Raw genomic sequence first — 71542 nt, 5'->3', positions numbered from 1 at the left:
TTTATACTTTTGATAGTTTAATAGATAAATATATACTATTAATAATCGAGTGGCCAAATTTTAACTATTGAAAAAGTTTAGTTGCCACTCGGATAATTTACTCATAAATGGCTGCCTTTATGCACTCTACAAAAGATTACTAAAGGAAAAACATGTTAACCAGAAATTTTTATTCTTACATATATAGTGTCATATTTTGGCAACTACAGAATAGGGAAGATGCACTTTTCATTCCTTGTTTTTTTGGGGACGAATCACTCTAGTCTGCCATATTTTGGCAAAAAGACATCTAGTCTCTTAAGTTTTCAATTTCATCCAATTAGATTCAATCAACGACTATTCTCTCAATTTGAACGAAAAGGGCACCCCATAGGGAGCAAGCTAGGGAATTCATCAAAATCAATCGAATTTTCACTTTTCCCTTCCCCTTTTTCCTATAAAACCCTACATTTTACATCAAAACTTCTCAAATTAAAATATATGAACAATTCTCTACAAGTGTGGAGTATGAGCAAAATTAACAACATGTTGACAATACTAGAAGAAGTTTCCTCAGACATCCTCTATAACTGGTAAGATTTTGGTATTTGTTCGTTATTTTGTTTAGCTTTTTCCATTTAAAATTTTTTGTACGTTTTAGAGAAAAAAAATTGCGTAAAATTTGGTGTTGATTTAGAGGGATCGCAGATGCAAATTTTTGGCTTGGCATGATGAACCAATTTGTTAAAGATCAGTAGGCCTGGTCTATTGAGTAGAATGAACCAACTAAAAGAAATGACTGAAAAAATGAGCAAGAGGGAGGAGTTGCTAATTGGCATAAATGTGATTATTCAGCAAAATAATTAATCCAAAGTTGTAAATTGGATCGGTTCCATACGAATTAATATAGACAAGAAATACTTCTATTTGGCGTGCTCGAGGCATCCATTAATTTTGCAATTTTCAATTTTTATCACTTTATTCATTTTGGTGAACTTCTGTCCAAATTAAAGAATAATAGTTGGTTGTACCTTGTTTTCATTCGGTTTAGATTTTGCAAAATCTAATTATAGACAGTAAGTATAAAAAATAACTAGAATCAGCAAAAACTACTCTTTGAATGATTATAGATTTTAATTTTCTTGACTATTAAAAAAATCGATAATCAGAATACAAAAGCAATCGAAAAACATCACAAACACTGATTATTCAAAATCAGATTCTATAATCAGCTAAAATAATTAACTGAGAACAAACCCTCTGGATGTGTTTCTGCTTAAATATTGGATTTGGGACCAAATCAATTCACATCTTAAATACTAGGGATGAAAATCACATTTTTCCTTAAGATATAAGCATGATGGTCATAGTGGTAAATCTCATTTTCTTTTCTTCAATACATCACCCACCTTGATCTAACTCTGAAAGCAATAATATGCGAATCGTTCTAGCAAACATCAATAGCAATCTCAAGAATGAAAAGCAGCAATTTTTGTCCTCAAAATCCAATAGTATTTCTATATCTTTCCCAGTAATCATCCTTTGTGAGAATTTCAAGTTTGAATGTAAAATAGTTCCAAAAAATCAGAAAGAATTTTTTTTAAAAAAAAAAAAAAAAAAAAAAACTTGTGCGTGCTAGATTCCCAGACTGATTCTTCAGAAAGGATTATGTCCAGTAGGCTATCAAGACTCAAAAAATTAAATTCCAAAAGAGGTCCAGTTCTGTAGTTTAAAAAAAGCCCACCTTTGTAGCCCAAACAGTCTAGTGTCGGGGAAACAGCTGTCCGAACTCGAATCCCGCCTCCTCGTCGTCGTCGTCGTCGTCCGCCTGTGATGGTATCGAACAGTAACTAGGCAATAGAATTGCTAATAATGAAATGGATTATCTATTTGCACAAACTTATGCTTATCAGCAGAAAACAATCAGGAATAGATCAGCAATCAATCGAAGTAGTATTAATATTGATTGAATTGAGATGATACAGAATTGGCGGTAAAAGGAAAGAAAAATGACAAGAATGAAGGAAGAACAAGAAGAAGAATGCTTAAGGGAACAATTCCCAAAATTGAGCTAACAAATTTCTATCCTTCTCCTCTCTGTTCCTGGCCATTTTATAGCCAACTACTAACTAATTCTTCAGCCACTTGGTCCAGCTTGTCCTCGTGATCCTGCTAACAGAATTGGTTGCAGAACCATTGCAGATCCACTTGCCCACTTGAGCTCACGTTTCTTGAGCATTCTCCCAGAGAAGGCGTGATTATGAACTCACGCCTTCTTTTTGCTTCCTTTGCTAATTCCATGTTTTCAGCTTAATTCTTCTGTTTCATGACAATTGTTTCCCCTTCAAACAATCTTGTCCTCAAGATTGGAAGTCAGGGAATTCATTCTCAATTTTTTCTGAATCTTCCCATGTAGCCTCAGCTGGTGTGGTTCCCCACCAGTGGATGAGCCACTGTACAGCTGCTGCATTTCCTTTCTTGGTGATTCTGCGATCCAGTATAGCTGTTGGTTGTACCCTCAGATGTCCTTTACCATCCATGTTAGGCAGTTGAAGCACAGGAGTTGCTTTCTCTCCTAGTTTCCTTTTTAGCAAAGATACATGAAACACAGGGTGCACCTTGGTTCCCTCTGGCAATTGCAGCTTATAAGCAACTTTTCCTACCTTCTGAGTAACCTGGTATGGGCCAAAGTACCTGGCAGACAGCTTGGTGTTGCTTCGCAGCTCCACTGACATCTGCCTATATGGTTGTAGCCTCAAGTAGACCCAATCTCCTACCTCAAAAGTCCTCTCACTCCTGTTCTGATCAGCATAAAACTTCATCCTATTCTGAGCTTCCTGTAGGTTCTTTTTGAGTACTCCATCCATTATCTGTCTGTCCTTTAGATGTTCCTCTACTGTGGCTACTCTGGATTGGTTGTATGATCCCAGAGCTAGCTGTGGGGGGGCCAATCCATACAGGGCCTCGAATGGGCTCATTTTAATGGCTGTGTGATAGGTGGTGTTGTACCACCATTCAGCAAGGGAGAGCCAAGCATTCCACCTCTTTGGTTCCAAGTGTGCCATACATCTAAGATACATTTCCAACACTTGGTTTACCCTCTCAGATTGGCCATCTGTTTGAGGATGATAAGCAGTACTCAACTGTAACTCAGTCCCCAACATGGTAAAAAGTTCTGTCCAGAAATGGCTAGTAAATACCTTATCCCTGTCGGAGAGCATGCTCAGAGGTACACCATGGATCTTGCAGATGTGGTCCATGAAGAGTCTAGCCACTGTGGGAGCGTCAAAAGGGTGGGAGAGACTGATGAAATGTGCTGTCTTAGTGAATCTGTCCACCACCACCATAATTGTGTCCTTCTTTTCAGATACTGGCAGTCCTTCAATGAAGTCCATAGTTACATGACTCCATGAGTACTGAGGTATAGGAAGAGGTTGTAATAGTCCTGGATAGGCGTTGTGTTCATCCTTGCACTTTCTGCACACATCACACTGTAGTACAGCATCCTTGATAGCCTTGTGCATCCCTTTCCAATGGAACAATTGTTTGGCCCTTTGGTAGCTTGCCTGTATTCCAGAGTGTCCTCCCAGCTGTGAGTCATGTATGGCAGAAATGATCTTCTTCCTGACTTCTCCTTCTGAACCTACCACTATCTTCCCTTTGTTCCTGAGTATACCATCTTGGTAGGTGAAGTCTGATTGGCTATCAGGAGTCAGCAGCAGCTGTCTGATGATGTCCTGTGTTTCTCCATCTCCTTCATAGCTTCCAATTACCTCCTTAATCCATTCTGGGATGACACAAACCAGAGCATTGCAATCCCCTGCCTCAGAGTTGGCTCTCCTGGACAGTGCATCAGCCACCACATTTTCTCTTCCCTTTTTGTAATGAATCTCATAACTCAGTCCCAGAAGCTTGGTCAGCCATTTTTGTTGGAGTGTTGTAGTTATCCTTTGCTCCAGCAGGTACTTGAGGCTCTGATGATCAGTTTTTATTATGAAATGATGTCCCTCCAAATAATGCCTCCATTTAGTCACTGCCATTACCAAGGCTAGTAATTCTTTTTCATAGATGGAGAGTCCTAAGTTTCTTGGACCCAAGCTCTGGCTTAGGTATGCCAAAGGTCTCCTGTCCTGCATCAGCACAGCTCCCACACCTCCATAGCATGCATCAGTTTCAATTATGAATGGTTTGGTGAAGTCAGGCAATGCCAGCACAGGGGTGTTGCTCATTGCCAACTTCAGCCTTTGGAAAGCCTCCTCTGCTTCTTCATTCCACCGAAATCCATCTTTTTGTAGCAGCATAGTGAGTGGCTTAGCTATGGAGCCATAGCCCATCACAAATTTTCTATAATAACCTGTCAACCCCAGAAATCCTTTTAGTTGCTTAACTGTAGTTGGCCTTGGCCACCCCAGCATCCCTTCTACCTTCTTGGGGTCAGCCATTACCCCTTGGTCAGAGATAATGTGGCCCAAATATTCCACTTCTGTCTGAGCAAAGGAACATTTGCTCCTTTTAGCATAAAGCTGATGCTCTTTCAGGATGTTCAATGCTGTGGCAACATGCTTCATGTGACTATTCCAACTTGGGCTGTAGATTAGGATGTCATCGAAGAATACCAGGACATACTTCCTGAGCTGATCCCTGAAGATGTGATTCATGAGGCTCTGGAAGGTGGCTGGGGCATTGGTCAGCCCAAAGGGCATGACCTTGAACTCATACAGCCCCTGGTGAGTTCTGAATGCAGTTTTGTGTCGATCCTCCACCTTCACCCTGATCTGATGGTATCCAGATCTCAAGTCTACTTTGGTGAAAAATTTAGAGCCCTGCAATTCATCAAGCAGTTCATCTATCAATGGCATAGGAAATTTATCTTTAATTGTCAGCTCATTGAGCTGCCTGTAATCAACACAAAATCTCCAGCTACCATCCTTCTTTTTCACCAATAGGACTGGGGATGCAAAAGAGCTGTTGCTAGTTTGAATAATTCCCATCTGTAACATTTCTTTGACCAGCTTCTCTATCTCAGCCTTCTGCACATAAGGACATCTGTATGGCCTGTTCTTGAAAGGTGCTGCTCCTTCCTTTAGTGGAATGGCATGATCATGGCTTCTGACTGGTGGCATGCCCTGTGGCTCATCAAAAATGGACTCAAACTGCACCAGTAGCTCTCTCATTTCTGTTGGAATCTGTCCCTGGTCTCCTCCTCCTTCTTCTACCAGGTAGATTTGAGCAGTGATTCCATAGTTCTATTTCCTTTTCCATTTGGCAAGCCTGCTTCCCTTAATGGCTTTCAACTTCAGCTTCTCTGCCTCCCCTTTTAGTATTACTGGTTTTTTTTCTTTCAAAAACTTCATAGTTAGCTGCTGGAAGTCAAATTCGATGGGGCTGTGCTTGGCCAACCAGTCCACTCCAAGAATCAAGTCACAACTGCCTAGTTTGAGTGTGTTGAATTTGTGATGGAAGTTGTGTCCCTGCATCTCCCAACCTACCTCCTGTAGGAGTTGCCTGGATTCCAGCCTCTCTCCATTAGCCACTTTAACAGTCAAGGTTGTACCTGCAGTCTGCATCTTCAGATCCTGTGCCAAACTTTCATCCATGAAGCAGTGGGTACTGCCACTGTCAATAAGTATCAGTAGCTCCCTTCCTGCAAGTTTTCCCCTCATTTTGATGGTTTTGTGTTCATTCCCCCCTGCTAAAGCATGAATGGAGACCTCAATGTTTTCTTTGAGGTTACCACCTTCTGGACAGTCAGCACACTCCTCAGCACCCTCCCCTTGCCCCTCTATTGGGCTGACAGGTTCAGTAGACTCATCCACCATTATGTAGTGAATATGAGCCTGTTTGCAGGTGTGTCCTAAGGTATAAGGTTCAGCACACTTGAAACACAACCCTTTCTCCCTTCTATAGCTAAACTCAGAGGGGGTAATTCCCTTGTAGTAATTGGTTGATGGTCCTCCTGGTTTGGTACTTTTGTTGGTATAGGGGTCTGGTCTCTGGTTGTTAGGCCATTTCATTTTGTTGGAGAAATTAGTGGTGTGTGACAATGGTGGCAAGGGAGTTTTCTGTATGCCCCTACTCTGTGCTTTCCTGATGGCTTCAAGGTTCTTTTCCTGTAGCTTAGCAGTCTCAATGGCATCCGCCAATGTTAGTGGTTTGGTCATTCTGACCATGTTGACAACTTCCTCCTTAAGGCCACTAAGGAAACAGGATTTATAATAAGCATCAGGTTGTCCAGGGAGTGAGATCATTACCAGTGATTTCAGCATCTCAAATTTTTCCAGGTAGTCTGCTATGCTGCCTGTTTGTACCAATTTGTTGAACTCCTCGATGGCCTCCTGTGGATCTCCCTCTCCAAATCTCTCACAGATTGCTAAGGACAGCTCTCTCCATGGGACTGCTCCTCTTTCAGAGTACATCCCATGGAACCAGATGTCTGCTCTATCCTTGAGGTAGAGTTGAGCTATATCAGTTTTCATTTCTTCCTCTACTTCATATATCTGGAAATATTTATTAGCTCTCCTCACCCATTCCCTAGGATTGGTCCCATCAAACACAGGGAATTCCATCCTAGGCAGTCTGGATCCTCCCTTCCCTGCACATTTCTCCTTAACTCCTTCTATGATCTGACCATTTCCTGAGTGGCTGTCCCCTACCTCCTTCCCCTTATCATTCAATTTGGACATAATTTGGGCCATCATGTTCATCATACCTTCATATTTTTGGTCTAAGTTTTTGATGGCTCTTTCTGTGCTCTCCTGCCTGTGCTCTATTGCCCTCACAGTCTGTTCTACCCCATCATGCTTATTAGCAAATGTTCTTACCACACTCCCCAACTCAGTGAGCTCTCTCCTTAGCGCTTCCTCCTGAGTTTTTGACATCCCGTTGGCTCGTAGCTCTGCTCTGATACCACTGTGATGGTATCGAACAGTAACTAGGCAATAGAATTGCTAATAATGAAATGGATTATCTATTTGCACAAACTTATGCTTATCAGCAGAAAACAATCAGGAATAGATCAGCAATCAATCGAAGTAGTATTAATATTGATTGAATTGAGATGATACAGAATTGGCGGTAAAAGGAAAGAAAAATGACAAGAATAAAGGAAGAACAAGAAGAAGAATGCTTAAGGGAACAATTCCCAAAATTGAGCTAACAAATTTCTATCCTTCTCCTCTCTGTTCCTGGCCATTTTATAGCCAACTACTAACTAATTCTTCAGCCACTTGGTCCAGCTTGTCCTCGTGATCCTGCTAACAGAATTGGTTGCAGAACCATTGCAGATCCACTTGCCCACTTGAGCTCACGTTTCTTGAGCATTCTCCCAGAGAAGGCGTGATTATGAACTCACGCCTTCTTTTTGCTTCCTTTGCTAATTCCATGTTTTCAGCTTAATTCTTCTGTTTCATGACACCGCCGCAACTTTCAAATTTCAGTGATGTCTACTGCAAGGGTGTTTAGGGGCACTAGGGTTTTACTCGAGGCAGCCAAGGCTGCCACCAAACACTCGTCGTCGTCCTCGACCTCCTCCTCCGCCGCAACTGCTGCAGCGACTGCTAAGAAGAAGCCACCAACTGGCGCAACCACCAAAGCTGCTGCTTCTCGCTCCAAGTCAACCACTGCAGCGGCTAAACCGAAGCCGAATGCGAAGCCGAAGACGAAGCCGGTGAAGCAACCCCGGGCTCCTCCGAGTCCCAACTCTGGGGTTTTTAAATTGACTCCTGTCTCTCCTGCTCTCAATGACTTCCTCGGCGTCTCCGAATCCTCCCGCTCCGATGCAGTCAAGAAAGTCTGGGAGCACATCAAACTTAACAATCTCCAGGTTCTTTTCCTTTTTCCTCTCTGTCTTTTCCAGCTTTAATTTTGGAGAATTTAAATTTTAACTCACTTTTGTAGTTGACAGTGGCGGAAATTATGACTGTTCATTGATTAGGGTTATGGTGAAAATGAAGTAGTATTGATTTTTTTCCCCTGATTGACTTATTTTATGATTGTTTTGTTACTTTTAAGTTGCTAGTTTGTTGGTTTTATTGCAATACTGTGGTTTTTGCTTCTCTCTTAGGTGGTCCTAATTTTTGCAGATTGAGGGTATATTTCTGATATGCTGCGTTGTTTTGTTAGCTTGAGATTATGTAAGAGCCAGTTCTACATCTTGTGGTGCAATGGGAGTAATCTGTACTCGTGTTTATTTGGAGCTATGCTGATTAGAAGAAGAACATGGAGTTGTTATTTGTGAGGTGCATTGTCTGATTAATCTGTGCTGGATTACTTATGCAATTTTAGGAAGAGTTGAAGAAACATTAGACAGGGGGATGAAAAATTGGAAATAGATTTAGGGAAGAAACTGAGAGAGGAAATTTCTACTTGTGGATACCGGAAGTAAACTTCTTTATGAAAGATTCTTCCATGTTTCGATAAAGTGTAGGGGCTTTTGAAAATTAGACTCAGCCAAGTGAGTAGACTCATATAGCTAAAGAATAGTTATGAGATATGGACATGATCGGACAAATACTCCGTACTGAAATTCTAATGTGTGTAATTTTGAATGTCTTTGACTAAAATCTAATGTTATAAATATTTTTTTCCTTTTGGTGGGGTAAGATTTTTAGAAAATCACATACATTGTTTTACAAAGTTCTTCCATTTTTTAAGAATCTTAAAGTACTCTCACGTGGAATGTGAGATTTTTTGTTGTTCTATGCATGAAAACCAAAGGTCTTTGACACGAGGGAGTGTGGTAATCTTCAGCTACTGTTGCTGGCCTAAAGAATGAAATGAACAAGAAGAATAGAGATGTTTGGCTTTTTGGATATTCCCTTTTTCTTGGTCAGGTTATCTATTTACATATGAAAGTTTATAAGTAGAATGCTATCTATTGGAGATGAAGGAAGTAGAAGTGAAATGCAAGCTTACCTTTTGACTGCTGTTTTCCCCAAATTGTGGGCCTTTGTTACCTTGTCCTCTTTGTGAAATGTTACTCAATTTCCTTTTCTTTCCTCGTATAGTTTTGATACTGGTTGCTTTTATGATGCTTTAATAGTGTTTCTCCTTATAACCTTTACAAACATATAGTTGGACATGGATGTAGGCCACCAAATTTATGCCGGTAGTTGATACATTGGACTGTAAATAATTGTTCATGACACTGATGCATTCAAATTAGATACTTTCAAATGGACACTGATTATTGAATGGTAACATCAATGTGATTGTCTACAGAACCCTGCAAATAAGAGAGAGATTTACTGTGATGACAAGCTCAAGACACTGTTTGAAGGAAGAGAGAAAGTTGGGATGCTGGAGATTGCAAGGATACTCTCTGGACATTTTGTGAAGACTGGCTAACTGCAAATGGATTTACTAAACCATTGGGATGACAGTGCAGTTTTTACTTTTTAGTTATTAACTTGTGGCTTGTGGATCTGCCCCCTTTAGGATAGCACGATATGTGTTGTTTGAAATTTCGGATGAAACTTGTGACTTGAATCTTTATGCTACTCATCCTGTGTATTCTATCCCGGAACAACTCGGTGCTTCACTGTCTTCTTAATATTGTTCTCCATGTTTACAAATTTGTTTTCTTGACAATGATGCGATTGCTGTTCATGGATATCAGTGGCTGTAGAATTCAATAGACAAAAAATAGCTGATTTTAAACCTATTTGCATTGCAGGACATCGCTATTGTAGCACTACCACCCATTAGGTTGTTCAAGGCCCTGTAATCTGTTTCTGTGTTAATCCCTTGGATGAGAATGGCTGGAGCTGGTGGTGAGATGAGATTGCCTGTCTATCCTCTTGGAACAATTCAAATGTGGACGTTTAAGCGTGATGTAATATTAGATCTAGAGCTGCTGATTGGGGTTATTTGGGCATCTGATGCGGGCACAGAGTGAAGGTTTCGTAAGGTCCCTTGTAGTGTTAGATAACAGTTTTGCCTTGAGACAGGTCCCTTGGTCATATGGTTCGAGTTGTTCTTCATTACTTTATGGGAGGAACTTGTTATAGCCAAAAATGAAAATGACATAAGAAAGGCATTGTCCCTTTTTTTTTTTTAGGGTAAAATTAAAGGCATTACCATGTTGTATGGTATGTATTGAGCCTAAACCCATTCTCTAAGACTACTTAAGATTAAAGCTGCTCGTTATGGTGCCTGTTAGGCTGTTACCTCATGATTACCATCCTATATCATGGCCATTTTATTAAAGAGATTAGAGCAACAATTCTGATCATTCAATCTGCATCAATGTTTTCAGTAACGTGAAATTAAGCATTACAGATTGGTTAATTCTATTGTATGCCCTTATGGAACATACTAAGTACACAAAATAATTTGTGTTTCTTGGTTAGTAAATAGGAGGCTTTCGTTTAGAATACCTTTGATGCTTTAATCCATCTATACTTTAGGTGCAGTTTCCGACAAAAATTCTTGGTTGTAATTATATATATTAAAAAAGATAATGTATTACAAATTTCTCATCTAAATTTAGAGTATTTTGTGGCAAACTATTATTTTTATAAAATATAATATTTCGTTCCATTACCTTTTTTTTTTTGAGTAAATAGGATTCCAATTTATTAGTATTCCCATCAAGTATAGTGGCTACAATAGTTGAAATGATAGAAGAATTCTTTTTTGTTCATCTGAAGTTTATCAATTTATTATCTTCTCAAGTAATTCTAAGCCGGAATTGCAGTTTTATATTTTAATATGTCTTATTCTTTACATGAATCATATGAACAAAATCTTAACTTTTTAGTCATGAAACATTTGATTTATTTCATAGGATATGGTTCAATATTTACTTAAAGACTATTTGTAACAATGCATCTCACTCTTAATAACCCCAAAAAAGAATAGAAAGATGATAAGACAATGGATCAAGCGAATTAAAAAAGAAATGAAATTGCTGACAAAGATAACTATTGCTTTTCGACATTTTAAGTATGAAATATTTACATTTATTATTTATTTAGGGAATAAGAAATCCAGAAAGGTAAATATATTTAGAAATTTAGATCAGCCCCACAACAAAAAAAAAAAAAAACCTTCATGCACTACAAAGATAAGCACTTCGACATTTTAAGCATGATATATTTCTAGTTATTACTTATATTGGAAATATAGAAATCCAAGAAAGGAAAATTATCTTAAAAATAAGCCTTGTTTGGATTGCCGGTTTTCGTCGAAAAATTACGTCGTTTTCCGTGATCACATTTCCCTATTACCTTTTTCCCTCACATACATCAAATCGCTACAATAATTTTTTCATGAAAAATTACGAAAAATGCAATCCAAACACGATTCACTTCACAACATATGTATCTAGAACCGATGTTTTGAAAGGCGTATTTGATGCAAATCCTGGGGCGAGCCCTGAGACGAGGCGTTCCTGACCGCCCTGGGCGGTCAAATGGGGCGTTAGTGTCATGGGGCGTTCGCACTGACTCTTGGGGTGAACGCCTGGGCGTGTGGGGGAGGTTTTTCTTTGAGGCGTAAAAAAACAAATACTTTCAAAATTTCAGAACTTTTTTAAGCTCCAAAAGAACATCTAAACTAGATTTTCTCTTCACTTGTTTAAGGAAGTTGAGACCCTCAAGGTGAACTTGCAATTTCTGAAAAACTTTTCTTATGTTAGCCTACAAATTTAAGTTGGTGAACATGGATATTAGTTTGGAATATAATGATACAAAGGAGGTGAAATTTCAAAATTTTGTACATCACACTGAGGATACTCTAAATAAATAGGGGAAAGACTCTCACTTTGATAGTCAAAACTCACAAATATCATTTGCTAGTGCCCCGGAAAAGAGTTTTCGCAACCATGATCATTAGTTTGCGGGATGACGTCAAGTCTTTTATGAAAATAATTATCAAAATTTACTGTGATTTGTTGGATTTTCGCTCATGACATAACATTAGTCACACAAGCAGGTTTTACTTTTAGTTATACAAACAAGTTTTACTTTTCTTATGCAGACATAAAGTTATATATATTTTTTATTTTATCTAATCCTTTCTTTGGTATTTTTAATTTTATACATATATATATATATATACATACACACATGTATATATATATATGTTGTCTTTTATATTTTTAAAATATTTAAAAATAAAATTTTGTGAGGCGTTTTGTCCCGACTGTGTGGACACAAAACGTCTTGTCCAATGCTTTCGCCTTTTAAAACATTGTTTAGAACTATTAATAGCGATATGTTTGTCTGTGGTATCTCCATTTTAAGGAGCAATTCTTATAATTATAGCAAAAAGATAAATGCATAGATTTACTATGTCTATGCATTAGTTACTTTTTCCAAAATTGTGTTGGTAATATCTCGTAAAAGGGATATGATTTAACAAAATTTTCACCTTCCATCATCTGGTAAGTATTTTATGATAAAAGTCTCACCTACCAACTTACCATTCTTCAAGATTTCTAACCAAAAAAAAAAAAAAAATTTGATGACAGCCCTTCACATCACCAGCTGTATGGAGTCTAATGTTATAGATGCGTTGGCCATAATGATAGAGAGCAACTATATGGAGTCTAATGTTCATCATGGTGAAGAAGAGGAGGCTGAAGACGATGATCATGATAAATCCATGATTGGATTCATCTACATCGATTTAGTAATGGTCTACCAGAATAGTAAGTATGGCAATTTCAAGACTACTACTATTTGTCAGCATCTTCAACTTCTATGTTTCTGTTTGAGACTTTTGAGCTATATGGCTAGTAAAGAACTGCTCTTGACAGTAACATAATCCATCCCTTAAAATTTCAATGACTAATTTGGTGGGGTGGGGTGGGGTGGGGTGGGGTGGGGTTGCATTGGCTCATCTTGGAGCATGATAGATGTTAGTCAGCACGTAGATCAAGTTGATATATGCATCAGTTAGCTACTTTGGACTAGAATCACTTTGTGAACAAGATTATAAAGCATGCACCAGTGACTTTTCTGCAGTCTATCCTAAAACATCAACGACTCCAGATGGCCATGCATGTTGCATATACTGAGCCAGCTGGCTTTATGCTTTCAATTTCCAAAAGGCTTTTTGAGAATTTTAAGTAATTCTAGCTTCATCCGTTCAGTTCCTTCACTGTTCTTGTATGTTTTGAACTCCCTCACAGGCCAAGACATTGTTTTCTGGGGAAAGCCAAGACAGGAGTGATGAGATTCTCTTTGGAATCCCTTGCTGCAAACCTCAGATTCGCCAACAATTGTTCTTGGCAGAAGACTTTGGAGCAGGTGTTCGCCTCAGCCTTGCATCCGGAAAATCCATAGAGAGCAACCGAATCCGGAAATTAAGCAAAACATGCACTAGTGTTGTTGATTATGCATATGATCAAGAACTGTATAATTTGCCACACTTTGGATTGTGGCATCTACACTTTTGATGTACAGTTATTGACTTCAAAAGAAAAGAAAAATGTGCAACTGACGGTTAAATTATTGTAATATGACTTGTATCAATTGTGTTGTTTCTTGCTTCATCAGATTGTTGACTTGTAAAATTTTATTACTCTCTTAATCCCAGAATTTAAAACATTGAAACTCGGTCCAACATAGTAATCCAGAAAGATGATGGTTAACCTGAAGACAAGATTTGACATGGCCAACATTAAAAAAAGAAAATGCTGCTAAATAGATAAGAATGGGATAAAAGTATCCTAGCAATAAGAGGGGAAAAGTGAAAAAAGAACATAAAGAGAAAACATTAAGATAGCAAGCAAAATTTCAACTGCAAGATATTACAAAATTGAAAAATTAGATATTCATGCTTGCCAAGACAAAGAAACTGTGGATTTGTTGCTTCACCATGGAAGTAGATATTTACCATTTGACAATCAACCCCTCTTGGATAATGGGGGATCAAAGAAATGATTGCTTATCCAATTTACATCTCGTGAATCAATGTACCAACATCATTGATACAAGTTTAGTCAATCTAGCCAGTATGTAGCGAGTGATTTACCATCCCAATCCAGCAAAGCACCTAAAAATAGCTAAGAATTAGAGTGCTAGGAAACAATGATGTTTTCCTTCTCCGTCCAGTATTGTTTGTGTCGAATCTGATTAGTGAAGGAGATAATGTATCCATCGTTTAACAACACCAGGAGAGCCATACCATGGTCTGCTTTCATCATCAGAACCAACAGGTGAGTGGTACACACCTTCAAGGCTGATATTCAGTGCTCCTTCCAGATGTGCTGAGAGTTCTGGCACAACTCCATCACCCCATGTATCTGCCTGGCCACAAACCTGAAACATACTCACTGTTAATCACCAACTTCAACCAAGGGATGATGCTACTCCAATAAGTTCACACACAAATGCAAACACACCGTAGAGAGAGAGAGAGAGAGACATGACGCTCTTCTAAGTTCAGAATTCATCAAAAAGGTTAAGGAAATTGAGGTAGGGGAAAAAAGGAATGAAAGAAAAAGTACCCCTCCAAGATTCATTTTATTGTTTTACTATGCTTCATACCAAATATTACCTGCTTGTAGCCTTGACCAACAAAGCGAGCACGCCATGTGGCAGCTGGTGGTTTAGATGTGTTTACAACAGCAATCTCAGAATTTGTGTGGTCAATGCTTACAGCCATTCCAGAACTATCATCATTTGAGCCAAAGAAGCGAGCTCCTTCAATGTACCTGTCAATTGAACAGCCCCATTCGGCATCCAGATTTAGGAGGATTCATATAAGGTTTGATTAGACAAAAGCTTTTTATATAGAATAAAAAGGTTTACATCCTGTCAATGTTTGGGCTTCTTAATTTGCATAATATACATGACGACATTTCACTAACACAATCTTCACCGATCCACAAACTGTTTGGCTACTCTGTTTCATCTTGCAAATATTGCTCTCGATGAATCTTTGAGCAGCTTGACAAAAGTCATTACTTTGGCTGTTTTCATTATGAGCATTACTTTTACAGATGTCCGAATAGCAAAATCCAAGAATTTAATTTCGTACAATTATGTCAAGCTCAGAGAGAGAGAGAGAGAGAGAGAGTCCACAAACAGCAAGACACAGAAATCTTTCTAGTAGTTAGGAGATGAAATAAATCACTGCATTGACATGGTGCAATCTCCACCACAGACAAAGGAGGCTACAGCATGCAGATAGTCCATAAGAAAAAGCACCTAAACATGCATCTTTTCTTTAATTGGAGGCTTGCTACTCAAAATCCAGGAGCTCATATCCTTTATTACATGCTACATGCAAGAAGTAATCATATCAGTCAGGGAGACTTGATCTACCAAAAGACAGATACTGAATGTTTTTAATTTGGCAACAGCATAGGGATCCTTGGAATAATGTCTTGAGGCAGGGGAAGTGTCTGTTTCTGAAAAAATGTGTTATTTAAACAATTGTCCTGCCAGCTAAAAGGTCTCATTTTTGGAATTAATCCATCATTATGATTTTGTTTTCTTTCTCCAAGCATAATAAATAATTTGCAGGTGGCCAAAATATCAAAATAGAGTATCATACAGAAAAACACTTCAGAAACTGAAGAGCTTCCCTGTAAAAGATGCTAAATAACAATTTTGTTTGGACCCTTAGTGCCAACTGCATAAGGTTGGCCATTCGGTCCCTGAACGGGGATGTGTGGGATGTGTATGTAGTACCATCATTAAAGACAGAAATCAACGTGCCTGGCTTGCTAATGTGCATTATGAGATTGAAACCTATCCTCTACCCACTTCATTGCAAGTTCGACAGCTCTTCCTGTGTGATAGCAGGATGCATGTTAGCCAGTTCTAGCAAACAATGTCATATGCATTGGCTGGATCTGTTTTTTTGTAAAAAAAAAGTGTTATGTTTCAGTTCATGGCTCATTATTGAAAATAGTGGCTGTTCCTAGCATTTGATAGCTTTTCAGGGTACAAGATATTCAGTTAAAGACAAATGACATGCACTTTGTGGATTTGGATTGATGTAGACACAACCAATACCATACGAGGCAAAACTTTCATTCTTGAAAAACTGTCACCCCATTTATAGCAAGGACTATCTGTCCAAAACAATAGGCCACACATTTTCATAGTGTAATGTACAAAGACCATTCTCTTCAGATGACATTATACTGGACCGAATCTAATTTCAGCAAGGATCCAAACCAATACCATTTGAAAACTATATATGAGACCCCTGGAATGAAAAATTAAGTGTGTTAAATTAGAGATGGATCTGCCAAAAGGTGCAAGAATGAACATATGCACAGGATTTGGAAGAAGCATAAGCATAATGACTAAAGCTAAGCTGATTACCTGCCTGCAATACATACATATTTCAGTTCTGGAGTATAAACAGCTTTTGGACAGTTCTTTTCAACATAATACAAAAGGCCCCTTGTTTGATCGATAACTCCAGGCACTCCCTTTGGCGGTGGGCTAGAAGAAAAGAACAGTTGGTTATGCTTTATCAATCTTGTCACACATCCAATTTCATTAATCATATATCTGCTAACTAACTAAAATACAGTGACCAAAGTATACATACAGGTGTGGTGTTCCTAGAGTCAATAACAGTGAAATATTTGAGAACCCAATCTCTTGCATGTAAACTCGTGCTAGCCATCCTCCAGCTGAATGTCCAATAAAAGACAAAGCCCCACCTACAACAAAATTTGCCTGATTATGGGATGGTAACATGTCCTGTTAAATAGAAGAATATGTTCGTTAATCATTGCAAAACACAATCCTTAAAGGAAGAAAGTAATAGAAGGGGAAATTATGAAGTAAGAGGAAGTTCAGCACAAAATCTTGTAAAGTCTAGATTATTTTTGTTAAAAACACAGCAAAGTATTGCGCATGGGATTTTCAGGCTTGATAGGCTTAACCATCCAGATGATAAAAGATCTGTTCATGTGTTAACTAGTGGTCATTAAATTACAGCACTGCACATATACAGCAGTGCATATAATTTAGTGGAGGAATTTATAAAGAATTTCATGGAGAAGAGTGTAAAAATTATATTAACCCACAATACCAAGATTTGAATGAAATACCAAAATAAGGTTTTCTTTCAGATATCAAAATTGTCTTCTATCGGTCCATGTGCAGGGAATACTCTCCCAAAGAGGCTATTGCACTTTTCTTCAATAAGCATTCAACTAAAAGCTTCTGAATAATTCTTAAGAGGCATCTACAAAACATATCTACAAGTAATAGACAGCATATATGTACAACACAGTGCCATTCATGAAGGACAACAACCTTTGGAAGCTCATTGAAAGATGACTCTAGAAAAGTGAGAATTAGTCGAAATAAGATAAAAGCTCAAAAATAAGATAATAAACCTTGAGCCAATTCATTTGCTTCACTGACAGCCTCATCCAGCTTCTTAAAATACCTGCTCCGAAAGCTAATTATATTAACCAAATAAGGAAAAAACTTCGTACAAACGGTAAAGATGCAAAAAATAAGGGACCAGAGAGGGGGAATCAATAATTGCTACCAATCAAGAACTGGCCGAGGACGGAGGGTGCCACGCCAATAGTTTGGATCAAGCAAACCAGCAGCATTCCTCAGCCAGTCGATTCTTGAAACCTTCACAACCACGGTTGGCACTCCATAACCATTCAGTATCAGAGCCAATTTCTCGTAGTCATTTGTATTGTTTCCTAAGCCCTGCAACCAATATGCATTTTGTCAAAAACCAAGTAGCGTACAACCGCTCAAATGCCGGTTTCTTTCGGGTCTTGTTACTTAAATTCTTCCAATGCTTATTAAAGCAGACAAAAGAAGCAACGAGAAAGAAAATATCAGTAAGAGAATCACATGTCAAAGAAAGTGAATTAACATCACCATTTAGGTTCAGTACACCAAAAAGATAGATGAATGATACAGTATTGACTACCTGTTTGAAGCAATTAGGCATGTGGGCCATTTTCTGTAAGTTGTAAGTTGCAGAATATAACAGGATATAACAAATTTTGTAGCATATATGAGTGTGAAGAGGAACGGAAATTAAGTATACTCACTGGAAGAATGACAGCAGGGCGGTAGGTGGAGGAATTGGAAGAAAATTGGATTGCAGAAGATGGTTGTGAGCCAGCTTCAGAAACAGCAGCAGAGCAGAAGCAGCTGAAGGAATGCCTTGATTTTGTATCAAGTTTTGTTGGTCTTGTCTGTAGAGTAAGTGATGGTGGTGGCATTTGCAGCCATGGCAAAGCCAAACTCATCTTGAATTGAACTGTCCTGGCTTCTTCACAGGCTCAACCATGGGACAAAAACCTGGGAATCAGGAAAGCGTGGCCAGTTTTGTGGTGATTTTGGTGGCCACGGTTGTTTGAGGCTGGGGAATCCCACGTCCCAAGTTCCAATCCCAGCAAACACTACAGGTATGATAACGCAAGTCAGTTAGTTTAACTGCTCTTTTTTTTTTTTTTTTTTTCTCGAAAAAGAGTTTAACTGCTTTTAGGGGAACAACAGTGGAAGATTAATTTTAGGGAAAATTGCACATGCTCTGGTATATAAAATTATACCTTTTTCGTTTTTTAATCCCTCGGATTTGAAAGGATGAATTTTGGCCCCTAAAAAATTTTAAAATATGACAACCTAGATTAATACAAGTTTGTGCACGTACGTGAAAAGTTTACATACTTATACCCCAATAGCATAAGTGGATTTTCTGTAACTAATGTGCTTTTTTGCTAAAAGTATGTTATTTTTTCTCCAACCAGCTTCCAATATATATATATATATATATATATATATATATATATATATATATATATATATATATATATATATATATATATATATATATATATATATATAATGCTTTAAGATTCTACTTAAGTTTAGTGATGGATGAATACTAATCAATGGCAGCCCTATGTCACATTGAGGATGGACAATTACTCCCCTCAGCTTTTAGTTTAATGAATTATGAATGCAACTAGTAAAATTTCTTAGTTTTATTAACGAGTAAATCTTACGTATACTGATTGTGTATACATTATTACGGTTGGATGCACGGTACATGAGTAAAATTTGGATTTTAAATTTAAATTCAGATGAGTTATCATGCATCGAATGGTGACGGTGTATAAAATATTAATCCTTAATTAATTGGTCTCATATTTGCAGTTGCACCCCCTCAAATTGCTGAAACTGCTTTTTCCTTTTACATTGTTGGCCTCCATAATTTTATTTCAAACGCTTTCGTTCTTTACATTTATTTCAATTTCTTCAACTAAACAACACGTTATTAGGCGTTCATTTGCGAAAAAATATAATTAAACTTGAATAAGGTTTGAGTCCTTGTTTAACTTTTTCCGGTGCAAATTAGCTTTTTGTAAGCTGAAAGCTTAAAATTTACATAGACAAACAATTCAGTTGCTAAAGCTCAGCTTAGTAGAAACTTGTTTAAAACTTGATGAAAAAAAAAAATCAAATCCTAATCTTCTATTCTACTTTATTCAACTCGGTTGGACTTTGTCATCAACCATACATGCTAAGAGTGGAGGCTCGGGTGCCACGTCGGGATGTCGTCCGCTCATGTGGCGAGAGGGGATTGGCTTCCCGGTGATGTGGCAAGAGGTGATTGGTGGAAATTTTGGTTTCCATGCACGTGATTTTTTTTTTTTGGCCTTTTCTTCCATTTGGTACTACTGCATTGGTCGAGGTTTTCACTGGAAGTCAGCCTTCAATTCTTCTCTTCGTTTCTTGCTTCCTCCTTCCATTTTGCTGTTTGCTGCTTCAGTTGCTGTTCATTTCTTTTCTTGATTGGTCTCTGAAAGTCTGCATACGGTCCTCCTGTGTGTTTGGATCATGGGTATTGGCTCCATCTTTAACATCATATTTTTTGGGCAATCTCTCGCTCTGTTTTATGTAAAAGCTTTGTGGGTCCAGAAAATTGTTCAAGCTACTATTTTTTGTGATTCATTGGTTGGGTGAATTCTTATTTTGTGATGGAAAAAAAAAAGATTTCTACAACGAGGGCGGTTTTTGGAGTTGTTTCTACAAATGGGGGTCTTCGCATTCTCAGAATGCGAGCTCACTGAGCTCGCATTTTGCGAATGCGAGCTCAATGCAGAATGCGAGCTCAATGCGAGCTCGCATTTTCAGAATGCGAGCTCATCGAGCTCCCTCTATCAACCGCCAAGACCCCATTTCGAAAAAAAAAAGACAAAACAAAGAATAGCTGGTTGAATAGCTGTCGAACAGCAAAACAAAGAATTCGGAATTGTTGAATAACAAAACAAAGAAAACAGACCTGGTTTCTGCACATCGAAGCATCCAAAGACCGGAGCAGACCTGAGTATCGAAAGACTGGTTTCGCGTTTGCCGCTTCCCAAAATTTGCCAGCATTGCCGTCCCATTGCTACTGTCAAACAGCATAAAGGTTAGGCTTTTGCACTTGCAATGCCTCACGTATAGCATTTTAAGTTTAATGAATAGTTGAATACTTTCATCCAAGGGCAGGTTCAGATTTGTTGTAAAATTTGGGTGTAAATGTGATGTGGGTTGTGCTTATTTTTGCAATTTTTGTGGTGGATTTGAGGAAATACGTTATCTTTTCCGAATTCGGGCAATTTTTCCGTTTCCAATATGTTGCAGTTTATTTGCAGTTTTCTGCAATTAGTGCAGAAAAAGCAAGATCCGAGCTCGGATACGCCTAAAGGCAGAAGGATCCGACCTCGGATCCTTATGATACGAGGTCGGATCCATAGTTGTTTATTCAGATCCGAGGTCTCGTCTGATCATCCGTTGAGAAGGATCCGAACCCTGTTGGATCCAAGGGCTGCTATAAATAATCCGAGCTCGGATCCTCGCATTTCATAATAATAAATGCGAGGTGTGGTTTTATTTTTTGTTAAAATTTTTTGTGGATTTCGTCGTGCGAAAATTCGAGCTCCATGAGTTCGCATTTGCTGAAGGCGAAGACCCTTTGGATGTAATCCCATACTTAAAATGCCCCATTTGTAGAATTCTTTTAAAATTCATCAGATTTTTTTTTTAAAATCTATTTATCGACCCTATTACTTTTGGTCGAAACACTATGTACATTGGATATTGTATGTTTTGCAATTGGAGCTTTGAGACTTTATTGACATTATGTAGTTTATAGATTGGAGCTTTTGAATTTCATGGATATTTGGATTGTTTGACAGGGAGTTTGAGGCCATTTATAGGGGAGACTATGTCGAAATTTTTGTAGATCTTTCTTTGTGAGGGTAACTCACTATTAGGTTATTTATTTTATATTACAACAACCGTTTCTTATGCATAAGGCTTAATTCGGATTTGATACAAGCCATTAGCTAATTTATGTTATATTACAACTATTGGATGTTTGCCGACAAGTTGAAATAGTATAGTTTGTTAAATTTTGTTTTTGTAGAAAAGGGCGTTAGAATATGAAATACGGATTTATTTTAAGGCTAATTGATGGATTGAAAGTCAATGGCCAACCTTGAAAGTCGATTGACGGATTTATTTTTCTTTGTTGGCAAAATCTATAATGCTACAAAAGTGGCAAAATCTTCTACAGGGAAAAATAACATTAATTTTGTAAGATTCATAGCTAGAATATCACATCATTGTGAATGTGGATCTTGTTATGCGGTGTGAATGTGGAGCCCAAATATATATAACTTCTAAATACATTTCTTACGTTTGTACTTTGAAAATTATAGGGTCTCTTGACAATATGCAGTGTGGCAAATGTGATTACTACTTCATCGGGTTCCCTTTTCGGATTGGTTGGCAGGGAGTTTTAGTCTAATTTTAGGGGAGACTCTGTTCAAATTTTCTAAAAATTGCGTTCGGAGTTTTAGGCTATTGCTATCGTTATTTATAGCATATTTCATACCTGTTTTCAATTTTTTCATAAACATCTGGATCGAAATTAGTCTATATAATAGTTCCAATTTCGACCTACAGTCCATCCTCTTTCATTTGTTTGGACCCTTGGACTACTAATTCTAATATATTGTCCCCAAAATAGGGATTCATTTTACAAACATGTCTGTAGAAAGGTCTCTGCGGGTAAACCTATACTGGGGAGGACAAATACATTACGAGGGTGACTTTGTTTGTTATTTGCCTCGTACTTCCAACCGGACATTCACTTTGAGGCATAGAATTGGATACGGGGAGTTGGTTGACAGGATTTACCACTATATTGGGGTCGATAAAGGGATATTCAAGCTGAAATTGTTTCTTCGTCAACCGTTGGAGAGTTCCAAATATACTGTTTCCGCAGTGGTGGATGATGAAACTCTTGATGTAATGTACGATCTTTGGATCGAAAGAGTTTCATACATGGCGGAGATTTATATCGAGAAGGAAGAAATCGTCCAAATTCCTGCAGTTAATAGCGTATTCACTGGACCAATAGGTAATGTTGGTCCAATGATGTCGCTTGTACATGCATTCATGGATCTAACAAAGTTTAACTTCGGTTCTAGTTCAGTCGTTCCAGAGACTTCATCAGCATGTCACTATATGCATGATGATCGATCTATGGATTCATTAGAACCAAGGCTCACATCAGGGTCCATGGGTGCCCAGGAATATTTTCATGGCCTGGATTCGATTCCAAGTTTTGGAGATCCAGGTCCATCATGCCATAATTTTCCAATTGGGATCGAGTCTAACCCTAGGCAAGGTTGTCGCAGTTCAGCTGAAGATGATGTATATGCTAGTATACATGATAGGCTCCTTGGCTCTCTTGAAGATGATCTGGAAGAAGATGACCCGGAAGTTGATGCGAAAGAGGTTGAAGAGTCGGAGTCGCAAGATGTGTCTGGTAGTGATTCGGATGATGAGCATGAAGGTGGGGGTTTAAGAGTAAACCACGATACGTTCCACTTGGACAGACGCAATAGCACAGCTGGCAGCTCTGCATATGTGCCAAGAGGAATGGCATTTTTCTCCGATCTTGGGAACATAGATGATGATGATATGGAAGAGGAGGATGGAGTGGAGCGTATTGTAACATTCAGTGAGGAGAATAATAATATACGTCTTCATATGAGATTTGTGAGTAAGCAGCAGCTCAGCCGAGCAGTTAGGATGTGGTCCATCAATCACAATAGGGAGTTCAGAGTTATTGAGAGTAAGAGTAACACGTGGTTTGCTAAATGCAAGTCATCAATTGAAAGAACTCCTTCCACTTCAACCGCGCCATCGTATCCACCATGCGACTGGTGTGTTAGAGCCGTAAAGAAAAAGACTCATGGAATGTGGTAAATTACAAAGTGGGTCAATGACCATAACTGCTTGGGCGACATGATTAGAAATAACAATACAAGCCTGACGGCTTCCGTTATTTCAAGGCACATCCTCCGTAGCATTGAAGATGACCCTGGATTAAAGGTCAAGAACATACTAAGTTCCGTTAAAGAAAACTTGAAGGTTGATGTGTCTTACAAAAAAGCCTGGTATGCCAGACATAAAGCAATTGAGCTTGTGTTTGGATCTTGAGAAGCGAATTTTGCCGAACTACCACAGTATCTCGATGCCCTGGTGCAATCTAATCCAGGCACCGTGGTGGAGTGGTCGCATCATTCGGATAGTTCGGATCGAGTTAAGACCTTTAAGTATGTATTCTGGGCATTTGGACCGGCTATTGAAGCATTCCACATGTGCAGGCCGGTTATATGCGTTGATGGCACTCATTTGCGTGGCGAATACAAGGGCAAACTCCTTGTTGCAGTCACGCAAGATGCGAACAACCAGATTCTGCCAATTGCTTATGCCATAGTTGATGAGGAGACGATTTCCAATTGATCGTGGTTTATGGAACAATTAAGATATAATGTGGCACTTGATCGACATCCTATCTGTGTCATTTCCGATCGCCACAATGGTATCATCTATACCATGACACACTTTGACTATTGGGCGGAACCTTTAGCCTACCATAGATTTTGCCTGCGACATGTTAGGAGCAATTTGATGACACACTTCAAAGGTTTACACCTTCGCAAGTTGTGTTGGGCAATGGGAAGGGCAAGACAATTACGCAAGTGGCGGATGTTCAGAAGAGAACTACGGAGCATGTTCCCAGATGCTTGGAATTATCTGTCAGCCATTAGTCCAGAAAAGTGGTGCCTAACACACGACGATGGCCGTCGTTGGGGTATTCTAACTACCAACATATCCGAAAGCTATAATAATGTCTTGCGCGGGGCACGGCATTTGCCAATTCGTGCATGCATTGACATGACATTTCATCGGACAGTTGCGTTATTTAAGACGAGAAGGGAAGATGCTTCACATTGTCGCAATCCTTTTCTCCCAAGGATATGGCGGCGTTTTAAAAATGCTGAGCGGAAGGCAGGCGCCCACAAAGTCATTGAGTTCGATGGCCCATCGGGCGTATATAAGGTTATCACAGGGCGGCGTGTCGATGGTAAAGGAGGCAATACGCAAACCATCAGGTTTTTTGATAAGACATGCTCTTGTGGAAAGTGGCAGATATACAGACTTCCTTGTTCACACGCTTTGGCGGTGTGCAGGAATAGAGGTGACAATCCGGGATTGCTTGTGGACCAGCAGTTTACCAAAACAAGGTGGGCGGTCCAGTATTCAGGCATGTTTAACCCATTGCCGCATCAAGATACTTGGCTCCATCCTGGGTGGGAGCTGCAGGCAGACAAGAGCAAATTTATTACACGTCGGGCAGGGCGGGTTCGAGCTAGCAGAATTCGGAATGAGATGGATGAAAGGGATCCAGACGAACCAAGAAGATGTCGAAATTGTCATCAGACGGGTCACAATAGGAGAAATTGTCCGAATTATAGGCCTTGATTTGATCGACTCCCTAGAAATTTGAATTTCATGTCAGTTCAATTTTTTTGAACGTGTGGTTCGAGCTAGTTCATTTGTGTTCGATTCTGGATTTATTTTAAATAACTATATTAGCGACTTTGATTGATCATTTGTCAAATGCATCCCTCGTTGTGTACTTTGATAAGTATTGAATTTCCAGTTTACACCTGCAGCCCCAAAGTATTTTTGAATCTGTATTGGCAGGGAGTTATGGCTGCTTTATAGGGGAGACTCTGCCAAATTTTTTGTCAAACCAAGTTTTAAAATATGACTACAAATACATTGCTGCAGTACATGAATACATAGAGGGATAACAAATGTTTCTAAAAAAAAATAACTGATAGAAATGAAGTTCTCACTCGATGTATCTTAGTTCTATGGTCAAAATTTGCTAAAAAAAAAGTCGTGCCCGCAATTGCCGGTCAAAATTGGATACTGCCCACTTTTACGGTTTTACTTATGCATAACTCATGGTCTTTAATTGATGTAGATATTTGCTTCGGATTATGTTCGACACTCCTATCCCTGCAGGCCTACATCCAGGACCATACGTGCACGACATTATATCGGGGGAAACTGCACACCGGGCGCATTCAATTTTTCACGGACATATTGAGGGCAATCAGTTAGATGTCAGACGGTGTGACAGAGGATTTTGGGAGCATACGCCTATTCCTGATCGGGTTTTTCGTTATATTGTCTTGGCTGGATTTGAGGGGGTGCTTGAGAGTGGATATCAGATGGTTGATCATTCTATGATCACAAGTTTAGTCGAGAGATGGCGGCCCGAGACGCATACATTCCATTTACCGGTTGGAGAGGCTACCGTGACATTACAGGATGTAGAGGTGTTGTGGGGGTTGCACATCGATGGTCCACCGATTATAGGGGTAGACACATACCGCAGCATTCAGGAGTGGGGAGCCATTTGTGAGGAGCTCCTTGGATTTTCTCCTGCAGTTGGATACTTTGATGGACAGAGGCTAAAGTTGGGATGTTTAGCCAGAGTCTTGGATACAGAGTTGTCACCCGATGCTTCAGATGCGGAATGTAGGCAGCGTGCGCGCATCTACCTCTTACTGATATTAGGTGGACATTTATTGTCCGATAAGTCCGGCAACAAACTCCCTTTGTTGTATCTTCCATTACTGCGGGACTTGGAAACTGTTGGGCAATATAGTTGGGTAGTGCGTGTTTGGCGACTCTCTATCGGTCACTTTGTGATGCCACGCATCCTGCCAAATCGGCTATTGATGGTCCATTAGTTTTGCTACAGGTACATTGCACTTAATAGGGACATTTATCTTCGATTTTTTTCATTTTGCAATTTTAACATTGATTCTAATTTTCTAACAGCTCTGGATTTGGGAACATATACCAACCATGCGTCCGGACCGAATCGCGCCGTTGGAGCATTACCCTGGTCCATATGGAGCTAGGTGCGTCGTTTCGCCCTTATTTCGGGTGTTTCCGTGACATTTGATATCGAACCAAGATATAATTTGTTCTAAACAGGTTCCTACTTTTTATATTTTTAGGTGGAATAATGATTTGGACGTACACAGAGTTGTTAGGCATGTTGTGCCCGCATTCCGAGATCAGTTGACAGGCCTGCGGGTTGAAGAGGTATTGACTAGCATATGATGTGCATGTATTGACTAGTTTCGATCCGAGCTCGGATCGGTTCCCTTTGTTAGAATTGAACATTCGGAAGTTATATTATTTCTTAATACAAAAAATGAAACAATTTTCATGTTATATTTTTTTCAGTTCATATGGCAGCCATATTCGGAGGACGTTCTCGCTTATCTTCCTGCGTATTGTACTGCAGGTCAGGACATTTGGAGGTCCGTAACGTATCTTATTTGCTGGGATGTAGTTGAGCCGCACCTCCCTCATCGGGTTATGCGGCAGTTTGGGTTTCATCAGTCCCTGCCTGATATGAGGTTGACGGATAATCAGGCAGCTCTACACATATTACTCAAGTCCATACAGTAGTGTCAAACCAACCACGTCGAAACCAAAGAATACCCAAACCAACAACATGTGGTACTCATGGGAAACTTGGGCAGCATTGATTGCACGCTACTCGTATTGTTATTGTATAACTAACCTAAATTATGGATTACATACTTTTGTTTGTGACATTTTGTATATATTCTAAAATTTCAGCAATATGAGTGGAACAACGCGATCGCGCGTATCTTAGTTCGCACTTTATATGAGTACTCTTTTAAACACTACAAAAAAAACGTAGGTTATATGAGTATTCTTATGCATTATACAGCTCTACACCTCTATTTTATACACGGTAAATTAGTTACATGTCAGAACTTCCATCTTGAAGGTGCAATTGAAGAACACGTGGTTTAAGGGAGTTTTTCTTACCAAATTGTGTTTTAAGTGCTTAAAATTCCCATGCATATACATGCATTGTGCATTTCAAGTGAGTGTTGGTGATATCATGGTTATAAAAGCTCAAGTTTAGTCATTTGATATGTATTTAAGGCCAAAAAATGCCATTTTAGTGTAAAAGTGCAAAAATGACCAAAGAACCTCACCCCTCGATTTCTAATGTAAATGTGTTTGTTGTGTTTTGAGAGGTTGGATATAGTGTTTATGGTATATTACATGTGCGTACGAGGTTAGAATTGATAAAATGTTTGTCCAATGTGTGAATTGGAATTGGCCGAAAAAGGGGAAAAAAGTTTGAAAAATTGCAGTTTCTGCAATTATTGCAGAGAAACACGGATTCGAGCTCGGATCCTAGGAACCCCAGAAAGATCCGACCGCGGATCTATAGATCCGAGCCCGGATCCATTTCAAACCAGATACATCCAAGGCCTCGCCTGTGTTTCTGTTGAGACTGATCCGAGGCCTGTCGGATCCGAGGCCTTCATGAACCGATCCGTGCTCGAATCGGTTCGCGGATATAGCAGAAACGAGGCTTCGTTTCTGCACTTTTCAAAGTTTTTCTTCCCTCTTCTCACCGAAACCCCACTCCTTTCTTCCAATCTTCCATTTTAACCATCAAATCTCCAATCTTCCTTCATAAAAACCTCCCCAAACCTTTTCTGATCAGTAACCCCAATCTATTTTACCAAGAAACAACATCAAACAAGGGTTTTGATCTGCAAAACCTCAATTCGGGCCGCACCTGATTTCCTCAACTTGGGGGGTATTTTGGCGTGTTTCTGTGTAAACTTTTACATCTTTTTCATCCTGCATTATCAATCTACACATTTGAGGTAACAATTTACGAATTTCTTTGACATTTTAAAATTTCTTATTCGGGTTTTTTATAGTTTTTGGGAATATTATGATAAATGCATATTTGTTGGGATTTCTTGATATAATTGTGCCACATTGTGCTTAAAGAGATTGTTACAGCTATTTTCATGCTTATTTTTTGAGAGAACTGTGGACTTGGTGATATTTTTAAGATTTTTTCTCAATTTTTGGCCTTGAGCATTTTAGTGATTTAGACTTGTGAATGTTCGTTTTCATTGAACGAATGATTTTGTTCTTTGGAGTATTAGTTATTGTTGTACCAAGTGAAAATAATATGCCAACTAGATCACATTCCATTGGATAAAAGAGCGTGTTTATAATTTAGTTAAGTACGTTCAAACCTTTTGGCAAACTTACGCCTCATTTGTATGCACTTTATTAAGAATGCTATAGTCAATTGTTGTGTGATTCTTGGTTAAAATTATGATTATATTGGCATATACATTGTTGAAATGATGGTTAAGGTTCAAATGATTCATTTCTTTGAGGACGATTTTACTTGAAAATATGCAATTGAGCTTGAAATGCGTAAAATAGGATCTTTGGGCGTGTTTTTGTGGTACATGTTGGCAGGTTTATACGCCCTTTTATAAGGGGAAACTCTGCCGAAATTTTCTTAAATTCTTATTTAACATGTGTGAGCAAGTTTATACGTTTTGTAATGAACGTTCATCTTGTTTTGGTATAGGTATTATGGCTCGCACAAGGAGGGCTCGCATTCGTACTCCTACTCCTTCCTCAAGTGAGGAACACACGCCCTCTTTGCATGAGGAGTCACCTTAGGAAGAATCTTCCTCACCTGAGCCGCCACCGCGTTCTCGCCGGAAGACCGCATCTACTAGCCGTGACGAGCCACCGCCAGACTACGATACCACACGATTCACATCGCTTGAAAACCAAGAGTGGTATGAAGCCGGACTGGACAAGGAGATCATCATTGAGAAACACTTGGCACCGGAGGTGGACGCGCACTATCACATTTCTACAGCATTCAAGAGACTTGGATGGGAGAACATCCTTCAGTTGCCCAAGCACTACTACCCCAACCTGGTCCGGGAGTTCTATGCTAATGTAGAAAACAAGCAGAGCCACAGTGGCAACCTCATTGTCTCATGGGTTAGAGGCACGAGAGTGGCTCTCAATCGAGATGCACTGAGACGCTTCGTCCAACTCAAAGACGAAGGCGACGACGTCAAATTGACCAAGGAGTTCAAAGCTAGAGATCCTTGGGAAGTGGGAGAGGCTGTGGGACGTCTAAAGGGGCAGTACCGTGAGCGAGGAAGTTCGAAAAAACTCACGGTATATGCCGACTCCTTCCATCATCGGTTCCACCTGATCTTCTATCTTTTTGCCTTTAATGTGGTGCCGAAAAAGAGTGGCAAACGGGAGATCCGAAATAGCGATCTCTATTTTCTGGATAAGATGACACATGGAGTGGGTAGGCAGTTGACCGGAATTCCTCTACCCAGCATTATCATCAGTTATATGCGGACCACAGCTCGCATGAGGGCCGGCGACACTTGTTTCGGATTTCCTCGACTGCTATCACTTGTTTTTGAGAAGCTCAAGGTTCCTCTTGGAACCGAGAGAGCGGTGGTAACTAGGTCGGCCGAGGAGGTGAATGCTACGATACTCAAATCCTTGGATATTTCTACGAATTTTGGAGCTGCTTTGGTCCGGGACACAGGAGAAGTATCGACTTCCACTCAGCCTCCGCCTCATACTGAACCACAAGCGGAAACTCAAGGGACGGAGGCACAACAGACTCTTCCTCCTCCGATTCTGCGACCACCTCCTCAACCGCGCTCCAAGTGGCAAGAGCTCCTAAATGCCATTTGTTGTATGGAGACGCGAATTGTCGAGCGCATTGACCAAACGGAGTGGATGATGACCGAGCGACTCGACCGACATGATCGCCGTCTTCGTGCGATTGAGGATCATTTCCATATCCGCCGGTCCCCTACCCCTACTCCTACACCTCATCAGGAGGAGGGTCATATTGGTACCTCACAGGGTCCTCATGGAGCCGAGGAGGCAGTAGACCCTCGTTCCCAGCAGCCATGATGCTCTTTAGCGGATTGGATCTTTTATTTCTTTATTTTTCTTTTCTTTTGTTAAGACAAACTTTGTAGATTTTATTTTTCTTTTAGTTGAATCATCTTGTGCTACCTATGGTGTTTGGTACCCTTGTTGTCTCATTTTGGACAGAAATTGGATGATTGTGATGATTAAGGGCTTCAAATTGCATCACCACCTATTTGAGTGGCTCTCATTGTATTTTTAAATGCATAATTTTAGTTGTCTATGGCTTGAAAATGTTGGTTTTATATTTGGAAATATTGTCATAATTTTCTTGAATTTGAGGTTGTTGACAGGGAGTTTTGTCCATTTTTTAGGGGAAAATCTGTCAAAAATTGTATAAAATATTGTCAAAACTTTCAAGTTAATGGCCAAAATGTTCAATTTTGCCCATTTTTTTGAATTGCTTAAATGAGTGGATAAATGCATTATTTTTGTGAGATTGTGAGGAACATTCCATATGAAGTTCATGCACGAGCTGAAATCAATGTCAAGATAGTCCAGAGGATAAAGTGCACAAGAAATTAGGAGCAAAAATGAAGGAAAAACAAAAGAAGCGAAAACAGCGGAAATTTAATGGAACCGATCCGAGCCCGGATCCGTCAGAGCTAGGACAGATCCGATCCCTCGTCTGTACTTCTGTAGGAGTGTATTCGAGGACAGAAGATCCGACCTCGGATCCATCAAGGGAAGTCCTCGGATCCTAATGATCCGAGCTCGGATTTATATTCAACCTTCCGATCCGAGGCTCGGATCTGTCTCTCTCTACAGCAAGTATATGTTTTAGGGTTTACAAGGATTTGGTTTCTAAGATTTACGATTTAGTGTTTTACGGCTTTAGCACTTAGGGTTTTAGGGTTTTTGCTGCAGTATAACTTTGTCTTCATTATCGCTTTATATTTTTAATCAAAATAGTAATCCAGCCCAAATAATTGTAAGTTAGGTAAAACACGCAAGATTTAATCGCTAGATCTTTGCTTTAATTTTTTCCTTTTCCTTTTCAACTACCAAACAAATAACATGCACTTCATAAAAATAACTTATATAATTTTTTTAAAATAACATTGCGTTATGAAATTTCTAAAATTACAGTTGAAATTGTAACATATATTAATGACTATTAACTATTATATTCTTATAACTAATATTCATCGGTGTCAACAAATAAATACGATTCATTAATCACAAAGGAAAATTAGAATTTGATCAAAAAAATTAATTTGATACAAAAGGAAAAACACTTAATATTTTATTCACAACAAATAGTCAACACCTTACATGTTAACAATTTCATTCTATTTTTACATTGATCTATAAAATAGAAAGAACATTGATCTATGAAATAGAAAGAACTACGTATGTGTACTTTTTTCACCATTTAAATGTATTATAATAAAATAACGTATTTTCAACCGTACAATTACCAATTTTTTTTATTATAAAAGAATTATGCATGTATAGTAAATTATATTAAAAAGATTATTGTTAATCTGATTTTGTTTTAGCACATATTTGATGACTTTAGCCACGTGCAAGTTTTAAAATAAAAAAAACATTATTCCTCTGCTAATTACAGATTTTTAAACAAAATTTCTCTAACCTTTCTCCGAAAAATAAGATTTTAGTAGAGATTTTAAAATAAGATTTTACTACCGACACCATTTTAGTAAAGGCAAATTCTACAAAACAAACAATATTTACATTTACTTTTATTTTTTTTATGGAGCTCGTAAATATCATTTTAAATATTTTTCCTAACATTTTTGAATTTAATTTTCTGAAAGTCATACTTATAAATGCGAAATCTAACAAAAAAGTTACATACAATTTTTGGAGGTCACATTTAACAAATGCGAGCTATTTGCAAAATTTTAAATATTTGCAACATTTTTAAAAAAAACATTTACGAGCTTTCTGGAAATAATTCCCTAGCTCTCAAAAAATAATAAAAAAAAGAAAAAAAAATAAAGAGGAGCTCGCATTCCGCGAATGCGAGCTCTTCTCTAACCTCGCATTCGTGAAATGCGAGCTCGCTGAGCTCGCATTTCACGAATGCGAGGACCCCTGGACGGAATGGTATGACAAAATCACCCCTTTTGTAGAATTTTTTTTAAATTCATCACAAACTTAGAAATTTCTCTTCATTGGTTGCCTTTGTTCAACCATTTCTCTTATGTAGTACTGTTCTTTTTCTTCTTGCTGATGCAAGACAATGTACACCTTGGCAGATAGAAGGGCAATGTAAATTCGGCTAAAGTAAATTGCGTTTTAAATTAAAAAGTGAGTAATAACTAGAGCAAGAATGCCATCACGATTTATATGGGTTAGTTACCACTGCAAACTCTCTTCATGATGTCTCGGTTTTCTTTCTGCAGGTGCTTTCATTTGTTTAAAATGGCATCCGACCTTAACTTTGAACTGTCAAAGAAAACTCACATCTTTCACCTTAAGGTGTGGGTTTTAATAGCCATCTTTGTGGGCTTGTTCCTTGTGTTTATTGTTTTGGTTCTGCCATTTTGTCTATCACGTAAAAGATCAAAAAGGGGTAGTGCTACTCTTCAAATTAGCCAAATTCCCAAGGTGTCAAAGGAAATTAAAGAGATCAAGGTTGACCAATATTCTGCCAAAAATTATGCTGCTCCTGATATTGATTTCCTTACCCTTCAGGACAAGTTTAGTGATAAAGATTCAGACAAGCTTCTTAGCAGTGAAAAGGCCGTGAGTGCTGATAATAGCAGTCAATATGATTCCTTTACTAATTTGGAGAAAGAAGGTGTCGCATGTGAGTCAGGGGAAAAGGGAGGTGCTGGAGCAATATATAATTCACATCCAGTGGCTGTTTCTTCCCTTTTATCAGGTCTTCCTGAGTTTGCTCACCTTGGTTGGGGTCATTGGTTTACGCTTAGGGACCTTGAAGTTGCAACCAACAGATTTTCCAAGGAAAATGTTATTGGTGAGGGTGGATATGGAGTTGTTTATCGTGGCCGACTGATAAATGGCTTTCTTGTTGCTGTTAAAAAAATCCTCAACAATATGTAAGTTCTCGGATGGGTTTATATAAGGTCCTTCAAGTATTCTACAGAACCTGATAAATAATTGACAACGAGCCTTTTCTCTTGTTTCTAAATGTCCAGAGGGCAAGCAAAGAAGGAATTCAGGGTTGAAGTTGAGGCTATTGGTCATGTCCACCAAAAAAATTTAGTTCGACTTCTGGGTTACTGTATTGAAGGAACTCACAGGTACATTACTGCTTAAACCTGTCTCATCATATTTTCATTTGTTCATTAGATTTAAATGAGATGCAGATTAGCATTTTGTTTGAACCCTTAAAATTTACCGATCAGGCAGTTAAACCTCAAAGGTTTTTTTGTTTAGCAAACTAACTTTACCTTACCTCTGTTGGACTTCCCTATAAAATTCAGGTTGTTGATAGATGAATATGTAAACAATGGAAATCTAGAACAATGGCTTCGTGGAGCCCTGAGCCATCATGGTTATCTTACTTGGGAGGCTAGTATGAAAGTTTTAGCAGGCACTGTAAAAGCGTAAGTCCATCTATATAAACTTCTTCTTGTCTTTGAAGTTATTGTTAGGTTCCATTTTAAGTTCAAACGAGATATGCTTCTTGCACTCTTGCATATTTGCACGAGGCAATTGAGCCCAAAATGGTGCATCGAGATATAAAGTCAAGCAATATACTCATTGATGATGACTTCAATGCTAAACTATCTAATTTTGGTCTGGCTAAGTTGCTCGGTTCTGGAAAAAGTCACATTACAACCAAAGTCATGGGTACCTTTGGATGGGTATTTATATCAGGTATCCGATCTCAATTGAACGAAGTCTCCTTTTCCTTACTGCTTTCTGTTTACAAGCTCTCTAATTAACCCAAACTCGGCTCTTCTTTTTCTGACATTCTCTGTTTCCCCCCTTTTTTAACCCATATAGATATGTAGCACCTGAATATGCAAATAGTGGCCTCCTAAACGTGAAGTGTGATGTTTATAGCTTTGGGGTTGTGCTTTTGGAAGCCATTACCGGAAGAGATCCTGTGGATTATGGTCGCCTTTTGCACCTGAGGTATCATAGATAGCAATGTTGGAACATATATACACATGTTTGTCTATAAATATCAAAAGTTTTGGCTGAAGAAGTGGCATGCTTTTACTAAGGAGTAAACTGGATTGTTTAAAATTAAAACTGTTTTGATTCAGATAAAAATTGTCATGAATCATATGAAACTCTAATTCGCAATCTTGAGCCACAATCAATCACAATCTGTACTTTATCTACTTTCCCTTCCTCTCTTTTCCAATGTTTTCTTGAACCTACAGTATCCAAGTTTGATATAGAAGTTTGGAAATACACATCATGATGATTGGTTCTGAGTATAGAAGATTTTCTCAGCATTATGAAAAAGATTCGTATCTTTACTATCTTGATTTCCAGTCATTTGCTGTTTGAAATTGACCAACTCCGAGGACATTATTCTTTCTATTCATGGTTCAAGCTACTCTAGGCTTGATTTTTTAGGAAGGACTATCCTTCTTGGAAGCTCTACCATGCTTGTATCCATAACTTTCTTGACATGTATTGTGGGTTCAACTAGAGTGAATCTTGCATTTCTATTAGTTACACCTATGATTTTTGTTCTTTTTTTTTTTTTTTTTTCGTTTCATGTGAACTTAGTTGACTGGCTCAAGGTGATGGTCGGGAGCAGATGCTTTGAGGAAGTTGTTGACCTCACAATTGAGACCAAGCCACCTACAACAGCCCTCAAACGAGCTCTTTTGGCCGCTTTAATATGTGTTGATCCTGATGCTGAAAAGATACCCATTATGAGTCAAGTTGCTCGCATTCTTGAATCAGAAGAGTATCCAGTATCACGAAAGGGGTCTGGTTTGAACTTTCAAAAGCTGAATCTGTTTTTCTTTTGGATATCCTTTGCTGTATAGTCAGTTTTAAACATATTAATTCTTCTTTTTGTGGGAGGTCATTTTAGATGCTAGTAGGTATGAAGCGTTCGTATTGGATGGAGAAACAATAGCTTGCATATTACATAGTTTAGATCCTCAAAGTAGGTGACTGTTGGCTAGGATTTATTGATCCTGAGAATCATTTTCTTAAAGCATGCATGGACCGTACATGTTTAGCAAGCAGTAAACACAAGAAGCCCACGGACATGATGGTTTAGTTAACTGTGGTCTTTGTCCCTTGATGAATTTTGAGATGATTGGTGTTATTGGTTACTTGCTCGTTGCTGCACAGTTGATTTTGATTGGGTGTCTGAATATATTAAAACCTATCATGGATCCACAAAACAAATATACAGGCTATTAGGCTGGGTACTTTGGTAATGTAAATTATGACCCAGGATTTAGTTGACTGCATATGCTGTTTTCAACTTGTACCGAACCTGGATGTACTCGAGCCAAGTCGAGCTCGAGTACTGCTATACTCGAACTCAACTCAACCTATATATAACTATACTTGAGGTCGGCTCGAGCTCGATCGAGTCTAAAAATCGCAACTCGAGGTTTAACTCGAGGAAATTCTTTTAAACTCGAGACTCGACTCGATAAGGTTCGACTTTTAGTCAAGTCTTATCAAGTCGAGTAATCAAACTTTTTGACTCAGCTCGGAAAATATAAATTATAATACATATATATTATTTAAATTATATATATATTATTTAAATATATCCGACTCGACAAGCTACTCGTCGAGCCACAAGCTGCAAAATCCTGGCTCGAACTCGACTCGAATGTATATTCGAGTAGCTCGAGACTCGGTTTGATCGAGTTTAAGTCAAGTCATTGACCGAGCTACTCGTGAGCTACTCGGAAGCAGCTCGACTCACGTACATCCCTCTCTGCTCACTCTTTCATTTTTTGAACACAGCCAAGGGCTTGGAAAAGCTTATTAGGACTCTTCTGCAGAGGGACATTGGAAATATAACACTATTTGCGGATAGTCAAGGTATATAGTAACTAGAACTATATTTGGAACTATAACACTCTTCTGGTTGTCCACAAAAGTTTATGGTTTTTCCTACTTCTATGACACCTATTTTATTTTTTTTTGCCTTCCTTGAATTTTTTCTTCAGAGCGGAAAAACGGTCCCCTGCAAGAGATAACTGGTGCATAAGGACCTCATCTGATGTTAGGGTTTTTTTTTTTCTTTTTTAAATTTTTTGTTGGTTTTTGCATTCGCCAACTTGCTCTTAATTTTTATTTTTTTCTTTGTAGTTATAGATTAAATATCAATAAGTTTTTATTTTGTTTTATTGTTCTGTTGTTTATCATTATCATTATCATCATTATCATTACTATATAAAAAGTATGAATGTTGGTAATAGGGAGTGCAAGTGTAAGCACTTTTTTATCTTAGTTTTTGTTATTCCTAAATTAACCTCATGTCTTTTAATTAGAATTATTACATTTTAATGTGACACTAATTAAAAGAAATAAAACACTCCAATTGATTACATTTTAATAGTATTAGTAATTATAATTTAAAATAGCTCATTAAAAACTATTTACCTACCCTTGGACTCTATCTCCAATTATTATACTTATCAAAATTTCTTAATTGAAGCATGAAAAATTTCTCATTAGTCATTAGTTGAGATTGTAAAAAAAAAAAGTTAATTTCAAAAAATAGATATTCTCTAAAAAATGGAGAAATATACAAGGACAAGAGAACCTTATTCATCTATATATCTTCATACAAATATCACAAGTAAATTTTACAATACTATATAAAAAGTATGAATGTTAGTATTAGGGAGTGTAAGTGTAAGCACATATTTATCTTAGTTTTTGTTATCCCTAAATTATCTCATGTCTTTTAATTAGAATTATTGTATTTTAATGTGGCACTAATTAAAAAAAAAACTCTCCAATTGATTACATTTTAGTAGTATTGGTAATTATAATTAAAAATTTTTCATTAAAAACTATTTACGTACCCTTGGACTCCATATCAAAAATTTTTAATTGAAGTATGAAAAATTTCTCATTAGTCATTAGTTGAGATTGTAAAACAATAAAAAGTAGATACTCTCTAAAAAATGGATAGACATACAACGATAAGAGAACCTTTAGTCATCTGTATATTTTCATACAAATATCACAAGTAAATTTAACAATTATGCATTTTTTACCAATATGAAAAATTTTTCATGTTGCATTCAATGGAATTTCAATGTACAAAAAATGATGGCATCTTTATAACTAAAATAGCAATATTAAATTGAAAAAAAAAAGAAATCTGAAATAGCACCACTCAAATCACTATTATCATTAATAGCAAGTTAGCAACTGATCAAAACAAAAAAAAAACTGAAAAAATTAAAAACCATTTATAAAATGACATAAAGTAAATAGCAAATGAATTAAAAAGTAAGAATACAATTCAAATAATATCAAAGACAATATCCAAATCACAAATATTCAGGAAAAGACAAATAGTGTTATTGACAATAATATAGTAATGCTTCATTTTTTTTTTTTTTTAAAAAATTATTTTATTTTATAGATAGGAGCAAATTTTACACACTGAGAAAGACCAATTCGAAGTACAGCAATCGACTGAAAAGGTAATAAATCAAACACAAAACCTCCATGTCTCATTCAACCGCATATTAGCTCCAGTTGTCCTTTGTTCTCAGCCCTTCATACGCTTACTTTTCCGAATTGAAGGCATTCCTAATCTATCAAGTCGAATGGCCCCACGAGCCATAGTTGGGAACGAATTAAAGGCCTCGTAAAGCTTGACTTGATGCTCTGGATGAAATACGCCCACATTGGACAACACATCAGCAACTTTGTTAGCTTCCCTATAGCAATGCGAAAAACGATCAGGATCTTTCACCAACTGCCAAATCTGCCTAATCTCTCGTCGAATCTTCCAGGGGCATTGAATGCGATTCTGAAGAATTCCAACTAATAATAAAGAATCCGATTGAACATAGAGATTTTGAAAACCCCTATGTACACAAGTTTGAAGACCAATAAGGAGTGCCCGAACCTCTGCACATAGACTTGTAGTTTCCCCAAGATATGCCGAAAAACCAATCAAAGGTATGCCATTTGAATCCCGAAGAACCCCACCGCCTCCACTCACTCCTGGATTGCCCTTAGAACAGCCATCCGTATTTAATATGAACCGATCGGATTCCTTTGCTTCCCAGCGAACAAGTTTGTATGTAACCTCAGTATGAGAAGAATACGACCAATCATACAAATGATGAAATGACTGTACTCTGAACACTTGTTTGAAATGAATTCCCACCATGGTCTGGATTTCCGAGAAAATGGCACGACAAATGGCAAGCGGCCTCATCTGAACATCCTCAAACATTGCTTTATTCCTTGCTTTCCAAATCTGCCAACAGACAATGCTGGGTAGAATGTGCCCAATAAATCGTTGCATTTCAGAATCATATGAGTTGAGCCACCAACCAACTATACGGGGCCTCAAAGATGACCCTGGAAAGGACAAACCACATGAAGCTCCAAAATAGTGCCAAACTGTCGACGCTATATGGCCAGTAGAAAATAAATGTTCAATTGATTCCTCAGATGCCGAAGCACAGCAAAAACACTTTGAGGGTAAATGTAAACCAAGTTTACATAACCGATCTGGAACCGGCAGTCTCCCCAGCAACAATCGTAACATGAAGAATGAAACTTTGAAAGGGAGCTGAGAATGCCAAATTGTATTAAAGACCATAGACTTGTTGCGGGCCTGCCTAATATCCCGAAATGCCGAAGCTATAGAGAAGTTTCCAGATGTTGTGAGCGTCCAAATGACTTCAGATTCACCCCCTTCTTCTGGAATCGGGTGCTCTAAAATAGAGGGCACCATTTCCCTCGGCATTATCTGATATAACAAATTCACATCCCAGTGTCCATTGATGATGAAATTAGCAAAAGACAAATGTGGGACAACGGTCGCTTGGTGGAACAAAGCACCACCCCCAACCAATTGTCGTACCAAAAATGACAAGCGCCGTCTTTTGCAATCCATAGCATAGAGAATTCCACTTGTCGACTCACATTGACCATCCTGCGCCAGAGTGCGGAGTCCATTGCCTTGATTTCTACCTGACAAGGATGAAGGTGTCTACAATATTTTGCTTTCATAAATTCAGCCCACAATGACAAACCCTTTCTAAAATTCCACCAAAGTTTGAATGAGAAAGCTGTATAGATGTCTTGTAGCTTCCGAAATCCAACTCCTCCCTCATCTATTGGATAGCACATATGGGACCAACGTATCCAGTGAAATTTCGAATCCTCGGGTGAAGAGCTCCATATGAAGGTCGAGAAAGCCTTTTCTATAGTTCTAAATACCTTACTCGGGATAACCGCAGCCGACATCAGATGTACTGGCATCGATGCCAAGACATGTTTGATTAGAACTATCTTACCTCCAAAGGAAAGCATCCTTGATTTCCATGATATAATTCTCCCTAGAATAGACTGACACGCTTCTCCAAAATATGATGATTTGCATCTCCCAAAGTAAAGGGGGCAACCCAAATACCGAATTGGAAATGGTTGCCAGGTAAACTTGGTGATACGTTCAATCACCCTTCGTCTTGCCGGTGGTAAAGATGGATGAACCAGGTAACAAGTTTTTAGCACATTTATTAGCTGACCCGAACACCTTTGATAAGCCTCTAGCACCTGCATGATAACCTTTAGAGAATAAGAGGATCCGTTTGCAAATATGAGAACATCATCCGCAAACGCCAAATGAGTTATAGTAGGACATGCATACGGGACTTTGAATCCCACAAAACCCGATTGCATGGCAAGGTTATTCAGTCCTCTAGATAACACCTCAGCCCCTATAATGAATAAAGCAGGCGATAAAGGATCACCCTGACGGAGGCCTCTCGTAGATTTAAAAAAACCATGAGATGCCCCATTTAAAATGACCGAAAACCAGACATTAGAGATCAATCGCCATACTAAATCAATAAATATTTCTCCGAAGCCAAACCTCCTGAGAACATCAATAATATGATCCCATGCCACCCGGTCATAAGCCTTAGACATGTCAAGCTTCATTACCACATTGCCTCCTCTATTTTTTTTCCCAATACCCGAAACTATCTCCTGAGCTAGCAGAAAATTATCTGTTATATTGCGCCTCTTCACAAAGCCTGTCTGCTGGGGTGAAATAATTTTGGGCAGAACATAAGCAATTCTATCAGCTAAGATCCTGGATAATAATTTGTTGAAGAAGTTACACAGACTGATGGGCCTATATTGAGAAAAATCCTGAGGATTTGGCATCTTCGGAATTAACACAATGGAGGTAGATGTGATGAATCGCGGCAACTCTGCCCCACAGAAAAAACTGAGTATTGCATTATATACATCTTGGGCGACAACTTCCCAGGCAAATGTAAAAAATTTACCTGTGAAACCATCTGGGCCCGCAGCACTGTCCCCATCCATTGATCTCACGACTCGATAGACTTCTTCAATCGAAGGAACCTCTTCCAATTTTTCGTTGTCCTCTTCCGAGATTATGGATGGAATTAGGTACCGCAAATCGGAAGATGACTCTAAAGAACACGTGAATAAGTCAGAAAAATATGTTATTGCCTCAGTTGCTATATCATCATTCTTGTCCACCCAAACACCGTTTGACTTTTTGATGCGGTGAATCATTCCTTGAGCCCGTCTCTGTCTTACTACCGCATGAAAATACCTTGAATTACGATCTCCGTGTTTAAGCCATTTGACCCTGGCTTTTTGGCTCCAAAATTGTTCTTCAATTGACAATGCATGTCGCAACTCCGCCTGAGCCTTGCTAAGCTCAACCTGACATTCCTCCGATGCATATTGATCCATAGCTTCCTCTGCGCGTTGAACCCCCATTTCCGCAGAACGAACAGCATCAAATACATTCCCAAAGTGTTGCTTGTTCCAAGTTTGAATAGCCCTCCTCGTTGCCAAAAGTTTAGAGCTCAAAACACGCAATGGAGGACCAGACACATCTTGATTCCAAGCATATCGAATTACCTCCAAGAGTTCAGATTTGGTTGTCCAGACGTTCAAAAATCTGAAAGGCCGTGGCGTATGATCTGATCTCTCCTTAAATGAAATTTTCAACGGTGCATGATCTGAAGGATGTCTTGCTAGGTGAAGCACAGAAATTGCGTTTGAGAGATCCAAACAAGCCCCATTGACTAAAAACCTATCCAACCTCTTTGAAACCCGAGCTCTTCCTCTCCGATTGTTAGACCATGTGAAGCTAGCTCCTGAAAATCCTACGTCAAAAACTCTGGCCTCTTCCATAAAAGACATGAATTCCATCCCCTCCGCTATAGCAAATGGACGTCCCCCTCGTTTTTCATGAGGTGCTAATATAACATTAAAATCACCCCCAATGCACCAAGGAAGAGAAATTGGCTTATCATTTAATAAGGTATACCATAAGACACGGCGCTCCTGCACTGAGCATTTAGCATGAACAAAAGACATGACGATTGGAGAAGAAAGCAATTGGCTTTGGACATGTATAGAAATATGCTGCTCCGATCTACCCACAATGGAACACATAAAAGGACTACTATAGAATACCCAAATATCACCCGAGTTATTAACAAAGGTATGATCAAATAATAATTGTAGACGAATGGACTCAATTTTGGACTCGTCTAACTTTGGTTCACAAATCACGACAAACTGAACATGGTGAGTACGAACTAATTTAATCAATCTTCGTAGATTAGGGGCCTTAGCTACCCCTCTAATATTCCAAAATATTCCACTAATCATGAGAAAAAACCTGGAATGAGTTATGGGATGATGTTGTCGAACGTAGCTGTCTGTCGGATGGGAAGTAAGCTCGCACACCTTTAACCTTTTCTTGTCGGCAATCCCTCTCCATAGCTATAGATTGGTCAATGTTTAAAGTGTTAATTGATGGCTCCACTGACCTCTCACTTGTTTCAACTAATCTTGGAGATAAATTCCCTGCTGTAGTTGGCAAAGCTGCTTCATCAACCGCATCGGATTTGGAATCTTCCTCCTCGACCCCACACAAGTCGACATAAAGAGTTTCAAGCTCAGTGGTGTCGGACTGTTGAAGATGTTCACCTCCCAAGTGCTTCTCCTCAACAGGTTGGGACCCTTCACCTTTGTTCCAACTATGATTGTCGGCATTATGAATAATCAATGTGGTAGTGTCGGCCATTTGCTGTTGAACATCTCCCAAGATTTGCTCCACTAGATTATGGGACCCTTCACAATTATGTGCATGGTCTTGGCCTGCAATTGTCGTTTGAACGTTGTGCAATGATCCCTCCCTGTCATCATCAACCACCGACTGTCCATTTGCATCAGCAGCGGAAGCTTCGGCAGCTTGAGCTTGGGCAGTAATGCAGTTGAGCTTATCATCTTGTGGAGGAATTGTATTCTGTTTCTCAGCTATCCGATCAGGTCCAACAGATTTCTCCATTCCAGATGTGGAAGCTCCTTGGACTGCAACAGCACCAGGTCGCGCATCTTCAGTCGATGTCGTAATGCTTCATTTGTATTTGTTTGAACAAACCAAATCCATCCATCAAGTCAAAAGCCATCTCCAATGATAAAATAAGAATTATAATAAGAGTAAATTTAAAATGAAGAATGATAAACTGAAAATGATATTTAAATTATTTTTGGTGATGTCCAAAATACCATTATTTTTCTATTGATTATATATATTTACTGTATTGCAATATTAGTGAATAATGGAAGCGGTTATGAAATAAAAAACTTTAAAATTAAGTAAATTTCATTTGTTGTGATAATTGTAATTAGACAGATTTAGTGCATTCCAATAATTAATAATTATGATAGCAGTTATGGATTAAAAGTTGGTAATTAAAAAATAAAACACTGTAATATACAAAAAATTAATATTAAAATTGTTAATTAGCCACAAGTCTCATTCCAATTCTATGATCATAAAAAAAACTAATACTAAAACCAAAAATATTGTGCTCATATGAAAAAAGTAGCCTTGTTGCTTTTGCTTCGCATTGGATTGTGATAAAAATATGAATAAAAGAAAAGGAAAATAGAAAAACTCCAACTATCTCTATCTATAATATTTCAATTGTTAGAATATACAAGCCAAAAAAACTTTACATGGTGGATCATCTATACTCCATTATTGACAAAAATAGAATTAACATAATACAAAGAATTCAAATTACATTTATGTTTATTTTTCTAACTTAATTATATACTTTGTTTGTAAAAAATTGTGATGATTGTGGTTTATATGCAATAGAATCATGAATATAAAATAATTTGGGTAAAACTTGATATTATCAATATTTGATATGTTAGAGTTTAAGCTATAAATCAAAAAGTATATATTTGGTTCATGATTTCAAATTCAATCCTAAGGGATATCTCAACTATATTGGAATGTTTTTTGTCTCTTTTCATTTAATAAAATTTTTAAAAGTAACTAGCTTAAAAAAATAAATAACATAAAAATACTATATTATGATGTTGATGATCAAAATTTCATAAAATTTTTTTAGATATCTAAGGAAAAAGGTATTTTAAGATATTACAATCATGTGCAAAGCATGTGAACTATTACTAGTGTGATTATGTTTGGTAAAGAAAAGAGAAGGTGGCATAGAGGATTACGGTTATTTTATTTTGGCCCGGTGTGGTGATACAGTGGTCTGTAAAAGATTTTTTTTTGGGTGCTTTTGTTATCTAATTTGTATATTTGTTTGCGATATTGCAGGTCCAAATATTGAAAATTTTTCTTGATTTTGTTTTGCTATACTAAAGAGTACTAAGATCAATTGTATAGGTGCAATATTCTAATGAGTCCTTTTTTCAACATTCTGTTTTATTCAAATACCAAATTTTGAACATGTTGCAAGAGTAGAAAACTCTTATGCTTGCTATCGACAATAAAAACTAATATGTAAAAGTTGATACTAACATTTTTAAATTTTATACTCTTTTAATTACTTGAAGAAATAGTTGACAATAGTAGGCTTTCTAGCATGCATCATGCAATTATTTTAAATGGATTTTTCTTTTGAGTTTTATTGGTGGATATGTGTGCAGTTGTAGTGATTAAAGGACCATCTAATGATTGTTTGATATTAAATATGTTAACATGTTGGACAGAATTAATTGTAGTGGGACTTAATTAGCCAGTGGACTGAGAGTAGTGTTAGCATGGGAAAAAGCTCGCCTACAAGGCATGCATGTTGCTGATTTGCCAATTGACCGATCTTCAACTGGATGCTGCCAAAGACATCATCCCAAAAGAAATCATGTTCTATTAATATTTTATTTCATTTTCTCATTGCCTAGATCCACAAAATTTGCACATCTTGAAGACTGAGGTTGTTTTTTGCTTTTTTCTGCTATTGTATGTTTTATTAGATTAATTCTGGACTTGGAGAGATGGCTGCATTTTTTTAAGGAGAAAGAAGATAATGAGCATTGAAAAGGAAGTGAAGGTGATTTCAATGGAGGTTTCAACATTTTTCTATGGTTTCAGATGTTTTAGTGAAAATCTTTACTTCAGAGGTAATTATTTTACTCTTTGTAAAGAAGAAGAAGAAGGAGAATAAATGGCAATGGCTGCCTTATCGTCTTTCTTCATCGCTGCGCCAGTATCCACCCCCTAGAATTGATCTCCAAGCTCAAGTTAATCCATGCCGGTGGAACCTCGAAATTAGGTCCCAGCGGATTTCCAGCTCGAAAAGTGATGGTCCTGGGCGTAGGCGGGTGTGGAGGCGAAGAAAATTGACAAAGAAGGATGAGTTTCTGGAACCCAAATTGGAAAGAGTTCCTTTCCTTGAAGAACAGGTCAGGAAGATAAGAGACGGGGGGAAGCTCCTGACCATGGATATCCATAGACTACTATTATCTGAGGATAACCGATTTGATTTTGTGAATGAGGTGGCAGCTGAGGCGAAAATGTATGTTGAAAACAACCGGGATGAATATGGTGCAAAGAAGGCTATCCTTCATGTACTGAGCAATCGAATGAATGATGCTGGGACGTCTCGTCCAGAAGCATACTTGGAGTCCGATCCATTCAATCCTGGTCCTGGTTATTTGAGAGAAGAGCTTTAGATTGTCGTAGATGTTGTAAATTGTAAAAATAATCTGATAGACAAACTTTGTCAGATTAGTTTCTTGTAATATTTGCAGTCAGTGTTTATCCGTCTTTTCCTACTGATTTCTATAATAGTTCGAGCGTTTGAGCTGACATTACAGTTGACAAATGATTTGGTTCCGCTAGTGCAAAAATTGATAACGAGACGGTGCTCGGAGTTATGAGTTAAAAAAAAAAAAAAAAATTATTTTACTCTTCAAATGATTACTTTTTGGTCAATTTTTTTTTTTTTTCACAGTTTCCTTCTTCCTTTTTTTTTCATTTTTTTGGGTCTTCTAAAACTCACTTCTTATTTTATATGAAATGGGGATGTGTGATCTGCATCCGTGCGGCAACATGTTCTGTGGTCAATGCAGATTTATAAACAAGAGCAGCCACCTTAAGAACTTCTCCAACACACGGAACACTCAACGAAGAAATAGAAGACTTTGTCGAAGATCTGTCTAGAAGAACTTGCAATAACTCCTTTGTTCCAGAATGTTTTGTTCAAAAATATTTATTTGCCAACTTTCACATCTGCATATGAAAAATCGCAGGGAAAAAGGACATTTCCATAAAGAAAAAATAAGAAGCAATGTAGTTTTACAAGATGTTGAATCAAGCTCCATCATGCCATAGTATAGTCAATCTACAAATTGGTAAAGGCAGCTAAATATATCCATATTCAATTTGTATCCTCCCATATCTTCTATTATCCCAATAAATATAAGATTAACAATCTCAAATGCAACTCAAATTTTGGAAAAGCTACTACTACCTACTCAACTATGTCTCTCTTTTTTTTTTTTTTTCTTTGAATGCTATTCATGAACAAGGAACATATTAATCATTTTCATTATCTATTCATCTCAATTGTTTCACTATTCATTTTTCCTCCTCCATTGTGTTGAACACAAACTCTATAAACATATAAACATAACTTCTTATGCTTAACCACAGTGTTCAACTTAGATGTTTGGGCATTTTTTGGGCAAGACTGAAATTCCTATTCATTTTTCCCCCTCCATTGTGTTAAACACAAACTTTATAAACAACTAAACATAACTTCTTATGCTTAACTACAGTGTTCAACTTAGATGTTTGGGCATTTTTTGGGCAAGACTGAAATTCACACCGCGCATTGAGCGGTGTTCACCTCCTAGTTCTATACTACTTCATCCAATAGTTGTACTTTTGATGCGTGACCCCTCTTTGATACGTATATTACATTTTCAAGAACCAAAATCCTCCAAAGTCCACTTGTGATTTCGGTTGCATATATACCTGCATCCTTTAATCTCCTCCAATGTCATAGCTCACATTTAATATGGCAACAGCATGTAGACTCCAGAACTAATACGCTGCTTACTGTTTATGATATATTTAACTTTTACGTACAAAGAAAATTGATTTGGTTTGAATTTTTAATCCTAATCTTTTGATTATGGGAGAATGACATTATTTTGGTTAAACATGAAATCGCACTATCATTTCCTTCCCTGGACGTATAGCTTTCTTTCTGAAATTGTTTAGAAGGAGACGTGACATATACCAAGTATAATGGCAAAAAGGAGCAAGGACCCTAGTTACTTTCTCTGGAGATGACAATTAGGATTTCCACCAGTGGAAAATTGGCATATGCCAATATAAGCACAGCAATTCACAACCAAAGACTAGTGATTTACAATATCACCACATCATCTGCTATTGATTATCATAACAAGCTTTGAAATAGTATCATCCACTAAAGTAAAAGCAATTAAACTGCACAAGTTAAAGGAAGAACAAACTTTAACTCAGTAAAAGGTAGAGGGAAATATTTCACGGGCACTAGAGGCTAAAGCACCCATTTTGATCTTGTTACATAGAGCTGTTAATCTGAAATTGGCCTTCATAAGCTAAGCGACTGTCTCATTAACTCCTTGTCAGATACAAGAGAAGTCATTACATGAAGTAGAAGGCAAATCCCAAAGTCCATGCTTCCCCCTTCTTCGGCTCCTGGATTCACTATTAGTTTCCCGTCAAATTTATTTGTGCTCCCGTTTAGAACTGCGACAGGTTTCCCAAGTCCAAATTCTGTTACATACATGTTGAATCGTAGAGAGCATCCCAAGAGTTTGCTATAGGCATCAGGCGGATCACTAGCCCGAAGTAGTTCTCCGGATTGAAGCCATGATTCGATCTGTTCATGTGATACACGTGTCTGATTGATCACTGCATGATGCAATAACCACACTGCCCATCCTAGGCTTTGTTCCAGCAATTCACCATAGTCAGCTTTTGTTGACGTTGCCTATAGATAGTTACTGAAGCAGTTCTGAGACTTAGGTGGAACTGACCTGGATCTCTCATTTCTGACAATGTCGAAGATTTTTTTTTTTTTGATATGACTGAAAGTTTTGAGCCCTTGTTATACATCTCCAAAGATGAGCCAACAATGCTTGCAAGGAGGAAATCTCAGTGGTATTGTATTCAACATTTGTTTTTGCTTTCAGCTTTGCCACTGACTCTGATGAGAAATGGAATATTCTTTCCCTAATCACATCTTCTGGCGCTTTATCTACTTCATCTCTGTTGATAATGACTTGACCATGCTAGTCGTGAGTTAGTGGCAGGCTAAAAAATGGAATATATCGTTCTTGAGAAAACAATCGATGATCATGTATTGGAGGTCTTGAGATTACACTTGTTCTCCCCCGGCTTTGAATATTTTCTACCAAGAGTTCAAGAAATGCCAGAGAGATGTTCCATCCACAACCATATGGTACATGGAGCATCCAATGAAGATTCTATCTATCAATTCAGTGACTTGAATGGTCAACAAAGACTTTGTGTGGCCATAATAGTTGATTGACTTTGTGTGATCTCACATTCCCAGGAGCATATGTTGGTGAAAGTATATCATCTATAGCCAGGTCTAGCGATGCGTGGATAAATCGAGCCCTGAAACCTTTATTGCAGGCAATGTAAATTGCCAAGTCTATACTCTCTTCTTTTTTTAGTGTTGCAAGACGACCCGCTAATGGATAGAAATGAACAAGGGTAAGACAAAAAGATTCCTTGATCTTCTGCACAAGTTCTCCAAGTTGGTTCATGTCAAATCCTAGTGGCTTTGCAAAAAGAAGGAACTTCTGCATATATTATGTAAAGACCAATCAAGTCACATGTTGACAAGAACATTGGTTGTTTTGACCCTTCTAGCGTGTACTTTGGTTTGATAAAACATTCAGATACATATTGGACAGCCGCAGACTCCATTCTTATTACACCTCTTTGGTCCTAAGCTGGAGCAATTGGTTGTTTATTCCCTTTATATGTTTTTAACAACTACGAATGGCCAATCCCTTTGGATAGTGATCTTCTAGACAAGCAAACTAACTGCAGCTAAACGTTGATTGTTCATGAAGCCAATCTTAAGATTAAAGGCAACTTAAGATAAGGCCATGGTTCGTGGAGCATCCAATGAAGATCCCATCTATCAATTCAGTGACTTGAATGGTCAGCAAAGGTTTTGTGTGACCATTGTTGGTGCAATATTTACAACTTATTGGCAACATTTATTTAAAACCAATTAATAACCGGCATCATGGTTGATATTCACCCGGTATTGATTAATCGTAATCGGCTAATAGGAACTTATCGGTAGCATCTTTTTGAAGTTGATCAGTAATTGGTATGATGGCTGATATTCATACATCTATCGGTATGCACGAAGATATGCTGATATGTGTAAGTAGAAAATGGAGAAAGGAAGCCGATTATGCTAGGGAATCTATGTAGGGTCGACAGGTCATCAATAATCATCGTGGAGACAATCGGCTGTATCACAAGGAGCTCATCAATTGTGGCATATAAGGTCACATGGAGGCTTGATTGATAACTGGTCTTCAAAAATTAGCAGTTAGGAATGTATTGTTAGCGACACCAGTTCAAGGCTGATAGGTGTGAGTAATAAAGGTTCCATGGCAAATCGCTAACGATGGCCGATATTTACATATTCAACGATGTGTGCAAAGGAGTACTGCCAATACTAATTGATGAGGGTGCCAATACAAACGGAGCTGATATAGTAGATCAAGTATAGATAAAAGTAGAGCTGATGGTGGCAATTGGCTGGGAAAAGACGGGTGCATCAGCTCATGTTCCTATAAATTAGAGCTGAGGTAGTTACATGATCCCCAAGATTTGGGAATGGGCAGTTAACACTACCCTTGTTTGGAGACCATTATGGCTGACATGGAGTATAACATGGGCATTAAGGGGGTTAAGTTGCTAAATTTGAGGGAAAACTACACATCTATAAACAGATTGAGACGCGACTTTCACTCCACAAAAATGTCAAATCTGGTGCTTCTTTCACTTTAAAACAGCTTTTCTTAGAAATCATAGGCTAGAATTAGGATTTTCATAGCTTTCTTAGAAGATTTAGGCTAATTTCTAGGATTTCTAAATTTTCATGCAATCAGTTCATTTCTATTCCAAATTTTTATCTGTTTCACGTTTATCTTTGTACAAACAGGCAAGTTTAATTTGAGAATTCTTTCCAATTTCAAGTAATCCTAATGAGTTTTCCAGCACATTTTATGTTTCATAGTTCATCAACTTTAGTTTTCAGTTCTTGTTTCATTACTCTTTCCTTGTGACCAGTTACTCTTAGCACGAATTTTAAGTCCTTGAGATTACTAAGGCAGGACGAGCAGCAGTTGTCTTAGAAGTCAGTAAAATCGGTGCATTCTCACCCCTACCAAATCAATTCTTTCATAAGGTATTCCTAGTTTTTCTCGCACAAACTAGGTGGCACGCTAACAACCATCACTTTATCGGCAATTGTTTGTAGATCAGTAAAAATCAGCACAAACAACTATCATAGTTGATTGATCTCTTGTGATCAAACAATGATCTCACAATCCCAAGAACATATGTTGGTGAAAGTACATCATGAATAAATCGAGCCCCGAATCCTTTATTGCAGTCAATTTAAATTGCCAAGTCAGTACTTTGTTCTTTTTTTAGTGTTACAAGACGACCTGCTAATGGATAGAAATGAACAAGGGTGAGAGAAAAAGATTCATTGATCTTTTGCACAAGTTCTCAAATTTGGTTCGTGTCAAATCCCGGTGGCTTTGCAAAAAGAAGGCCCTTCTGCATATATTGTGCAAAGACCAATATCAATTCATATGGTGGCAAGAACATTGGTTGTTTTGATCCTTCTGTAGTGTACTTGGGTTTGATAAAACATTGAGATACATATTGGACAGCCACAGACTCCATTCCTATTACACCTCTTTGGACCTAAGCTAGCTGACAAGTAATTATTTTACTAGTTTTTATGTAGTCATTTGATTTATTTTTAAGTGTGTTTTTAATTAAAAATGATTAAATTAAGCTCTTTTTAGTTAACATGTGTAGTGGGGCAAATATCCTAATAGCCACGTGTCAGTTCGGACATGATGACCTGTTAGCTCGGCCAACCAATCTACGGATGCCACGTGTCAGATCGGATGCTGTGATATGGCAGCTCGGTTAGAGCAGCTCGGACATAGAGAGTATTAGTTCGGCCATTCCCACTGCCCCGCAAGCCATGTGGGCTTAATGGGCCGCGCCTCCCAAGCCTTTCGGGATCCACGGGTAAAATCCTAGCAAGACTCCCCCTTGACTAGGACTCAAAATCCGATAAAGAAACTCCATCCCTCCAGTCTATAAATATAGCACCACACAACGCTTCAAGATACACCATCTACAGTACTCTATACTGTTGCCCTACTCATAAGCTCTACTGACTTGACCGTCGGAGCTACTCCGGGGACTTCAGCCCCGCTTTTGTTCTTTCTTTGCAGGGCTGCCTGCTCAATTTCCCCCTCCCAGCTCGGCTACACTCAGCCAACCCGGCTCGTAGCAGCTCCGCTCGGACTGTCTTTGGCTCCCTGGCCAGCCCGCTAGCTCGCTCCCTCTCAACTCGCTTAGCCCGTCGTGGGAGTTACTCCGGGGAGCTAGCCCCCTCCGTTTATTTTTCTCTCTGCAGGACAGGTCGTTCGTTCTCTCCCTGTCAGTTCGGCCCATCGCTCCCTCTCAGCTCGCTCAGCTCGTCGCAGCTCAGCTCGGATCTTGTTTTTGGCAGCCGCATCAATTGGCGCCGTTTGTGGGAACGAGTTACTCTCTTTTGTGAAAACATACCGAAAACTAGATCGCAGAGGAACGTGGACGGATCTATGGGGAACAAGCAGAGTGATCCACAACACCCCCGTCAAGATCCAATCTTGGAGAACGAGAGGATTGAGCTCTCGCGGATCCCGCCAGAGCAGCTGGTGCAGTCAGTGGTGGCGAATCTGCCTACCTTCGAAGCCATTGTGAATTATCTGAAGGGACAATCCGGGGATCATCCCGGCTAGGAACGCAGGGCACGAAGGGCGAACGGAACTGGGCCGTCGGAATCTAAAACAGGGAGCCCTAACCCCCGACCGAAGAGGGCACGGAAGGAGCTCACACGTGAGCAGGTTGAGGTTCTGCAGTCCTCCCACAAGAACTCCCGAACTGATCACCCGGAGCCCATCCCCGGGCTCCCGCGGATGGAGTTCCCTCTCAGGAAGGAGGAATACCAGATGCAGGATGAACTGGATCTGTTGGAGAACAGGTACACCGCTTCAACCTTCATACCAGATATCGAAGATTATCCGTTGCCCGCAAAGTTCAAGATTCCTTCCATGAAGTCCTATGATGCGACCACGGACCCGGAAGATCACTTGTTCGCATTCATGACGCAAATGCGCCTGCAAACAGCCGCGGATGCGGTCAGATGCAAGACCTTTCCAATATTCCTGGAGGGAAAGACGCGCCAGTGGTTCCAGGGACTACCTTCCAGGTCAGTTCGGTCCTTCAGCCAGCTCGCGCTACTGTTCTCAACTCAGTTCATTTCGTCGCGAGCCTTTTCCAAGAGCACTGCTCACCTGCTGACAATCCATCAAAAGCTTGAGGAGTCACTGCGGGAATACATTGTGCGATTCAACGACGAGTCTCTCCAGGTCCGGGATCGGGACGATAAGGTCGTCATGGCCGCCTTCATTAACGGATTGCGCAAGCAGAAACTTTACACCGAGTTCGTGGAGAGACCTCCCAAGTCAGTTCGGGAGACGCTGAATCGAGCTCACGAGAAAGCTAATGCAGAGGAAGCCAATCGCTTGAAAAGCGCACAGGAGAGGCCGGAGAGGCTCGCGTTGAGTTAGCTAAGGCCAAATAGGCCAAGGAAGCTCTTGCGCGAGTTGAGGCAGAAGGCCGGAGAAGCTGCCGAGGTCACACAGGCCACAAAAACAGTCCAGGCCGAGCTGACCGGAGACACAGCTGAGGCCGAACAGGCCGGAGAAGCTGTCGAGGTCACACAGGCCGAGAGAGCAGCCAAGGCCGAACTGACCGGAGACGAGGCTGAGGCCGAGCAGGCCGGAGAAGTTGCCGAGGTCACACAAGCCATAAAGGCAGCCGAAACCGAGCAGACCAGAGGAGCAGCCGAAGCCAAACAGGACGGAGAAGCTGCTGAGATCGGACAAGCCAGAGAGGCTGTACAGGCCGAAGAGACCAAGGAGGTTGCCGAACAGGCCATCCCATCCTGGATATTGTATACCGATAGAGCATCAAGCAAGGGTGTGGAGTCGGGCTCCTCCTAATCAGCCCTACGGGAGAAGAATGGGCTCGCGTCTTGAGGTTCGACATCAATGCCACCAATAACGAGTCCGAGTATGAGGCTCTTTCATTAAATCACACTCACTCTGTCCATACATGACCTGAGTTGTTTGGCATAGCTCTGAACAAGTTAGAATCCAGTTCGGACAAATGTATTTAGTTGAGGTTGAACAATTTTTCACAAGTTAGAAGTCAGGTCGCGCATGGGTCTATCTTTTTGCCCAAATGTATGAACTATTTTGCATTAGTTGAAAGTCAGATCGCGCGCCGGCTCGGGGTCTGTTCGCACAAGTGTATTTAAACAGTATGATAAGAAAGACATGGATGAAAAATTTTGCTAAGTATAGAAGAAACAAAAGTCTATTCAGTCCACAAGAGTCTATTTACAAAGGAGGAGTTCATACAAAAAAGGACTGGTCCTACTCAGTTCGGTCTTACAAGTTGCTCGAGCAAGGGCCGCAATCGTGAAATCATGGGTCCCACACCGAACTGACTATTCGTCTCGAAACTTGGTCCAGACTCATGCGACTTTTCGATGACTCTAGACTCAAAGGGGGGCTAGTGTAGTGGGGCAAATTTCCCAATAGCCACGTGTCAGTTCGGACATGATGACCTGTCAGCTCGGCCAACCAATCTACAGATGCCACGTGTCAGATCGGATGCTGTGATATGGCAGCTTGGTCAGAGTAGCTCGGACATAGAGAGTATCAGTTCGGCCGTTTCCACCGCCCCGCAAGCCATGTGGGCTTATTGGGCCGCGCATCCCAAGCCTTTCGGGATCCACGGGTAAAACCCTAGCAAGACTCCCCCTTGACTAGGACTCAAAATCCTATAAGGGAACTCCCACCCTCCAGTCTATAAATATAGCACCACACAACACTTCAAGGTACACCATCTACAGTACTCTATACTGTTACCTTACTCATAAGCTCTACTGACTTGACCGTCGGAGCTACTCCGGGGACTTCAGCCCCGCCGTTGTTCTTGCTTTGCAGGGCTGCCTGCTCAATTTCCCCCGCCCAGCTCGGCTACACTCAGCCAACCCGGCTCGTAGCAGCTCCGCTCGGACTATGTCTTTGGCTCCCTGGCCAGCTTGCCAGCTCGCTCCCTCTCAGCTCGCTCAGCCCGTCGTGGGAGTTACTCGGGGGAGTTAGCCCCCTCCGTTTATTTTTCTCTCTGCAGGACAGGTTGTTCATTCTCTCCCTGTCAGTTCGGCCCATCAGCTCGCTCAGCTCGTCGCGGCTCAGCTCGAATCTTGTTTTTGGCAGCAGCATCAACATGCATTTAGCATGAGGAATTGAATTGGAAAATGCTTTTGAGCAAAATTAATGCACTTTTTGATAATTTTTGTAGGGAATTGAAGCACGTGAAAATTACAAAAATTCAAATTGAGATGATTGCAATGAAATTCAATTACAAAGGAAGCAAGTGATTAAAAGTTGGAGAATTTAAAGCTTCAAAATTGCAATGAAAAATTCAACTTTTGCACATTCGGACATGATTCACTAATCAGAAATGTTAGGCGGTAGCAAAGGAAGTGATCATCTAGTATTTCTCTCTCAGTGGAGACAGGGGAGCCCAATCTGCAAGGCAATCTGCAAGTTGTGACTTACGGATCCCTGATAAAGACAGGCCCACTTGCAGTTCGATTTCCAACTTTTTTCCAACTCAATTTATTAGAGAATAGCTGTATGATTAAGACTTGAAGAATCAAAAAACAGCTTTATGTATTTTCATTTGTGACTTTTTCTCCCAAAAATCTTCAATAAATACTCCATGTATTCCATTCATTTTGAGGAGAGGAGAGTAAGGTAGATATATTAAAAATCATAGATGATAAATAGAGTAGAGAAACTAGTTAAGTTAGCTTTAGCATCAAGCGAGAAGTTCTCTTTTGAGAAAATATTGATGTGAACTTGTAATTGAACTACAAAGTTGTGAAGAGAAGATTAAGGAACTTGTTTCATCATTTGAAGAAGTCTTCTTAATCCCTTACTCTTTATTTCTTTAAGTTCCTTCATGTCTTACAATACAAGTTTCGTGTGTAATACATATGAGTAATTAAACTCTTTCTTCTTAGAGAGAAAGATGAACTTATAGCTTCTTAGCTTGTGTTCACTTGAGTTGATTCAAGGGTGATTTGTGAACTTGTTAGTTCATATATTTGAATCTCACATTTATGGTTATTGATCACTAATTATAAATCATCCAAGCATGTGTTAAGTTTGTGCTTGAAATTGCCTTGCATGTATAGTTCAAGATATATGAACCTTAGTTTGCATTTTCATGTCAGTAGGAGATGCGTCTAAGTGAATTCAAGCTTGAAATTTCTTTGAGTTTCATGAACTTGTGCTAAATTAATTTATCATGTCAATAGGTGAAGATTTAGTATAAGTATCTTTGTTTATTTGTGAAAGCAATATACATACAATTCCGGAAATTACTTCCTTAACAAGTCGCAAATCAATAATCCTAATCATCCAAGTTAAGTACTTGCTTTGAGTTATAAGGGATTCTAATCTTTAGCATTTCTCTTTATTTGAATCTTAAGCTACCTTAATCTAACTTGTTCTTTGCTTTTGATTTAATTCTTGTTATCTACCGCCTACATGGTTGGTTGTACCACCCTACGGCCAGTATTATATTATGTTTAATGGCCGATTGTACTGCCTAATCCTTTATATTTCTTGTTTATTTACTTAATCGGTGTTTAGACAACAAAATAAGTTAAAAATCAATAGTACTTCATCAAGCCCTTGTGGGATCGACCCCTAATTATCACTATACTCAATACACGATCTGTATACTTGCAAAAAATTGGGGTATAAAGGCAAAAATTGATTGATAATTGGGAGAATTTAACTTTAAAGCGTAGACCACGTCAAGTTTTGGGTGCTGTTGCCAAGGATTTTAGATAATATTAGGACAAAAACAAGCTTTATTAATCTAAACTTGTTTCAATTTTAATTTTCCTTATGTAAACGTGCCAATTTACTAGTTTATATTAAGTAGTAGAATTTGTACTAATTCTTCTTAACTTTGGTGTTTTGTAGTGCATGCACCAATCTCTCTGTAACATACTACCATTTGATCCAGAAATTGAGAAAACGGCAAATTAGGAGAAGGCGTTTAGCTTGACAACAAGCTTAACAACAAGAAGTGGAAAGTGAAGGTGAAATTGTCATTGAATTGCCTCATTTAGAAGAAATGGCGGAGGAATGTGCAAATCACAATCAACAAGTCTTGAGAGATTTTGCTTTGCCATCTACGAAAGGATCTCAAACAAATATAGCACGATCAGCAGTCAATGCAAATAACTTTGAGATTAAGCCGACATTGATTCAAATGCTCCAACAAGAACAATTTGGAGGTAATATAACGGAGGATCCTAATGCTCATTTAGCTAATATTTTGGAGTAGGTGATGATACTATAAAGGTTCAATTGTTTCCTTTCTCTTTAAGAGATAAGGCTAAGGTAAGGCTTAATTCACATGCACAAAACACTTTCACTACTTGGGCCCATTAATCTAAGGCTTTCTTGAATAAGTACTTTCCACCTGAAAAAACTGCTAAACTATGCATGCAAATAACAAGTTTTGCTCTGTAGGATGGTGAATCATTATATGAGGCTTGGGAGAGATACAAAGAGTTACAACGGAGATGTCCACAAAATGGACTTCTCCAGTGGCTAATTGGTTAGATCTTCTACAATGGTTTAATATATCCTATGAAAACTTATATTGATGTAGCTGCAAGTGGAGTACTTATGGAAAAGTCGGCCGATGAGGTTCAACAATTAATTGAAGAAATGGTGGACAATAACTACCAATGGGTTAATGAGAGAGGTAACAGTAAAAACCATGCACATATGAATGAATTGGACACTTTAAACATGTTAAGTGCAAAAATGGACAATGTGGTGAAAATGCAAAATAGACAAGGTGAGGTTGGTCCAACTTCTAATAGTAATGTAGCACGTTGTACTCTTTGTGGAGAAAATCATGAAAGTACTAATTGTGTTACTATTGCACAGGAACAATATGTGAACAATTTCAACTGGCTAAATCAAAAGAATCCTTATTCTAACACTTACAATCAACAGTGGAGGAATCATCCAAATTTCGGGAGGAGAGACCAAGGAAATCAACAAAGATCAATCAATCCACCAGATTTTCAATCAAAACAAGCACTCATTGAATCCAAACTCTCATGAGAGATGGCCATTGAAAAATTAGCTAACACTACCAATAGCAATATGGATAGATTTGCTAAAGCAACCCTGGAGAGATTTGAAAGACTAGAGGGAAGAATGGATTAATTAACCTCAATGTATAGAAATGTAGAAGTCCAATTTGGTCAAATTGCCAATGCCGTAAACCCTAGAATACCAAGCAAAACCAAAGTCAATCCAAGGGAGCATCACATGACAATTACTTTTCGGAGTGGTAGACAATATGATGGTTCTTCTAATGTTGGGCTTAAGAGATAAAAAAAAAGGAAGAACAAGAGGAAAATATTTCGAATAATACCCTATCCAAAAATACTTTTAAATTTTTTACTCTTTTGGCTATAAAAAAATGTACCAACTCATTCTAAACTGTAATGAATAATTAAGAAAAAACTATGCAAAAGATGTCACTAACCTATGCCTCATTAAAAGAATATAAAAATTTTGGTATGCTACATTAAGGGAAATATTTTCTTTGCTATTTTGATAATAATTTAGGTAAAAACAATTGGAAAAGAAAATATAAAAATTCATTTAAAAAAAGCTATTGTAACAACTATTTTTTCACATAAGCACCTCTCTCCCTTAATTTTTTTTTTTTTTTTGGTTTTATGTTACCCCGGGTATTTTAACAATTATTTATCCACAAGAATTGGGAAAATAAAAAGTTGAAATAAAAAATGATTATTCTAGTAAGAGTTAATCCTATATACTTGAACAGTTTAAATATTATCATGATTAAATGAATGATACATATGCATAGTTGGTATTACTATTAAAAGTTAAGATTTACTAACTAACTTGAAAAGTAAAATAATTAGATTTACATATTAGCTTGTATATATGCCCATTGTTTAAAACAAATATGTACTTACATAGTTGTGTTATTAAATTTCTACATTAAGGAAAATACTTTGTTAGGTGTTATGAGATGATAGATAAAATGAGATATTGGCAGTGGAAGTTATTTGGCTTGATGATACAGATCCAGTATAACAAAAAGTCGTTATTTGCCTTGATTATCGTATTTGTTTAATGAATGCTTTCTTATTCGTACTACGTATGTTAGTCTATCTAAATGATTCGTTTCTTCCTAGTATCATGTATTTTTCTTTAACGAAATACCCTTTCTTGTATCAAACAAGTATTCACGTATAATCATGTGCCTCTGCATTGTTTTGATATAGCCAATGTAGTACTATTATCAAATTTTATATTTCATTTGCCACAATGTTTTCTACAAAACTATTGACAAAGTGATTTCAACCTTCCTGTGACTTTTTTTCTTTTCTATTCCACATTTATTTTAACCTTTGTGTGACTTTTTTCTTTTCTATTCCTCATTATTTTTTCATCTTTCATACCAAATATCGTATTATTGATTCTCTTAATCGCGAAACGATACTTAAAGAAATAATGTTAACGACCATGCACTATCACAACGAAATTGACATCGGCAACTGCTACTTACATCTTCATTATGTACCTTATATACATAATTTAGAAAATTTTGTATTTATTCCATAAAAACAAGAAATTATTTCCATAAACTATGTGAGATCTTTTAGCCACAAGCGAGTTATAAATTAACCACATTTCATTTTCATCTGTAAAGCATATGTGTTCAACTTCTAACCGATTACTTAAACTTAATTTCACTTCTATACTTTCACACAGGCCATTCCTATCATAAAAGACTGTCACACTCATTCAGAGGAGTCCTCCAAAATGCAAGTTGTTTTCGTAATTTGTCAGCCTGCATTAGAACTAGTTAAGGGGCCAAATTGTATAAGTTTCACTTTGTGTGGTAAATTATGACTATCCCCAACTTCGTGTCCATCAAATTATCAGGTGTGGCCCAAGAGGTTTTTTTATTTTTTATTTTTATTTTTTTATATCAATTACTTCCATAGAGCTTGATAGTTCTTTGATGGAGACTTGGAAGCATGTTCTTAATTCAAGCAAAAAATAGTTAGATTTTGGTGATTTTGAGGTCATTCATGTTTTTCTTTTAAAAAATTAGATGCATCGGCAACTTCACCTGCATCGGCCATGCATCTCCTCCACAGTATTGCTTTGGTGCTTGTCGGGAAAGAAAGAAGAATGGGCATCATGTGCGTGGTCTTAGCTGATACTCTTTGTTAGTTGTCGGGTGCCTTCCGGAATTCAAATACGTGTCTCATAATTTTTTATATGGTTGAAACTATAATAAACTATGTCATAATAAATGCTCAGTTAGCCTAATTTATTATAGAATAATTAATTCTTATCAGAATTAAAGTATTAACAACCTAAATTTAATTAGTAATCCACCAAATTTCAGGTATAAAATTTTATCTTTGTAATTATCTAGTTTATTTATGAATTTTAAGTGCAAAAGTTTATTAAGAACGATATTTATCTTTAAAATGAATTGTGTAATATATTATTTTTTAAGTTCATTTCATAACTTATAGAGTTTGGGGAATAATAAAATGTTATTAAAAGATTCTAAATAAATTTTGTTTTGGAGAAATAAAATAAGAATAAAAATATAATATATAATATAAGAAGAACAAAACTACTAACAAATGAATTGTTGGCCCAGTGGTGATTGCTCTCTACTTCTATGCATAAAGTTCCATGTTTGAACATTCATTGAATCATCTACACAAAATTTTTCCTATAACAACATATGAACCGGATTCCTTGAAAAATCGGCGAGTTCATTGGGTTTATTGGTTGAACCGTCGGTCCATTGACAAGTCAATGATCTAATTGCTTGAACAGTCCAATGAATGACCCAGCTCGACTTAGTTACTGGTTCATCTAGTTGATCGGTTGAACCGTTGGATCGAATCAAGTTTAATAACACTGGGGTATGTAAGTTGCCTATCATGTTTCTATTTAATTTCTCCATTTAGTCATTTACTCCTCAGACACTTCGTAAAAGTGCAATGGCTCACAGACTATTATCAAGGAAACAAAACAATAACTTTTGTAGCATGTAACAGTTACCCAGAAACTAAAACAACAATAATCTAAGATTTGGTAAAATTTTGAAAACTATTGATAAAACTTTCAAATATCTAAAGATTTTGAACAAAACCCCGGATTGAACAAGTATCATGGCCCCACAATGCTTTATGTGCAGGTACAACACTTAGCTTTTCACGAAATAAGAAATGACACATCAAGTTTCAAATTCTATTCGCTGTAAATAAAAATTACAATTCGTGAAGTGCGACAAACTTTACCGGATGGAAAGAGTAATACTTACTGCACATATATATGCAGTAAATATAAATTTATATATATTGTTTCTTGAAACTGCAACAATATATATATATATATATATACGTATATATTGTTTCTTGGCTTGATTTGTACTCATAAATAAAATCATTGCATTGATTTAGTGAAGAAAAACAATTAGTCCAAGCTCAAACTGCAGCTAGTATAAAATCTTCAACCATTAGAGAAGAGGAAAGCAACTAAAAAGGAAAAAGGACAACGCTCTCCGTAGTTTCAAGAAAGACGCCAGCTAAAATGTTGTTTATTAGGCACTTACAATATTACAATGTACTACAAGCCAAAGTAGTAAGCAAACTAATTAATTTTGCAACCAACAGTAAATTACTACATCACAAATACGCTTCTGAAAGGTAAATTCACTGGAGAACTGCCCTGCTGAAAATCTATTTGTTCTTGGAAATCTCAATAGGCAATCCCTTGGGGAATTGGATACCAGTAGGTGTCCGGATTCTCTCAGCTCCAGGAAGAACTCTCCAGCTGAAATTTCAAATTATACAAGCTTTTTTTGATGAGTTATCATTTTCTTCTTGCAATCATGCATATTAAAAAACGGAAGAAGTTATGTTGACATCAATTTATAATATATTAGAATTAGCTTCTATATGTATTTAAGCGAAGATGAAGGGAATTGTGATTTAGAAATCCTTACGTGTATTGTGTGACCAAGTAATGCAGAAAAAGTGACATCTGCACCTTTGCATAGTCAGCACCAACACAAAGCCTCGTACCACCAGCAAATGCCATGAAACTTTTTGATCCCACGTGTAATTCTTTGCCCTTTTGATTGAAATGAAAGCAGAAAAAACCTGAATTATTTTTACTTGATTTTGTTTAACTTTTGTTCCGTAAGTTTATCCTTCTTGTGTGTAAATTACTCGAATCTGTCGATGATCAAATTACCTCCCATCGCCATGGGTTAAATTCAAGGGGGTTTTCATATAGATTAGGATCCAAATGAACAGCTGGTGCACAAACCATTATCGTCCAGCCAGCAGGAATTGTATACCCTGCAAATCATTCGCACTTATTAGTCGGAACTGTAAGTTATAATGGAGGAAAGGAAGAACAATGGAAACCAATCATTTATTTCCTATATTTTTACTCCCATGAAAAAATGCCCAACCCAAGTAGTTATCAAAGAGAATTTTTCTTTCTCTTTTTTCTGGAAAGGAACCATGGGTCTAAAACAAGGAAAGTGCGACAAATGATTTTCAAGAAGATGCCAAATGACAGATTGAAGTATACCTTTTACATCAACTTCCTTGACAACTTTGCGCAAAATCCCAGGGGCAATATTTGCAAGTCTAACCGTTTCATTGATAACCTACAGTAGACAACAAAACTTAAGATGTAGATGGTGTAGCTCGCTCACTATATGATTCAAATGATGGATACAATGAAATGTCTGGTTAATTGAAACATACCATATGTGTGAAAGTCATAGATTTGTACTCTTTCCATGAAACACCGGAATCTTTTGCTTCTCGCTTTTCAAGAATATTTTCGTGCTCTCTCTACAAAAATGATTGACTATTTAAGTATGGAACAATCTTACATACTCTGTTAGTGTAAACATCCAATCATAACAATGTACACTATCAGTCAGTATATATAAATATATATATATATATATATATAAGTTGACCTTTGACCAAAAAAAAAAATCTATCAATATATATAGAATATTAATCCTTTTAAGTATTGAACCTGGACAAGAATTGGAGAATTGAAGGGTAAATACAGATAACAACGGGAGAAATTGTTTCGGAAAGTCATGGACCTTTAGTTCAGCCATAACTCGTGGATGGGTATTTAGATACCTCAAGGCCACAGTCAAAGATGTTGAAGTCGTTTCATGGGCAGCAAATAAAAACAAAAATACCAAGTCCCTCGCAATTTCTTCATTCAAAAAAGTGTCTTCTTTCTTTATTTCCTCGAGTAAATGGTCCGCAAAGTCATAGTCATTCGTAGCGCCATTATTGCCTGAGCGCTTCTTCTCAAAGATGTCGTGGATGACCTTCATTGCTTTCTTACGTCCCTGGAAAATGAAAATCATATAGTTCGTTCAAGCTGATACAGCATATATGAAAGCATAAATATTTTACTTAGTCATATATTTATAATGAATATCTTTTTGTTTTTTTTAGGTATAATGAACATCGATCTTTCAATATAAAAAGAATTCCAAATGACGAACAACGACAACAACAATTGATTACTTGTAAGCAAGCATGGAACGGTGTTCCCGGGATGTTGAGAGGAAATGAGATCAAGCCATCCATGAATGCCTTATAACTGTCTCTCAATTTTTGCCGATCCCTGCTTTCGTCATAGCCAAGCATCTTCTTGGCAGCATATTTAAATACCAACTGTAGAAAATGAGATTGTTCATTAATTACTACTTTTCATGCAACGCCTCTGTACGTATTGTCCGAATTCATCCTGATTAATATAATCAAATAGTAGGATGCTAATTAATTTACCTCTGCAGTTCCATCTCTAGCATCTAATTTTCCAAGTTTACTCCAAGAACTTAGAGATTCTTGAGTGCTGTCATCCATTTCATATATTAGCCTCTCTCTTAAGGCTTCGGGGCTAACAAACTTGAACGTTAAGCTCTTGAGGTACTTGTGGAAGTCTCCATGATGGGCAACTACACTTTGTTTCCCAATTATCTGGAAGAGACTCTCAGTATACCAAATTTGGAAAGCATTACCTTCTTGCTGGAAGACACGGTAGTTAACATCAGCATCAGTTGATACAACGATTGGCTGCCCAACTATACTCGTGCGAAAAATTGGCCCGTACCTGAAAATTCCCAAAGGAAAAAAAAAAAAAAAGAAACAAAGAAAAGGCAAAACAAAGCACAAATAAAATGTGAAAGAATACTAGAGTTGACAAAAATGGTAACATAATATAGCTTACAGCTGATGATATTATGTTACAAATGACATGATAATATGTTACAAAGACAAATAACATCTCTTAATTTATAACTATTACTGCTGTAATATTGTTAAAATATATATGTGATAGCTAGTTAAGAAATGGTTAGATGACCACTGGAGTACTGAGGTTGGCCCAATAATTAGGAGAGAGTATTAGAGTTTTCTCTACTGTCTAGTTCAAGATTTGAATTCTGTATCGGATAGTTGGGGAAAAAAAGGGTATGAAGAAAAATAGGCGACCAAAGAAAAAGAGGGATTAGATATACCTGGCCACTCTTTTTTGTACGAACGGTGGAACATCATCTGATGCATAAGGGGTGAAGTACTGAATTGTTTCTCCTAAAATTGGTAGTCCCATCGAACCTGGTGGTAATACCCCGTTACACTTGGGGTTTCTCCACCTATATACCCAGTGGCTGAAAAGTATAACAATAAGAGCAATGATAGCACAAGCAAACAACATGGTCCGTGGTTGTTGCACCAGAAATGCAAGGAAAGAAAGGAAAAGAGAGTAGCTAAATTGTTACTGTTTGCTGTATAAGGAATTTGGAAGTTTGAGCAACTTAAATAGATGGAGAGCGCAAGCTTTGGTAACGACGCGCTGTAAGATTATTGGCGATAGACATATTACCTGATGATCCAAATTTCACAGGAAATTGATGGATCCGAGGCCTCACAATTTGTGTTTCGTACAATTTCGTATAAGTTGACCTCTTGTGTAAATTAGTAGCATTTGGTGCGAATCAAAACCAGTTTGATATAAATCAGGTGCAGTTTAGTATATGTTAATTTGTTATTAATTGGTGTAAATCAGATACACTTTGGTATCAGTTGATTATTATCATTTAATATAAGTTGATTATTGTCATTTAGTATAAGCTGAAGGCAATTTGGTGTAGATTGAGAATAAATTGTTATTATACACTTGTGCGAAATGGAACTTGTGAGGCTCCATTTCCGAAATTGATAAAGAGGCAAAGGAAAAATCGGCTATAGTGGAAAGTCAATGTGAAGACCTATAGTGCTTGGTCACAGCGGATAGAGAGGGATCCGAGGCCTTACAATTTGTGTTTCGTACAAATTGACCTCTGGTGTAAATAAATAGGATTTCAGTGTGAATCAGATCCAATTTGTTGTAAATCAGATGCAGTTTAGTATATGTTAATTTGTTATTATTTGGTGCAAATCAGATACACTTTGGTATGAGTTGATTATTACTCCCTCTGTCTTGAATTATTTGTCGCACTTTGGGTCTCACACTTATTTTCAACAGTGCCAAGATTTCAAATGTTTTGGTCTAAGTTCCGGCAATACCTTTATTTAGTTTCTATGCATTATAACTTGTCAAATGGTAGAAAGATAATGGAATGGTGACAAGACGTGTGGGATCCATGCCTCAAGAATGTCTCTTGCTGTTTTGCGAAAGTATCTTACACGACCCTTGTTTGCACTTGCTCTCGGACTCACACCCATCAAGTGCACTTCTTTGTAGTTTTCTGGGGTCCATTGAAAGATTAAAAGAATCTGATATATTTAAGGGCATGAGATGGAAATGGGCGAAAGTTTTCATTGCTAATTGTGATAAGTGACATTAATTTTAGAACAGATGAAAAAGAATAATATGACACTTTCAATATGACGAAGAGAGTATCATTTAGTGTAAATTGAGGGTAATTTGGTATAGATTGAGAATAAATTATTAATTTACACCAACTTGTACGAAATGGAACTTGTGAGGCCCTATGTTAGAGAGGGAGAGGTAGCAAAAAATCTATCTTGGATGGGGTCAAAGGCGGTTGCAAATTCAAGCTATTCAATTCTTTATTCATTTCTCATAATACACATCTGTATACATGACATGTGTCAAATTTAAAATGATCGTGTTCCTTCTTAGTAAATGAAGATACATGCCATTCATTCAAATGTGTATTGTAAAAAATGGAGAGAGAATTCATTGGAGAAAAACCAAATCCTTCCATGTTGCCTAAACATCCCGTGCCCCCGCACCTACTCCGCCCCGCCCACCCATGGGGGAAAAGTTTATAGTGAATAAAAAATATATATAATTAGTAAAAAAATATAAGTAATAATTTTGTATAAATATATAATTAGTAAAAGGTATATAATTAATAAAAAGTGTATAATAGAATAAATGTATAATTAATAAAAATTGTAATTGCTAATTTAGTATAAATGTATTAGTATAACTAATCAATAATTTATATTAGTATAAATATATAAATATTAGTATGACTGATAAAATTAATTATATTACATCTACATAATTTCATATCTATAACTAATAATATAATTATGATAATTAACAATAATAAATATATTATACATGTAATTATAATATATTCTTATGGTTTTTTCTTAATGCTTCATTTTCGTCTTTTTTTCCTCTTTTGTGGGATGGAAAGAAACAACATTTGTTGGGTTTTGTAGAAATAGTTTGATTTTAGTTTATTTAGAAAATGATAATGTGCGTTAAATCTTTAAATAGTGATGATTGGCCTCTTATTTGTAGACATTCTTCAACGCCATTTCTAGAAATAGTTTAAATGACAAAGATGATGCCTTATGGTGAACTTTGTCCAAGATATACTGGTATTCATATGCTGCTATTCACGATGATGACGATGGCAACTTCTTATGGTCAAGTTTCTTGTAGTTTTGCCTGCACCTAATAATGAAGTCGATGATAGGTGTGAAGAATTGGGAGCTGCTTGGACATTCTAAACCTCTTTTTATTTTTTATTTTTTTTGTTACAAGGGAGGACCAATGTCCCTTAGCATAAAAGTTAAACATGGGGCAGTATCCCTCATATTATCTACACCAGCAGTCTTTAAACCCGTTCGAGGACTCTCTCAGAAAATTCTAAATATACTTTTCTACACTTTATGTGAGCTTTTGAATTTTTCTTTTTTGTTTTGGATATATTAAAATCATTGAATCGAGATTAAATTGCATAAACCAGTTGAATCACGACCTGGACACTTGATTGATTCACTTGCTGATTTGAATTTAAAAATATTGTCACAAACATTTCAAATAAATCTTAAAAAGTAATTGAAAAATAACTGAAAAAGATTTAAAGTCTAAAACACTCTAAAATACATTATTGTATAGTAAAGCTTTTAAAATACAATATTACAATGGATTTGTTTCGATTACAAGGTTTTAAAAAAAAAATTTAAATTTTGTTTTGCTTGCATCATACACACAATTTTCAACCATTTTTTTATCTTACATATATCACATCACAAAAAGTACTACAGTAATTATTTCAAATAAATATTTTAAATAACCTCCTATCCAAACAAACCCAATTTTTTTTTGAAAGGCACCTTGAGGAATATTTAATCCACGGAACCCATTTTTCTGTACTCCTCAATGTCCTCCTCCATCCTTCAACATCATGATGGATGATGGCTCAAAACATCAAATCCACGTACATGAGAGGCATGACAATGGAGACAAGTTACCTGAGTAATTTAACAAAAGACCGAACGCATTAAGAAAGACTGATCCCAAAATTCGGTAGGTGGACAATAATTTAGCATGGAGCGGTTCTCAAATTCTGCGAAAGGACAAGAGTGGTCACATTCGCGGTGTACGATATGTTAGTGTCAATCAATTTCAATATTAAAAGAAAGAAAGAAGAAAGCGATCTGGCGTGAAAAAAATAGGCATTGGACAAGGGGCCCAACGGTTATTAGAAAAACCGTTCGGAGGAATTTTGTACAAAATACACGTGATGTAATTCTGTCTATATATGGCGGCTAATTGCTTAAAATATATGTAAAAAAAAGAAATATCGCACAAATATATCTCTGACACATATCATTTCTCATTTTATACCTGTCGTGCTGACTGGGCACGGCCGCAGAACGAATTCTCAGAAACTCTATAAAAATGTCAGTGGATAGCGGCCCACAAATTTTTTTTTAATTAGCCTGTCCCCAGCCGTGCTGGACAGGCGGCGGCAAAAAAAAAAGGGCCAGCAAATGGGATGTATTTGGGGACATGAATTTTGTAGCAAAAGTGAAACGAAAGGCCATACAAATGCACTGCACTAGCTGCCCGCTTTCTTTCTTTCACTCTTTTCTTTGCTCTTTATTTCTTGGAAGAGATATCTAAACGATTTTATTGCACTAATCCTAATCAAAGATTTTGGTTTTATAACTTAAAGATTTTGCTGTGGAGTCTTATAACACTTAAGTTAGGAAGATCAAATTTTCAAAGTGGAAATGGAAGATTATTATATTTTTCAAACTGCAAATTAGTATAATTCTATGTACAATGAAAATTCAATGCTTGCTCAAATTTTTTGACGAACAACATGTGTAAGCTAATATATGAATATTTATATGTAAATTAAATGAAGTTTATACGCGACAAAATTCATGAATAAGAATCCATATATGTAAAATTAATATACATTTTTTAAATTTTTGCTAGTAATTAGATACATTTGTGACTAACTCGTATTCAAAGCTACATTTTAATCACTGATTTTGTCATTTATCGGATACATTAAGTACATGTTTGACATTCATATACGTACAAAAATATCTAAAGAATAAAATCGTTAAAATGGATTTTAGTTTAAAAAAAAAAAGAGTTTCCATCTAAAAATTAATTGAAATATATGAGGATCCAAGATCTTATATGTAAAGTAGGCATAGTCTGTCTACCTATACGTAAACCTTGAGATTTTCCCCCTTCCCTCCTTCCTTCTCTCCCTCTCCTTCAACCTTTTTCCCCTGTCCTCCATCCTAAAATCGTTAAAATGGATTTTAGTTTAAAAAAAAAAAAGAGTTTCCATCTAAAAATTAATTGAAATATATGAGGATCCAAGATCTTATATGTAAAGTAGGCATAGTCTGTCTACCTATACGTAAACCTTGAGATTTTCCCCCTTCCCTCCTTCCTTCTCTCCCTCTCCCCCTCCCCCCCCCACCCCTGCTCCTCCTCCTTCTTATGACTAGGTTTGTGCTTGAGGTGCCTGATCAGGCTGGGCAGGAGTGGGGTTGGGGGGTAAAGAGGGGAGGAGGAGGCAGTGTAGGGAAAGAGGACGCAGTGATGGATGATGGCTAATAAGCTCAAATCCACGTAGGACAAATGATTTTTTTTAAATTTTTTTTGAAAAAGACAAATGATGATTGGATATCATAAATAGGAGGCATAACAATGGAAAACAAGCAGAGGAAATAAAAACCTGAGTAATAATTCAAAACATAGAACGCATAGGAAGGACTGGCCCCAAAAATCTGTCACTTTCAGGCTGTATGAGGTGTTAGCGTCAATCCACGTCAATATTAAAATCTGTATTTACATGTTCCACCCTGCTGGCACAAAAATATTATAATATATTAGTAAGCAAAATGAAATTTTTTTTAAGCATTTAATAAGTTATCGCCACGTCAAACTTTTTATCATTAATCAAGGCTCTACCTATTCAATCATCAAATCTCCACCTAATTTCTCTATTTTGATGACGAGAGTACTTCAATCATCTATTCGCTTGTCAATTATTGGACTTCATAAATTGTAATCAATTCAGGTTTAATAGTAAACTTACTTTTGTTTAACTAATTATTTAATCCGTAGGGGACTCCAGTTTCTTCCAAACCTCGGAATCCTCATCCATCTTGCGGTGGAAATTAAAACCTGAGTAATTTACGCACATGAAGGGCTGGTCCCAAACTTCCGTGGAAGAACAATTTGGGTGATGACTAATAAGTTGAGTAAATTAATAGGTGGAAGGACAATAATTCAATTGATGGATGATGACTAATAAGCTGAGTAAATTAAATCTGAATAATTTACGCACAGGAAGGACGGGTCCCAAAATTCTCTGCAAGGACAATAATTCACACTCAATTGTCTCTTTGGACAATTTTTACGCACAGTTGATGGATGATGGCTCCCGATTTTGAGGAGCCCAGCCCTTAAGCAGGCCTCGTTCTAGAAGGAGCCCAGTCGTTGAGCGACACTCTCTATTAGAGATGTACGCGAGCCGAGTCATAATCGAGTAACTCGCGAGTAACTCGATCAACGGCTTGGCTCGAACTCGGTCAAACTGAGTTCGAACCGAATCTCAAGCTACTCTATTGTCATTGGAGTCGAGTTTCGAGCCAATATTTCGAGGCTCGAGACTTGTTGAGCTACTCGTCGAGGCGGGGGTATTTAAATAATATATTTATAATTTAAATAATATATATGTATTATAAGTATAAAATGACCATTATGGGTATAAGTTTTACGGATTTTACAATAAACTCTTCTTTATAATAAAATTTCATAATGGCAAAAAAGTAATAACATTATTGTAAAAAGACCTAAAAAGAAAAAATGTCTAAAAAAGGGAAGAAAAGACAAAAGTGTATCAAAAAGCTTGATTAGACTCGACTTGATAAGGCTTGACTAAAGGTCGAGCCTTATCGAGTCGAGTCGAGTCGAGTCTCGAGTTTAAAGTTAGTTCCTCGAGTCAAATTTCAAGTATCGATTTTTTGTATTCGGTCGAGCTCGAACCTAAGTATATATGAGTCGAGTCGAGCTCAAGTTTAACAATACTCGAGCTTGACTTGATTCGATTACATCCCTACTCTCTATTACGACATGCAGGAGTTAAATCAAAGTTTCATGTTATTTACTAGTTTCCTAAATTGTTTGGCAACAATCTTTATGGTGAGTTGGTGATTAGTGGTTTAAATTCGAATTGTATTCGATTTCCTTTACCAACTTGGTTGGAACTCGTGTCTAGCTATTTAGGAAACTAGCTAGTCTATAAATACTGATGATTTGTGCGTGTCAAGAATTGGAAAAATAAAGAATTAGAGAATTTGGCTCCCGAAGCTTTCCCTTGCTTCATTTCTTTCTTCCTTGTGCCGTTCCGATTGTTTATATTTTCCGCTGCCAAGACTATTGATTGTTTGATTCGTTTGTATTAGTTATCCTGTGGGTAAATTTCCTACAAAGTGGTACTGAGAAATTGAAATATGCATTCAAATTATTTACAAAATTGTCCCGTTTTTATCTTTGATGGTAAAAATTATTTTGAGATGTGGAGGCCAATGATGGAGATTTTTTTTTTCAAAGTTATTGGAATTTGGGATATTGTCGAAACAGGATAGACAGAACCGGTTGTAGGTACGAAATCATCAAGCGATGCAGTTAAAGAATTAGAGAGGAGTAGGCGGTTGAAACTCTTCTAAGAATTGGTGGAATTATAATTTAAACGGGCTCCTAAGAATGTCAATTACCGGCACTACTAAAACTTTTCTATTATTTAGACAATCAACAAATTAAAAAAAAAACAAAACTAAGTTAAATTTTATATAAAAAAAAAGCAAATGAAAACTACTTAGGTCATGGTATCCCTCATTACTCATGCAAGTATAATTTTTAAATAATTGAGTACTACTATCTTGACTAGTTATAGCGTAATTTCCTTACACATATAAAACCTACTCTCATAGTGAATCAACTATATTTATAACTAACCATACCTACTCTCATGGTTGTGAAATTAGTTACAAGTTAATTACCTCTATCAAATTACATGAAATGAATCACTAAAATCACAAAGGTGCACATTTACTTTCGTGAGTGTACTCTCTAGATTTAGCACTTTTTGAACAAGTGTAAAATTTCGATTTTTATTGAAAAAACAACACCTTTAGATAATCGCAATTAATGGTACCAAGTTAATCATGATTTAGAGGAACAAAAGTGTTAAATAACTTATCAAAATAATTTCATCAAATAACCAAGAAATCAACATAATACAACATAGAAAATTGAATCAAAATCCAAGGCATAAACCTTAGAAACACATATGGAAATACAAATCCAAAACTTGCATTTTAACCATATTTAAGAATCCAATACAAAAGATAAAGAGTTGGAAAAGAGATAATCCTTGTCACATGAGGTTCAACCCCTCAAACAAGCTCTCCAAAGACCCTATTTATAGAGGAATTAAAGATCGAGATGAGTTGTTTCTAGTTGGCAAAGTTGCCTCTTGAATATCCAAAGGTTGTTTCTATACTTGCTTGCTCATATCTAGTTGGAATTCT

General features: G+C 37.6%; 5 protein-coding genes, 1 long non-coding RNA gene and 1 other non-coding gene across 9 annotated transcripts; 3 read left to right on the top strand and 4 right to left on the bottom strand.

The window, feature by feature from the left end:
* The first annotated feature begins 7068 nt into the window (after positions 1–7068).
* LOC113732134 (uncharacterized) lies at positions 7069–10150 on the top strand. 2 transcript variants are annotated; one of them, XM_027257779.2, is made up of 2 exons: positions 7069–7801; positions 9653–10150. In XM_027257779.2, exons 1-2 carry the CDS (start codon positions 7418–7420, stop codon positions 9701–9703), a joined length of 435 nt encoding a protein of 144 aa, XP_027113580.1. In that variant the 5' UTR covers positions 7069–7417; the 3' UTR covers positions 9704–10150. The 2 variants fall into 2 exon arrangements, with proteins under 2 accessions (XP_027113580.1, XP_027113579.1); XM_027257778.2 differs by lacking the exon at positions 9653–10150 and adding an exon at positions 9199–9551 and having other exon boundaries at positions 7105–7801.
* A 2310-nt stretch (positions 10151–12460) lies between these two features.
* Positions 12461–13298, top strand: LOC140037249 (uncharacterized). Its single transcript, XR_011841167.1, has 2 exons — positions 12461–12631; positions 13115–13298. It is a non-coding gene; the product is annotated as an uncharacterized lncRNA (long non-coding RNA).
* Positions 13299–13735: 437 nt separating this feature from the next.
* Positions 13736–18331, bottom strand: LOC113732133 (uncharacterized). 2 transcript variants are annotated; one of them, XM_027257776.2, is made up of 7 exons: positions 17981–18331; positions 17455–17627; positions 17297–17361; positions 16498–16612; positions 16266–16388; positions 14485–14641; positions 13736–14246 (listed from the first exon to the last, which is right to left on the bottom strand). In XM_027257776.2, exons 1-7 carry the CDS (start codon positions 18179–18181, stop codon positions 14061–14063), a joined length of 1020 nt encoding a protein of 339 aa, XP_027113577.1. In that variant the 5' UTR covers positions 18182–18331; the 3' UTR covers positions 13736–14060. The 2 variants fall into 2 exon arrangements, with proteins under 2 accessions (XP_027113577.1, XP_027113578.1); XM_027257777.2 differs by having other exon boundaries at positions 17297–17349; positions 17981–18329.
* Positions 18332–32549: 14218 nt separating this feature from the next.
* LOC113728818 (probable receptor-like protein kinase At2g42960) lies at positions 32550–45428 on the top strand. Its single transcript, XM_027253179.2, has 8 exons — positions 32550–33190; positions 33290–33394; positions 33578–33700; positions 33772–33974; positions 34112–34229; positions 34831–35049; positions 44763–44790; positions 44877–45428. Exons 1-8 carry the CDS (start codon positions 32550–32552, stop codon positions 45288–45290), a joined length of 1851 nt encoding a protein of 616 aa, XP_027108980.2. The 3' UTR covers positions 45291–45428.
* Positions 45429–47203: 1775 nt separating this feature from the next.
* LOC113728814 (uncharacterized acetyltransferase At3g50280-like) lies at positions 47204–48570 on the bottom strand. The gene is made up of 3 exons (XM_027253176.1): positions 48547–48570; positions 48183–48443; positions 47204–47605 (listed from the first exon to the last, which is right to left on the bottom strand). Exons 1-3 carry the CDS (start codon positions 48568–48570, stop codon positions 47204–47206), a joined length of 687 nt encoding a protein of 228 aa, XP_027108977.1.
* A 7985-nt stretch (positions 48571–56555) lies between these two features.
* LOC113733526 (small nucleolar RNA R71) lies at positions 56556–56662 on the bottom strand. The gene has a single exon (XR_003459038.1). It is a non-coding gene; the product is annotated as a small nucleolar RNA R71 (small nucleolar RNA).
* A 4055-nt stretch (positions 56663–60717) lies between these two features.
* On the bottom strand, positions 60718–64001 carry LOC113732132 (cytochrome P450 87A3). Its single transcript, XM_027257775.2, has 9 exons — positions 63721–64001; positions 62990–63314; positions 62726–62875; positions 62287–62544; positions 61931–62020; positions 61752–61830; positions 61407–61513; positions 61156–61283; positions 60718–60983 (listed from the first exon to the last, which is right to left on the bottom strand). The coding sequence occupies exons 1-9, from the start codon at positions 63915–63917 to the stop codon at positions 60890–60892; spliced, it is 1428 nt and encodes a 475-aa protein (XP_027113576.1). The 5' UTR covers positions 63918–64001; the 3' UTR covers positions 60718–60889.
* Between the last annotated feature and the right edge of the window lie 7541 nt (positions 64002–71542).

This window comes from Coffea arabica, chromosome 2e (genome assembly GCF_036785885.1).
Source record: "Coffea arabica cultivar ET-39 chromosome 2e, Coffea Arabica ET-39 HiFi, whole genome shotgun sequence".
NCBI classification, from domain to species: domain Eukaryota; kingdom Viridiplantae; phylum Streptophyta; class Magnoliopsida; order Gentianales; family Rubiaceae; genus Coffea; species Coffea arabica.
This window is presented reverse-complemented; position numbering and strand designations above follow the sequence as displayed.

Coding starts and splice junctions, on each gene's coding strand:
- LOC113732132 (XM_027257775.2), bottom strand. CDS start 63,917: ATGTTGTTTGCTTGTGCTATCATTGCTCTTATTGTTATACTTTTCAGC. Junction 62,876..62,989: donor CTAGAGATGGAACTGCAGAG/GTAAATTAATTA, acceptor CATTTTCTACAG/TTGGTATTTAAATATGCTGC. Junction 62,021..62,286: donor GAGTTATGGCTGAACTAAAG/GTCCATGACTTT, acceptor TCATTTTTGTAG/AGAGAGCACGAAAATATTCT.
- LOC113728814 (XM_027253176.1), bottom strand. CDS start 48,570: ATGGAGTCTGCGGCTGTCCAATAT. Junction 48,444..48,546: donor AGTCTGCGGCTGTCCAATAT/GTATCTGAATGT, acceptor TAATATATGCAG/AAGTTCCTTCTTTTTGCAAA. Junction 47,606..48,182: donor CAACATATGCTCCTGGGAAT/GTGAGATCACAC, acceptor AACTATCTATAG/GCAACGTCAACAAAAGCTGA.
- LOC113732133 (XM_027257776.2), bottom strand. CDS start 18,181: ATGAGTTTGGCTTTGCCATGGCTGCAAATGCCACCACCATCACTTACT. Junction 17,628..17,980: donor GCCCTGCTGTCATTCTTCCA/GTGAGTATACTT, acceptor TATTGGTTGCAG/GGCTTAGGAAACAATACAAA. Junction 17,362..17,454: donor CCTCGGCCAGTTCTTGATTG/GTAGCAATTATT, acceptor TAATATAATTAG/CTTTCGGAGCAGGTATTTTA.
- LOC113728818 (XM_027253179.2), top strand. CDS start 32,550: ATGGCATCCGACCTTAACTTTGAACTGTCAAAGAAAACTCACATCTTT. Junction 33,975..34,111: donor TGGATGGGTATTTATATCAG/GTATCCGATCTC, acceptor ATAGATATGTAG/CACCTGAATATGCAAATAGT. Junction 35,050..44,762: donor TATCCAGTATCACGAAAGGG/GTCTGGTTTGAA, acceptor CTCTTTGTAAAG/AAGAAGAAGAAGGAGAATAA.
- LOC113732134 (XM_027257778.2), top strand. CDS start 7,418: ATGTCTACTGCAAGGGTGTTTAGGGGCACTAGGGTTTTACTCGAGGCA. Junction 7,802..9,198: donor TCAAACTTAACAATCTCCAG/GTTCTTTTCCTT, acceptor GATTGTCTACAG/AACCCTGCAAATAAGAGAGA.